The sequence below is a fragment of the Myzus persicae genome, unplaced genomic scaffold (assembly GCF_001856785.1).
Source record: "Myzus persicae strain clone G006 unplaced genomic scaffold, MPER_G0061.0, whole genome shotgun sequence".
NCBI classification, from domain to species: Eukaryota; Metazoa; Arthropoda; class Insecta; order Hemiptera; family Aphididae; genus Myzus; species Myzus persicae.
The window spans coordinates 765590-837678 of record NW_019103889.1 but is presented as its reverse complement, the minus strand read 5'-3'; the positions used below and the strand labels follow the sequence as shown (position 1 = coordinate 837678).

The 72089-nt window shown below is 32.9% G+C and overlaps 5 protein-coding genes across 7 annotated transcripts in view; 4 read left to right on the top strand and 1 right to left on the bottom strand.

Moving 5' to 3' along the window:
- The window catches only part of LOC111035947 (exostosin-2), a 3918-nt gene extending 728 nt beyond the window's left edge, over positions 1 to 3190 (top strand). The window contains exons 1-10 of one of the 2 annotated variants that reach the window (XM_022317787.1): positions 1 to 148; positions 217 to 426; positions 488 to 689; positions 782 to 921; positions 986 to 1211; positions 1271 to 1451; positions 1522 to 1682; positions 1735 to 1878; positions 1950 to 2078; positions 2139 to 3190. The exon at positions 1 to 148 is cut by the window's left edge and continues 728 nt beyond it. In XM_022317787.1, the coding sequence (XP_022173479.1) occupies positions 1 to 148; positions 217 to 426; positions 488 to 689; positions 782 to 921; positions 986 to 1211; positions 1271 to 1451; positions 1522 to 1682; positions 1735 to 1878; positions 1950 to 2078; positions 2139 to 2360 (1763 nt within the window). In that variant the 3' untranslated portion in view covers positions 2361 to 3190. Of the gene's footprint in view, positions 149 to 216; positions 427 to 487; positions 690 to 781; positions 922 to 985; positions 1212 to 1270; positions 1452 to 1515; positions 1683 to 1734; positions 1879 to 1949; positions 2079 to 2138 lie in introns of both variants that reach the window. The other variant, XM_022317786.1, reaches the window with a different exon arrangement.
- Positions 3191 to 15668: 12478 nt separating this feature from the next.
- LOC111035957 lies at positions 15669 to 17422 on the top strand. Of its 2 annotated transcripts, none has more exons than XM_022317801.1 (4): positions 15669 to 15722; positions 16299 to 16541; positions 16855 to 17073; positions 17151 to 17422. In XM_022317801.1, the coding sequence occupies exons 1-3, from the start codon at positions 15669 to 15671 to the stop codon at positions 17044 to 17046; spliced, it is 489 nt and encodes a 162-aa protein (XP_022173493.1). In that variant the 3' UTR covers positions 17047 to 17073; positions 17151 to 17422. The 2 variants fall into 2 exon arrangements, with proteins under 2 accessions (XP_022173493.1, XP_022173494.1); XM_022317802.1 differs by lacking the exon at positions 15669 to 15722 and adding an exon at positions 15729 to 15836.
- A 3536-nt stretch (positions 17423 to 20958) lies between these two features.
- Positions 20959 to 28195, top strand: LOC111035964 (cyclin-K). The gene is made up of 8 exons (XM_022317807.1): positions 20959 to 21230; positions 23585 to 23823; positions 24627 to 24758; positions 24832 to 24937; positions 25015 to 25072; positions 25296 to 25468; positions 26437 to 26592; positions 26707 to 28195. The coding sequence occupies exons 1-8, from the start codon at positions 21224 to 21226 to the stop codon at positions 27648 to 27650; spliced, it is 1815 nt and encodes a 604-aa protein (XP_022173499.1). The 5' UTR covers positions 20959 to 21223; the 3' UTR covers positions 27651 to 28195.
- A 125-nt stretch (positions 28196 to 28320) lies between these two features.
- LOC111035965 (B9 domain-containing protein 1-like) lies at positions 28321 to 33336 on the top strand. Its single transcript, XM_022317808.1, has 5 exons — positions 28321 to 30345; positions 30437 to 30548; positions 30943 to 31051; positions 31289 to 31407; positions 31559 to 33336. Exons 1-5 carry the CDS (start codon positions 30205 to 30207, stop codon positions 31654 to 31656), a joined length of 579 nt encoding a protein of 192 aa, XP_022173500.1. The 5' UTR covers positions 28321 to 30204; the 3' UTR covers positions 31657 to 33336.
- Positions 33337 to 34161: 825 nt separating this feature from the next.
- On the bottom strand, positions 34162 to 65342 carry LOC111035962 (palmitoleoyl-protein carboxylesterase NOTUM). Its single transcript, XM_022317806.1, has 12 exons — positions 64902 to 65342; positions 42402 to 42503; positions 42211 to 42311; positions 41949 to 42001; positions 41743 to 41838; positions 41605 to 41665; positions 40919 to 41083; positions 39969 to 40249; positions 38042 to 38177; positions 37109 to 37449; positions 36422 to 36547; positions 34162 to 34503 (listed from the first exon to the last, which is right to left on the bottom strand). Exons 1-12 carry the CDS (start codon positions 64914 to 64916, stop codon positions 34358 to 34360), a joined length of 1623 nt encoding a protein of 540 aa, XP_022173498.1. The 5' UTR covers positions 64917 to 65342; the 3' UTR covers positions 34162 to 34357.
- Positions 65343 to 72089: the final 6747 nt, after the last annotated feature.

Sequence of the window (72089 nt, the reverse complement as noted above, 5' to 3'; positions counted from 1 at the left end):
ATCATACTATATTGAGTGCAATAGTAGAGAGCCAGTACCATACAACAAATCCAGAAGAAGCATGTGTTTTTGTGTCATCAATTGATACATTAAATCAAAACCGGTTTCGAGTGAAAGAAACATCACAGGCTCTTGCATTATTACCACAGTGAGTTAGATTTATAATAATAAATAACAATAGAATAATCATCTAACCACTTTGTTTATATTATTTAGTTGGAATGATGGACAGAACCATTTAATATTTAATATGGTGCCTGGAACAGCACCAGACTATAAAACTGTTGTTGATTTATCCATTGGTAAATCCATGGTTGCTGGTGCAGGTTTTGATTCTTGGACATATAGATCATCTTTTGATATTTCAATAGCAATTTATAGCAATTTAGCAGTTTCTTTAAGTAATAACTATACCTTTAAATACAGGTAAAAAAATTAATTAATTGTAATAAATGAAATAAACTATTTAGATTTCTAATATTTTCAGGACAACATTTATTAGCACAGTTCAAACAAATCTTCACAATGATTTCATTACTTCTTTGAAATCAATTGAAAAACAAAAATCAATGACACAGAATATAACAACTTCAACTATTAGAGTTATAGAACCTTGCTCACATAGTGGACACGATAGAACAATAATTTGCCACGAAAACATTACTTATAACTATGCAGACATACTTGCTGTAAATATAACTCAGAAAAACTTATATATCTAATGTATGAAAATAAATATATTAACTAATGTTTCCGTTTTTTTCATTTTTGTGTAATTCAGGACAGTGTATTTTGCTTGATATTGCCTGGTCCACGGCTAATGGATATGGTTTTTATTGATGCATTGGCTGCTGGATGCATACCAATAGTAGCTATTAATCATGTTGTATTACCTTTTTTTGAAGTTATAGACTGGAAAAGGTTTGTATTTTCTGTTGTACATTATTTTTAAATAAAACTAAAAGTTTTCATTTTTATTTGATAGAGCCGTAATTATGTGGAGTGAAACTGAATTAAATACTTTACTAGATGTAGTTTCTGGTATTCCTTTGGACCGACGGAAAGAAATGTCAGCTCAAGGCCGTTGGCTATATCAGACATATTTATCATCATTGAAAAAAATTACCATGACTACTCTTAAGATATTAAGCCAAAGACTGCATCCACATAGCTCGAATTTTTATGAAAATTGGAATTTAAGACCACATCCCGTACGTTGGAATTAATAATTTAGTTTGTATCAGTAGTTTTTCATGTTTGATTTATTTAGGTATCTGCCAGAAATCCATTATTCCTACCATATATGTCAGATTCTTCAGGATTCACAGCTATTATATTATCCTATGATAGAATAGATAGTTTGTTTACACTAATAAATATGATCAGTAAGGCGCCAAGTCTGCAAAAGATTATTGTTGTTTGGAATAATCAGTTAAAATCTCCACCGCATTGTAAGTATTTCAAGTTTCAACATATTAAAAAAAAAGTAATCTATAAACAGTTTACTAAATGAAGTTTCAGTGTGGCCAAAAATTGATGTATCTCTAAAGGTTGTACAAACAACAGCAAACAAACTATCAAATCGATTTTTCCCCTATAGAGAAATTGAAACAGAAGCAGTTTTATCTCTGGACGATGATATACTTATGTTGACCTTAGATGAAATTGAATTTGGATTTCAGGTAAATGTGTATTTAAAATTTTAAGAAAAATTTTAATGCTTGTTGTCTTTAGGTTTGGAAAGAATTTCCTGATCATATAGTAGGTTTCCCATCTAGAACTCATGTATGGAATAACAAAACTAATACTTGGAAATATGAATCGGAATGGAAAAATGAAATATCTATGGTATTGACCGGGGCAGCATTTTACCATAAAGTAAGAACATTTATTGTTAATAAATCTATTTTCAATAAAAATAATTTTGAATTTCATACATTCCTAAATAGTATTGGAATCAAGCTTATACATATATCATGCCTAATAATATCAAACAATGGGTAGATGATCATATGAACTGTGAAGACATTGCGATGAACTTTTTAGTGTCCAATACTACCAACAAAGCTCCAATTAAAGTAATTGTTGCATAAATTATTTTTCCTTTCAATATTTAAAATGTTTCTACTTTTCAATAGGTAACTCCTAAAAAGAAGTTCAAGTGTCCGCAATGTACAAATACTGAAATGTTATCAGCTGACCAAGGACACATGGCTACAAGAACATCATGTGTGAACATGTTTACTGCTATTTATGGTAGAATGCCGTTAAAGACTGTCGAGTATAGAGTTGATCCTGTTTTGTACAGAGATGTATTTCCAACAAAATTGAAGAGGTATAACAATGTTGGAGAATTGTGATCATATTGTGCTATATTCACTTTTGAGACTTGTGATCAAAACCTGTGACATTCATTATTTTAAGTTTTTTATTTTTTCTTTATTTTTCTCCATTGTCATTTTAAAGTCAATCTGTAATCATATTAAATATTTATTATTATATATTTTATTAATAAATTCAATTGATCAGCATTAGGTATTATTTTTAATGAGTAATTGAATTTATTTGAATTATGTATAATACTATTGTGTTTAATTTAAATGAGCTTAGCATTTATAGACTTATGTTAGTTACCATAAAGATTTATTTTACTCATATTGAAACATTTTTTTTATTTAAAAGAAATGTGTAGCCTTGGGTTGCGTCATTGAAATAATTCACCCGTTACTTTTTTGAATGATTTTGGTGTGCATATTTCTTTCTTTTATAATACCTTTGTAAATCCTGCCTCAATTATTCAGCCATCACTAGATTGTTTTCCTATTTTATACATGTTATTTAGATAATTAATTGTTTTTAATTTGTTTTTGAAAAACTTTGTTATTTTTAATATGCATAAACATTCAATTATGTATAAATTGATTAAGAACAACTCATGTAATAAATAATTTAAAACAATAATTATAAAATTGCCATTCCATGTAAACTATCACGAACTTGAAAAAGTGTACTTGTACCAGTTTCAAAATATTTATAATTACTAATTAGGATATTATTGTTTTAATTTTTTTTTATTTATGTTTAAGATTATAATTGTTGAATAATTTGTAAACAAGACTAAAGATTGGCCATAAATAATACGTTAAAATATATTTTAGCAAACGATGTAAGTTAATAGTATAATACAGAATACAATTGTTTTTTGTGTTATTTAATTATCTACAATAATTGAATTTGTGTGTTTGTACCTATTGGTCAATATTTTCCAACAATTTAAAATTATTGTAATCATTAATTTAAAATGCAGGGACAAACTAGGAATTAAACAATAATTTGACCATTGCCAATCCGATCATATTAATAGTTGTGACTTGGTGAATAGTAAAGACACAAATAAAAATTCACCCACTAGTCCAATACCTATTCAAAGTAGTTGTTGTAATCAGGGGCAGATTTAAGGATGGAAGTCAACCTTGAAAGTTGAAACTATATAGACTATAGCTAATGTAACGTCTTATCTTATCGCCCATTAGATCGACATAAAACGACATACCTTGCAGCCAGTGTCAAATATCTTATTTGAAATGAAAAATTATTAGTAATAGGTTAATATATTGTATGGTTTGGTTTAGTTTACTTTTGTCATTTTTATGAGTATCGTCTTGTCGTAATTCGTTATATAATGTCACAAAAACGTCTGAGTGAAATATTTACTTCTTTCTTTTAAAAATAAAGTTGATGTCAATTTATAGTACTCCTACTAGTGAAAATGTTTTTAATGAAACTGCTTCACAACAAGAACCAGCTGTTGACATTAATTCGTCGGAAATCAATGATACTAAAGAGTATGATATAGGATTTGCAGTTGAAGAAGAATGTAATGTTAAAATACGAAAAGAGCTAAGTCGACTTTATAATTTTTTAAGTAAAACGTGGACTCCAAATAAAAATTAATTATTCCAGTAACAAAAGATAAAAATAGTCATAGTAGAAGTTTTCGTATTGAATGTATAGATAAATACAATTGGTTAGCTTATAGTCATTTAAGTAAGGGAGCTTTTTGCAAAGGTTGTGTACTTTTTGGGCCAAATGTGGTTGGTGTTGGGGGACAAAGGCTTGGAATTTTAAAAGAAACTCCTTTAATTAAGTACAAAGATGCTTTATATGATTTTAAAAAACATTCTGAAAGAGAATATCATAAAACTGTAACTTTAAGATCATTTGAAGGTGGATATTTCCCAAACATACGGCAACTATTACTTATTCTCGCTGTATTACCTGTAACGACATCAACAAGTGAGAGATCTTTTTCTAGCTTAAAAAGAATCAAATCGTATTTGAGAACGACAATGGGAGAAAATCGTTTGAATGGGTTATCGTTATTAAATATTCATCATCAAATCGATATGAAACCAGAAGAAGTAATAGATTATTTGTTTGCAAAACGACATTCGAGACGTTTACAATTTCGTTTATAAAACATTACTTTTAATTATATTTTTATGTGCGTACACTTACATATTACATTATATTTAATAATATATTTTAAGGTACCATTAAACTAATATAAGTGTTTTTATGAAAATATGTACTGATGTAAAAAATATTGCCTCTCCCCCCCAACAAAATCCCAGGTCCACCGCTAGTTGTAATGTTATCACTTGTCTTTCATAACAATTTTAGTTGTAATACTCTTCTGTTTACTGTCTAGTGTCTACTGTTTAGAAATTAAGTATCATGTAATGAAATATTATCAACTATATGCTGAAGGGTGGAGAGATTGGAATATAAAAATATAATATGACACGAGTCGTGTTAGAACATGTATAGGTACGCGTGTAACTGTGTAAGCGTATCATAATTCATAATAGTATAATATTGTTATTAATTGTTATTATCTGACATAGGTAATACATAATATGGTATTATTGGTATTCGAATACAAGACTTACTTACCAGTCCGTTCGACGCATAATCGTGCACTCGAATAATACAATGTAATAATAGTTATACAACTATTATAATCTCGTTACCTACCATTCACGTAGTTAATATAGCAACTTACGTAAAATAATATATAGGTATATAAGTCGCGTATGATGGCCTCCGCGGCTCCGCCTCGACGATATTCGAAAATCGAATTTCTTGCTTGTAGCCTGTAGGCACCCCTATTATACGTTGATGTAAACTGTAAAGCTTACCTACACAGGTTCGAGTGCTGTAGGTCCTTTGTCGCTTACCATAGATAATATAACGTTTCCCTTGCAGAAGAGTGCAACTACGATGATTGCAGTTGTTATTATTTTCGTATATTAGTGTATCGTACCTACCTATGTAGAATGTAGATATATACGTTTATGTATTACCGGTGATGGTGACATGACCGCGGAGGAACTAACGAAAGTGACGGTGAAACTGATGAGAGTAAGAAGGTGCTTGGCAGATCCAAAAAATGTGGCAGTTCGCCAGTTCACTAAGAAACGTGACAAGAAATGAAACGATTTATGTTGTGACCACTGTATCCAAATTATATAGTACCTAATAGCAAATAATAATGCTAATAGAATGACCACATAAGTAAGTTATAAGTATACAGTGTTATGAATTATTTAGTGTCAACAATAACAATGTAGACGAATTGTGAAAAATTGTTATTTTTGTTTCATATTTTCAGCATACAATTAACAAACGAGTTTACAGTGATAATATTATGCTCGCCGGAATTTATTGTTGAAGCCGTGTCGCGCTCTTTGAACTGCCACTGCCATTTATTAACTTACCCTTCGATCAGTTTCGCTGTCACCTAGAAATGTTCTACCCTTCATCGTCTCCGGGTCTGACGCAAGCTGCATATCTCGATCTCCAGCCAAGTTTTCTAGTCCAAACGCCCCGTTTACCTACAGAACGTAGAGCACCACATCCTCTAGGATCTTGCTCCGTCGAGAGTACTGCAGGCTGAGTAGTGAGTCGCAGCCGGCCGTCAGTTGTAGTGCACTGCGCCGTCGTCCAGGCCCAACTAGAATTCCTGCAGGCTCGGTCGCCACCCGGCACCCCGGTCCGACAGTCCACAGAAAATCCTCATTCCTCATGTTGCCTTTGGTGCAATATGTCTGTAAGATGGCAATGGGTATTCCCTGATTTTGCACCGGCGTTTCTCCTCAAAGATGTTCGGTTTCTCCGGTGATCGTGGGCCAAAATCAGTTTCAGACATGCTCTTAAAACTCTTAAGCTAAAATATGTCAATGTTACTAGATTAATATAGAAAAAATCAAAAGTTTATAGATTAACACTGATTACCTATATTATTAATTTTTTGTTCATAACTTATAATAATATACCTGTAACTAATAAAATTAATATGGCTTTACGCCGTTCATAATTATAATTCGTACAAAATACGAATAAACCCAATAAACGTGAAGAAGGTATAGGTATGTGACATTGTTTTCATGAAATATCGATAGGTTAACCTTTTAATGATTGCCCTTTGATTTGACGTTCAAATAGAATTACCTATTATAGACCATTCGTGTTTTCTAATACACTCAAATCAAGTTCTTTTTTTTCTGTATCTTCTGTCTTCATCTTCCATACTATTATAGTAGGTAGGTACCTGACATTACTAATGTACAAAGTGAAGTAGGTAAGTGTATTGAGTATTAGTGTTAATATTGTTATAAATTGAAAATGGTACATATAATATGAGATATATATATCGAGATTCATCGTGGTATTTATATTTATACACAACGCATATTTTATATAATTAAATACTTCCGGTCTGGACTTTCATAAAGCTCGGATAAATTATCCGCAACTTGCAGATCGAATTACTTACAGATTATTTTGCATTTAATAACTAATAATGAGGTGGAAACTAGAAGTTATGAAAATGCTGATTAGTTGTATTTTTCTTTTCTGTCTATTTATTATATTTAATATTAATAAGAGTAATAGTAACAATAGTATAAATCATTTTAGTTTACTGAAATGTTTTATTACGCGAGTACCAGTATTTGACATTTTATTGTTTTTGGGATTCATAGGGTTATCTGAATCAGAAAATACTGTCTATTTAATATGTGATTTATATATTTGTTATAACTTAAGATGTATATTATATCGTACAAATTTTAACACAAAAATGATTTTCAAATACTTTATCGGCCCATTTTTTTACAAATCATATTTTACGTTATTAGAAGACTATAACATTTAATTATCAATTAAATAAATAATAATTCATTTTTTTATTTAGTAAATATATATATGACATGACTGAATACCTATATTTATAATTCTATCACAGTATCATAGTATATCTGTTAATGATTTTTGACACATTTTCAAGCATGAAAAAAGATATATACATAGATTTTGTTTTGTAAATAAAGATTCTGTGTATTGTTTTTAACATTTTCCTACATAATTTTCTGGGCGGGAGTGGTGGGGTGAGAATAACCTTCTTTGCCCCTGAGGTTAACATTCACTCAAATACATTTCAGATATAATATATTATTATATATAGGTACCGTAAAATAAAAATATACCAATGTGTTATTATATAAGACAAGCCACCAAACAAGAGTACTACAAATCACTACAAGAAATACTGCCTACTACTATTATTATACTAACTACTAAGGGAGATATTTATATGCGTTTGCATCTTTTTATATTGTTCGGTATAAACAAATTGCTTGTTAGTAGTTTGTATCAAAATGTGGTTCATGAATTAACGATTTTTTATACAAAATCTTATTTTTTGCACATGTTAGGATTTTTTACACTGTTGTCTTACCCAAATATTTTAGATTTATTAATATAATAGGAAGTATTCTAGTACCTATAATGTAAAGTGTAAAGAACTTTTTTTAATAGCTCATTAAATCTTGAAAATGTCAAAACTATTACAATTTACAATTTTTTAGAGCATATAATAGTATGTTAAGTTTAGGGGATATTTTGGGAACTCTTAGGTCATAATTGGGTACATATTCAATAGATATTAGGACATATTACTATAATTCAATGCATTTATAGCAATACATTTATTAGTTATTAGTAAAAAAAAGTTAAATATGATTTTATTTGTATAATGTATTTTTAATGTTTAAATGCAATAAATTATTGTTTTTGTTATTATTATAAAATCTTAAACATTGAAAATGACCCGGGGGTCATGAGGGTCTACCCCCTTCATTACACTAATTTTACCGCCACTGAGCCTATGTTTATCCAACAATAAATTATTAATTTGAAAGAAACCACGAAGTAGAAAACAAACAATTTTCATGTACATCAGTCGTATATCACTTATACCTACGCACATTTAGATAAAACGATCCTTGATATTATCGCGCCTATAGCATATAACATTTAATTTTATATTATTATTCCACGAAAACAAGTATAAATGCAGTACCTACAGTAGCAGTGTACCTTGAGACAACAGCCCCTGCTGAAATGCCTGTAATATATTATTATATATTTATATATTGGTTTGCCCAAGTATCCATCTGTTGGCTGCAGCAATTAATAATAATATAGGTGTATTATAGAGGTGCCTATTGTGTACTGTACATGTAAAATGCAAAATGTACACTGTTAAATTGTTATTCGTTCAGGAATAGATTATTTAAATCAAAGTCGTATTATACCTATGATATGTAATACATATTTGCATAAAAGGCAGAACATTGGTGGTTATTTTTAAAGCAAAATATGGATTATACGAATCAAGTATTTTTGTGTATATTATAAATTATAATTTATAACAATATGAAATGCATTATTCATTAAGTTGCCATCGGAGCAATGACCCGCGGTTACTTAATTATCTCGGGTAGTTACCCCAATTGCGTCACAGCAGTTTCTCTCTCTTAAATAGTAATATACTAATATTATGTGTACCTAATACCCGTACAATATGGTTTTTTCAAAGGTAAATACTCTTCTTCTTAAAAAGTATTTACGTTTTTAAAATTTTCTTATTTATTAAAAATAATTTGGACATTACCAGACAAATTTTTATTGTTGTCATTTTTTAATATTTTACTTTTTTGAATGACAGCATGTCAGCATATATTTTTCATTTCATTTTTCGAAGCAAAATATTTTTCTGAGAATTCATGGTATAAACTTTTTACTGATTTAATCGATGCAGTTACAATTATGTGAAAATAATATTTTCATAAATGTTAATACTTTTCGAGAAAAATAGTGTTTATTTATTTGAAAGAATCACCCTGTATATTATAATATATTTTATATTACACATTTACTCCCGTATATATTTATATTATATATTATATAATATATTATATAATATAGCTAACTTATTTCTACTGTGCAAACAAGAATACAAAGTTTGGAAGTTTGGAATTACTATATATATACATTATGCCTACGGTTCGACAGTATTGAAGTTCAGTGAATGAACCACAGTTTAAAATAATATTATGTTATTTTACAAAGTACCTATTAAATTGCGTTTTATTGACATTGCAGCGAAGTATGGGGAGGAGGGATGTTGAAGTTGAAGAGAAAAAAAACAGTCGATAATATATTCATATACTTATTAATATATACACGTTGCAAAAACGTCATTGTCAAATAAATAAATGATTAAAAACATTAACCCCAACCCCATCCCCCATGTGCCCGGGTTGTAAACACATTGTAAATTTTAATTATTATAGTCCTAACGCAGTGACGCCAATCGATGGAGCAATGTGCTTTACACAAAACCACTTGGGACAAGGAAGTTGTATGCTGTGTAGCCATGTAGGTATCTACTGTATATATTGTATGATATAATATACAAAACAATGTCGGATTTAGAATTTTGGCGGCTCAGGACAACAAATATTGAGGGCCCTCGGATATAATACATTTTTCTATTCTTTTTCCCCTCAAACATAATTGCATTCGTGTTACAATAAAACATTTTGAAAAAATCACATCTTCATGCACTGACATATTATAAATAAAATAATTGGTTTTCTTTCCATCACATTGCAATATTGTAATAAATTAAAATATTTTTAGTAATTTTTGAAATCTATCGGAAAAATAAAATCTAAAATAATTTTAATCATCTCTCCTTTAAAAATCCTTCCATTTAATTCGGCATTGTAAATGTAAATATATTAAATATATAAGGCATATGTATATATGTGTACTATAGCCTATAGGCTTACATAGGCATACATGTAGAATTACTAACATAATAATATATTATAATATACGAATATACGATTATTAGTCATATATTAGATTTTCCATGATCAGCCAATCGATACAGTCAGAGAAACCTTTGACTATGCAGTAGCCCTTATATAGACACACAGAGTTTAGGCGCCTTTTAGAATCAATAGAAATATCAAAACGTCGGGGTGTCCATTAATCCGGGGGCTCGGGCTCGTTTAATATATTTGGTATTTCAAAGTTTAGAACGGTTAGTACGTTTTGAAGTTTTTGGATCTGCAATAGCAACTAAATAGCAACTTACAACACTGCAAAGTAAAACTGCATGATTATATTATTTCATGTTTGCAATAGCTGAGAGGCGATTGTGCGGAGTATAGTGCATCGTGTGTGGTCTTAGTCTGCAGTCTGCTCTATCGGATGAATAAAAACGTTATAAAACATACTATACTACATGTTTGCATGTTAGTATATCCTATTATAGTATATTATAACAAGTGATCCATTTGACGAAAGACAATCATTATTTCAAAAAGTATTAAAATGTAATTTCATACTCCAAAGCAGAATATTTGTATTAGTATTTCGATGCATAAAAATTGAATCATAGGACAAGTTGCTAGATCAGTAAGTAGATCAGTTATAAATTATAAGTATTTAAAGTTTAGATGTGCAGAGCAGTAGAACAAAATTTTACTAACCGCATACCACTCCTCTCCACTCATCTATTCTTTAAAATTTTAATACTTTTAAAGTTATAACTTATCATAAGCTATTATTCCAAAATACAATTTTTATGTCTCGAAATACTCAGAAAAATATTCTGATTTGGAATATTAAATTAAAACAAAGTATATAGTCAATCAAAAAAGTAAAAACTTAAAAATATTTTTTTAAATGTCGTTTTGTTAAGACTTGAAACCATGTAAAAAAACTATTTTCAAAACCGTTAATATTTTTTGAAGTAATGAATGTCTTACTCACTCTTACATTAAATGGATCACTCGACACTTGGTATATCTTACCTGGTATATTTTGTGGTACAGACGCATAGTGTCAATTCTGTCTATCACAAGAATTGAAGAATCGAATTCAAAATATAAATACCCATATAAATCTACACCCGGTTACACGTGAAAGCTATATACACACGCAATGCTTCTATATACCCAAAGGTACTTTAAACTTCTCTATTCATATAAAATATACAGGTATAATATAAAATATATAATGTACACATATATATAAGGGATGATCCATTTAACGAAAGACACTCATTATTTCTGAAAACACTAACGTTTTTGAAAATATTTCTTTGAAATAATTTTAAGTTATTACAAAACAAAATTTTTACTATATTTTATTATTTTTTTAAAAGTTTTTACTATTTCGAAAGACAATATTCATTTTAAATATCATATTCCTAAGCAGAATATTATACTTATTAAATACTGTATATTTCAATGTATCAAAATCGAATTGCGGACATCTAGTTTATTAGTTATAATTTACTATTTTAAGTACTTAAGTTTAGACGAGCGGAGTAGTAAACAATGAATTTTCGGGGTAGCTCTGCTGTACCACTACGGCACTATACAGTACTACACTAGAACACTCCGCTGATTTAAGCTTGAAATATTTACAAGTTATAATAGTTGTGCCCCATAATTTGCTCGTCAAAAATTCGATTTTTACGTATACATCGAAGTACTTCAAAAAATATTCTGCTTTGAAATAAGGAATTAAAATGTATGCCATCATAAAAAAAAGTAAAAAGGTAAAAAATAAAACAATATAAGACACATTTTTGCAATGCATATTTTGTTTTTAACCACTCAAATAATTACATCGAAAAATGTTTAGAAAACTTTTTTGGAAATAATGAGTATACTTATCTTACATTAGATGGGTCACCCGGTATGTTTTATATTCATATGTGTATTTGTGCATAAAATATAATATGACTTCAGCGGATGTATATTAATAGGAAGTACAACAATAAAATGAATGACGGCAATATAATTCATATAATATATAAACATATTTACATATATATATATCATGTGAATGCGATAAATGACAATATAATGTGTGCGTTCGTGCAGTCTGTCAAACGTCAATATTATTCGTTTTTGTTCTCTTATTGACACTTGGCTGGTACGTATACCTAATACCTATAACATATTATATTATAAATCAATCTACGGTCTTCAACGCCGTATACCCACACATAATCGACAAACGCACTTCGACTAAGCTGTAAGCACACAGAATATAATATACCTAATATGCGAAGTTATATACGTATAATACATATAATATATATATATTATAATCTGTCATACACAATTGTGCCGCGCACACGAATATCGCATTTCTATATACCTGTAGAAATTAGTACCAATCGTAGGCACCTATTACATTGCGCAAACGTGGTTCGATAACGGATGTATATAATATTATATAGTAATAAATAATAATCATGCATCACGATTCACTATTCACGGTTCCAGAGTGAAGATAAAAATAATATTAAAATATCACATAATTATGTTATTTGATGTCTCACTTTTTTTTTTTAAATATACAGACTATGTCCCGGATTTAAGATAGGGCATTACGCTCTATCACAGTAATTTTATATATTAAAATATTATCTAAAAGTCTACATTTTAACTAACTAAATGTGTAATTTGAACAGGATCATTGATTATGGATATTATATATAATATTATATAGTTATACCCAATTCATTAATGCGCGCAATTAAATGATTGAATAACTATTTTATAATTAATACTTGGTATATATTTTAACTTTTAAGCATACAGGTTTCTCCCAAAATATGGAGAAGACGTGTTCAAGGTGTGTTTGCATGGTGGGGTGAGCCGTCGGTACGAGGTCCATTTCCATCACCCTAGATCCATCCCTGACGTTACAGCATTATTAAACAGGGGGTGGGTGTTTGTGGGTTCAATACCCTCTGAAAATGTATATTAAATATCGTCTTATTTAAATGCACGGCTATTAATTTGTTATAATTTATATCGATTATTGGTCATGAATTTATGATTTTTAACTCACCACTTCCCCCGTCCAGTCGAATTTATTTTTCTGTTCCTATATACGTGACTGATAAATATAATTCAAATAATAGGTAGGTATAGGTACATTATTTAAATAATATGAACGCACTCGGCCGTAAAGATAATAGGAGCTGTCTGCTGGTATAACATAATACAGACATCAGATTTATTATTGTTATACAGCTATATGTAAGTATATTATGCATAAATATTATGAATTATAATTTATGTACAGAAAATACGTTGTCAAGTCAACATAATTGATTTAAGCCGAACTCGACCGGAAGGTGGTAGTCAGGTATAATCAAACTGAAGAACAAAATTAAATTTGTTATTTCGTTGAAGGTATATATATATAGATATATATTATACGACGTGTCGCCGTGTCTGTATAATATAACCGGATTCTGATCAATACAACATTTTCGGCGGCTGCTGTAGGGGTAAAAGGATTTGGGGCAAAAAGAGACGGGCAATTGGCGAGGCTTTTCAGCAGCAATCTGATTTGCATTTACTAATTGTGATCCTTCAATCCCTGTTATAGATCAATAGCCCCACGACCCACCCCGTTCCCTATAAAGTTTTTAAATGACATACCTAGGTAATTGTTTATACATCCACGACTCCCCATTAATTTTTGATTATCAACATTAGAGTATAAGACGACCGTAGGTACCAGGTATATTGATACATACTATAAAAAGCATGAAAACGATCGTTGAAATTGTTTTATACAATTTAAAATCTAACGAGGTCGTCAATCATGATGTCAAACCCAAACACATCATGATGCTTTTTCTCCTGCCGATAATAATTAAACGATATATGAGTATATTTAACATTATCTTCCTACATAATGGCTACACAACTTACAACTATAATACTTATGGCAATATGGCATATTCATTTAAATTTAATACATTGAAATGTAAAACATACCTAATTGATCATTGTTATCCTTGGACCTTGATATATATTATATTGTAAGCCAGGACATTTCAAATAAATATGTGGTAGGTACATATAAATCGTGTAATGTATATAAATGTATAGTAATATAAATATATATATATATATTTCAGATGCTGCAGTGATATTGCAACCGTCGAGAGCGAATATTGTGGTCTGTAAATATTATGTATGATATAAAAACAAAAAAAAAATGAAAATAAAAACCAAATATATTTTATATATATTTTGCTATTATTTAATTTTTTTTATTAGACATAAGTTCTAATTTTCTAATTTCAGATTTAGGTCAATAGTCAATAATTTAACCAACCAGTATCCCGTAGGTTACTGGCTTACTGATTAAGTATACCTACTCGAGTCTCGCAATTATATAGTTATATCATGAAATTAATAAATAATAGGTAGGAAAATTAATGAAATAAAGAACAATTGTATACAAGTATGATAAAATATATAAAATTCAATGTATGCAATAGGTTTTTGTTGAATTCTGGTTCAGGTTTATTAAAAAGTTGGTGAAATAAAAATTTGATTAGTCAAATATAGTTTTTCTATTCAAACGTTCACGTTGTATTCATATACTATTATACATGAAATACATGTTGTCTTAAACGCTCCTCGATAAGGAAAAACCACCGCAGGTTTGTACGGGGCTATGTAGGTACGTACCTACGCATCTCAAGTACGCAAGCAGACATCTCACATACGCGCAGGTCCTGTAGAATTGTCTCCTTCTCGGTGACATTTTTCCAAGCTAATATCCCACCCTTTTCCACCACCGTGGAAAATTCACAATTATCCTTCCGTAACTCTAAACAGTGACTAGTCCTTTGCATATCATCCTGGTGGTCCGCATCATCTTATTTTGAACGCAGTGGCAGCGAAAATTTCGCTTTTTCGGTTAAAAAGTTGACCGGACGTACCGCGACTCAAAGAAAAATAACGATAATAATAATATCATTGCCGGTCGCACATTTTCGGGCTGGCCGAACCGGCGACACTGCGACAGCCGGCTTCCGCGACCCATAAGTTTCTGGCCCGCCAAGGGGTGGACGATCGGTGCAGGGCGGCGACCACTCCGCTCGTCCGCCAACCATCCCTTGCCACAGCTGTGCCGCCGGAGAGGAGTGAGAGTTTCAAAAATCGAATTGTTTACGAGTATCGCTGCCGCCGCCGCTCACCAGTCACCGCTGTCAGTCGCCACCGCCGCCGCAGCCATCCAGAGCCAGTTACCGTGCAACAGCAGCGCCGCTCTTTGGGTTCGCAGCCACCGTAAAGTTTACTTGAAAAGTGCCAATAATCATAACGGAATAATTAATATTGCTATCGTCATTCGTCACACGCACTCACACACCGCGTACGGATTCTGTGGCCTATGTGCGCCGTGTTTGGACCGTTGAAATGAAGCTGAAAACCATATCGGAAACCGTAAACAAGGACGAACTGTTCAAAAAGGTAAATCAAAAGAAAAAATCTCATCGGCATTCTCGCTTATGTATATGTCCAAATTGCGCCGTCGCGCGCAGCTACCCCTATCACGATGTAACGCACCCTCTCGCTCTGTAACAGGTAGGTAATCTGCTTATTATGCTTCTAAACTCTGGTAGACCTCCTGGTTCCATCTTGACCCAACCATAATCATTTTAATATATTATTATTATATTAAGTATAAATTACGGTAGACTGCCAGCCATGATCAATGAAAGATTTTTTTTACACTATTTTGAAAATAAATTTAAAATTTGTTAGACCCCCCTGCTATTATCGTCCGTGTTACACTAGCTGTTAGTACCTAACGCTATAAACATTTAGTGTTGCACTAATTTATTATTAAAAGAGCAAATGGTAGCATACTTATTTTATGTATTAGGATGAATGAGTAAAACGATAGTGTTACACCGCAGTAACAGAAATAACATTGCTTGAAAATTGCTTGTCCCATATGATGTTATTACAAATTTATAATAACTGTGACAATCTCTTACTAAAGTGTTTTTGTTTTTTATTCCAATGTATGATTTTGATATATAGGTGTGGAACCTTTCTGCAGATCATTGTATGGATGTTGTATTAATGATGTTCTCACACGCAGAAGGTACAACACTACTTGGCACACACAAGCTTGAACAATTTATTGTGACTACTGAACTTTGTCGTTTTACTTCGATGATGTTTAATCGTCCACCGCTATACCGTCCTGCTCTAGACTGCACAGTCGCAAATGATTTTGTTTCTACAGAATTTGAACGCTATATTGATTTGGTTGAAGATAATGTAAGTATAGTTTTATAAACTGTTGTGTATTTAGTATTTATTTTATGGTTTATTTGACATCCTGTAAAAATTTGTTTTAGTATGTTGACAAATAAAATATCTAAAAAATAATTGTACCTACTATTTGTTTTAACTTCTAGATTTATATTTTTAACCCAGTAGACTTGATATCTTAAATGGTTTTAAATGACGCAGTGTGATCATAGACATTGGGTTGATATTTAAAAGGAAAATTATATAAATCATTTAATCTGAGATAGTAAATTTTGTTTATATATTTTCCAACTAAAACTGTTAATAATTGTTGAAATAGGCTTATGAATTGTCAAGTGCTCCTAATAGCGAGGTACTTGTAATCATTGCAAACAACGAATGCCGCAAATTTATTTTTGCTTCTCCACGTTTACGCCCGTATATCATGTCCAAGGAATGCATCTCTGTCATCGAAAGATGCTTGGGCAAAGGCACTTTCTCTGCTGGTCAAGAATCTGATATGGATAAATAGCAATTAATATCTTTTGCATCACTACAAGTAAGCACTCTAATCACACACACATTATTTATTCTTGTTGAATTGTACATTAATGATATTTTTTATTTTCATTACAGTTCTCAGTGCTGCTAAACGTCTCCTCGTGACATATGATAGTCTTCATGGAAAATCAGTCTAAAAGTACCTATCTTGATGCTTGTCTGTGCTATCTTTATAATAATAATACTACTAATAATAATAATAATTATATTAATAATTTAAATAATAATAATAATTATAAAAATAATAGTAATTTTAGTATTAAAACAATATTTAATGTTTTCCATAAGCATCGCTTATAGTATTGGGTCCTTTTTAGTAGAAGTAGAGTCACAAGTTACCTGTTTTCCAAGACTTATTGTTTTGTGTTTTATATTTTATAATATTTATTTTTATTTACATTGATTTAATTTAATATCTATATTATATTATATACATATTTTTTTTTAAATTAAGTTAAATCCAAGGCAAAAAAAATACAGCAAATACATGAGTTGATGTTAGATTTCTAAACACATTATTTTATTTAAGTATTGATTTAAAAGGCTGTATTCACCGTATTAGATCTCATTTTGTTATAATTTTTTTTTTTAACTATTTATATTACTGCAATTGGAAAACAATACCTAAATGCTTAGCAATTGTGAAGATTTATCAATAATCTAGCATTTTTATATACACGAGTGAGACTGCGTAGTGATATAATTAGATTTATTTTTATTGTTTCTAATTATTTTTATTATTATTATTTTTTTTTTGTTTGGCTAATGATTTTATACATTTAAGACCCACTGTAGTTTTTTTTTTAGTAATCATTGAACTTTTTTTTTGTGTTGATATTTTTCAATGTTTGTTTAACTTCAATAAATTTAAACTATTGTATACTTAAATTTGTGGTACACTCTATGATTGAACTGTATTACTAGTCATATTACTTTTTCTTTGCCAAAATTTTTGTGTTCATAGTTTTTGCCTAACATTTTAATATAACTATTGAGTACCTATCAACCTTTAATATATTAATCTATTCAGACCCAGATATGTCTGAAAAGTTACTAAGTAAAATTGAACTGATTTGTTAACATATGACTGAAAATACTTTTCTGAATCAAGTGTCATAACTATCATTGTACAGAAAACTGGAGTCTGGAAGTATCGACAATTTCCATTTGCAAGTTTGCAACGTACAGTTTATTTTTCTGGGTGGCTACAAATCTAGTATACAAAATTAATTCAGTTACAAAATCGGTTACAAAATTAATTCAGCAACCCAGTCTCTGATAATTGATACTTTAAACTAAAATATGATTAAAAAACTGGAGGGCTAAAGTCCCCAAGCCTTCCTAACTATGGCTGTGGTTGTAAGGTTAGGTTGACTGTAACACTGTAGGCTGCTTTACCATACTGCTTCTTAGCCAATTTTTTAATCTTTATGTCAGTTAAAAGCTGAGTTTAAATGTTGCTTAACACCTTAATTACAGGGGGTAACTGGCAATTCTGCTTATTACAGTATATTTATATAATACAATTGAAGTGTAAAATAAGAAAAAAAAATATTATCTTATAATGAATTCTTCAAAAATATAATTACATGTCAAAACTAAGAAGGTACTTATTTACAAACATAAATACAATTCTAAGTGTTTATTTGAAGTGCAGATTGCATTTTAGTGCCTAGAAGACGAATTAAACCAAACCATTAATTTTAATACAGTGCTAGATAAATATTATTGTCAAAGTGAAAAATACAATTTAAATGGTATACTTACTATGCTCAAAATAATTGATACACAATGAAAGAATTGTTGTAAAAATAATATCTATGTACAATTATATTAATCTAATTATTTATTAAACCCCTATTATCGTCTTATATGCATTGCTAATTTTTTTTTTTATTAGCTTTTTTTTTAAATCAAGCTCAACTAATGACCCCACCTTATTCTTTAACAAATTCATCAGCTGGTTCTTTACTAACATAATTTATAATAATTACAACAACATTTCTAATTATATTACTTCTTATCATTAAGTTATTGTAAATATTTATCACATTCTTCTGGGCTTTGGCCTATATCTTATAAAATTAAAATTAAATAACATCTCCCCGAAATTAACACATTTGAAATTTGCTACCTACTCAAAAAACATTTTTTATGCAAAACTAGTTTTTGATAAAATCAATTTTAGTTTTTAGTGTAACTTTAAAAAAATCATTGTAAACACATTTTAAATTTTCACAGAAAATTTATTTTAGTATACTTTAAATACTGCACAATTTTTTTTAAATTATTGTCGATTATAAAACGTTTGCTTTATCAAAAATTAGAAAATTTAATATAACGTTTCTCAGGAGTTTTTTTTCTCTAAAGTTAAAATTTTGACATAATTCGTTAAAATCACGAAAATATGCAAATTATAAATTCATAAGACATTTTCTGCTTAGGCACCTACATCTAAGATTTGAAAATTTAATGCAAGATTCCTGTTTGCTTATTCTTAATATCCTTCACAAAAAAAAGTCTACCGGAAAGTCAAATTATTTTTTAATGAGTGTTTGAAGTTAAATTTTTTTTACATTGAATATTTTACCGATTCCTCATTAAGCGATTAGGTATCTTATTTTGTTGTGATTTCAAAATAACTGTTGACACTTGAGATTTTGAAATGCTTATTTTATCGTTGTCCACACATGATACAATTTTCAAACTATTTTAACTCTCTTTGTGCTATTTATAGACATTTTCAATTGTATTTTTGTCTATAAATTTTGATTAAATTGATTCCGTTGTGCTTGAGGGCGTTGTTGGGTATATATAGTTGTCAAATATTCTTCGATACTCATCGAGTTATTCTTTTCGTTTAAAATCTTTTAACTAATTTTATTCTTACGGATTGATATTGGTAATATCTGCAGATTGTGTTTTCTTTTCGGGTTCTTTTAGATTCATGTAAATTATTAAGTATCCATTAGGTCCTATGCTAAACTCGATCGCCGTTAATTTAGTTTTTAATTTTTCGGATAAGGTTCCATATTATAGTAAAGGTAGGACGTTCAATATTATTGACCAGCTTATAGTTTTTAGAAACTGTTGAAATCTTTCAACAATTAACTGAGTTATTGGTTACCTACCTTTTAATATGACATAATATGATATGTCGTAGTCATTGCATTATTTCCATAGTAAATAGGTACCTCTATAGTAAGTAACTATGTACACATGAACAATTACTATAACGTCTAACGACTAATTGTATTGCCGCAATAAAATGTATAACTAATTTAATAAATAGGACAAATAGGTAGGTACCTATTTAACTATAATTACGTTTGTGACTTGAGTAGATGTAGAAATGTATGATGTATCAAATTATCATTTTTATAATTCAATATCCTATATGTCTTTTTTTCAAATTAATTATCCTGCTGCAACATAGGCAATTGGGTACTATTAGCTATTTTAAGGAGTTACGTTAGGGTTGGTACTGTGGTCGGAAACTCGTGTTTGTGTGGCAAGGTTTTTGTCACTAAGAACCCGGATGGTCACCCATCTGGGAAATAATGTCAGTGGACGGTTGCGTGAGTGCTTGCAGCAACCGCACCATGTCAAGAGGTCGGAGAGCGTTAAATATTTTTCGAGCAGTATTGTTTCAGGGAATTTTTTTCTACAATTTACTAAACGATAAATTTGTAGTAAAAATATTTGGCTGTTTTCAAATGTGGACATTACAGGCACACGCAATTTACTAATATGAAGTTCGTAACACCGATTTTGATTCAAATAACGTTCTGAAACACGGTATGTCATGGTAATATGGTCATAGAACAATATATTTTATGATATGGAATAACTTGGACATATTTTTCGTGGTGTCGACTGACTGTCGTGTGCATGACGTCTTGCATCTTGCCAGTCGTGTTGTGTTACTTGTAGTATACTATGCTCGTCTATGCTTGTTGTTTTTATATGTTGCTATTTGCTTATGACAAGGCAAGTCGATTTTTTTGGACAATTTTTTTAGATAAATTTTGGCCACGATATTTAATACAAAATGGACGTCCTACTAGTTATTTGTTTTTAATTTCTGTACAGCTGTCAGCTGTAGTACTTATGTCAATTTTTAGAACTAATGATTAAAATGATCTCTAATGACTGGTAAGTAATTACAATTTTCAATGTTTTAATTCTCGTAAGTTCGTAAGAATATTCAGGTTATATTTCGGCAATGGTAGTTACTAATTTTCGCGTCAGCCAAATATAATGTTTTTTTCATTCGTCACTGGTTATCAAATATTGATAACAGATAATACAAATTAATTTCTGCTAAATATTAGGTTCAATCTTAGATCATATATACATTGTACATAGTCTAAGGATTCAATTTTACATCAAATTAAAAATGCAGTTCCCTATCTATAGGTATTTAATAACTTTCTTCTAATAATTTTATCATATTCAAATTATTTTATTAATTCTACTTTTTATTTTTTTATTGATTGAAAAAAAAAATATATTTGTACCTCTTATAGGGGCCGTTACCCTTGTCCAATTTTTTATCTTTTTATTACTTTTATCATTTTCAAAAATTTTAATTTTAAAAATAATTTTTACATTTCTAGTCTATTTATATATGTAGTCGATAGCACACAGGAATATCTTTAAAAAAAAACTACATTTTTTAATTTTTAATTTTCGTAGGCTCTAGGTCACTCATTTTTAATTTTTGTAATACAGTCATATACCTACGTTTCTTTTATATTAATCAATATTAAATAATTACTTTTTAATTTATGGTATAATTAATTTATAATCTTAAAAAATAATTTTAATATAAAAAATCAATACAGCAAAAAAACTGAATTTATAATTTAAGTTATGGGCCCCATCAAAAAACTAGACCCGGGCCCCAAAATTCCTAAATTGGGCTCTGGGTTTTGTTTGAAAAAGTTTTTTTTGCCAAACGGCAATAACTAAAAAAATAAAGAAGTTAGAACCCCCCTCTTAAAATGGTTATTTTTAATAACCTAAGGTATAGCCGTATAGGTACTATGAAATCCGCCGGACATTGGTCCGGAATATACATTGTATATCAAGATTCCACTATTTCACAGTCAATTTCCGATATATATGTTACTCTGCTAAATCCACCCTACTTAAATATAATTCATTTTTATTACGGTTTCATTTTGATGAGCCAACTGTGAACTAATTAAAATATTACGCAATAAGTGCGTATTAGGTATCACCATTGATATTTGATTTTATAAATAATAATATTATAATTAATAATAATTAATAATTTAATAATTATATTATATAAAATCAATGGTATCACCAATACCAGATAAACAATTTGATCATAATTAATAAACATGGCAATAAATATTCGAACTTTTTTAAAAGATTTGTAATTTTATAAGCAAAAGACATCCCTTATGTTTTTGGATTCGGTACCACTTTTTTTTCTAACCGATTTTAGCAAGGCCTTTTTTCGTAACAGTTTATTAGAATATAGAAACGCAAATCAACAATATTAATAATAATAAAAAAAAAATGATTCCTAACTAAATGTAGTATGGTACTATATATTTTTACGTTGCACTGTACCTATAAACATATAATATATGATAACTGTTTCCTCAATTTCCTTGTAGAGGAAAAATATCTATAATATAGTAGCATGTTACTCTGGTTTGTGCCTTGATACGTATATAATATTATACATTTTACCTTGTGCTTGCTGCTCCGTATACAAACTACTTGAATACTAAATTGTTTTATTGTGGCTATACAAATAAGTTATAAATTATTATCTTTAATTTTTAAATTAATTAATAATGTTATATAATTAAAACGTTAAATCAAAAATAATTAAATAATTAAATCATTAAACACAAACTTTTTACTTTATAAGTACAGATGAACATCGTAGATTATCTGTTGGTTTGATGCATGTTTTTTTAAATTTGTACTATTATACATAATGATATCATATGATGATAATTTATGACCAATATATGAAATCCAGATTTCTGGACATCCAATCGAAAAAATAACGTAGTCCATTGATATTTATTAACATGGTTCATCTGAACAATGCATTTATTTTTGTATGAAACAAATAACGTCCTACGTCTGAAAACGAATTACAATTGTAAACGATGATTTATAATACTCATTAAGCTAAATAAAAATATTAAAAATTTAAATGAAGTAAAATTTGGCGGCGGCGGGTGATACCACGCGGAAGTACTCACACGTGTCGTTTATTCCATTTACGGATCGAGCGATATTTCTACTCCACGACATTGATAAAAAAACGTTTATTTTGTAGAGATATAAACCGCTCTTTAGTTATGACCATTTTCCACCGTCGAAGTATCGAGTGTCGACTTGACTTGACTGCTAGGGTATTGGCTATAGACGTCTGGTACCTGGTGTTTGAGTGTTTCACGTCTGAACTCTGAAGTGTAAAATATAATCACATTTCGATAATTTATGTCTTGCAGACCCGCTTAGTATTACGACAATGGCCTTTTGGTATTTCGACAAGGACGAGCTTCACCGGACTGCCTCGGCTCAGGATGGCATACCACATGAGAGGGAGTCCCGGTACCGTCAAGAAGGGGCAAGGTTCATCATAGACGCTGGTACGAAGATGGACTTGGGCTACAACACGATGGCCACCGGTGTCGTTTACTTTCATCGCTTTTACATGTATCACTCGTTCAAAACGTTTCCTAGATATGTGAGTAATGTTACAGTAAATCCACCAACCTTGTAATATCGATATTTCAGTTGTCGAAATAGATTAGAATTTTCTTAGAAAATAGATTTTTGTTTACATTTATTGCTTGTTGAATGGTGATTGTTAATAGTACTTGTTTCGACACCATTATCACCATATTCACCATATTGTAATATTTCTATTTTAATCAGTACATGTTCACAAGAAAAAGATTTGTAGTAAGGCCTACATATGCTGCAGCACTAGTAGTAAATTGTGGCCGTTGTACTTCTTCGCATTGTGCTGTTATTTACTCTATTACGTTGCAATATGTCTGTAAACAGTATAATGTTCAGATTAGTTGATTAAAACTACAAAAACCAACACACCAAACTACCTACAAGTGTTTCATGTTTTTATGTAACTTTTGGATACACCCATATGTCATGTGTTGCATTGGTATCCAAACCGTTTTGTTTGTTTCTAAAATTGTTCTAATTACCTACATGATAATTTTTTAAGGTTATCACTGTTGCGTTTCAATAACAATGTTGATGTTAACCTAACATAATATATATATGACAGTTAATGAATAAAACCAAACATACATTTGTTTGTACTAATAATTATTTACAAAATCTTGAGATAATATTATTAATTTGAAGGAAATATAGGTAGTGCTGTGTGTTTCAATCAATTACTTTTTAATACATTTTGATTTTTCATAATTTAAAACTTGAATTTCTTCTCATCTATAATAATAATTTTATGGTTTGGGTTTACATTATGTGACATTTAATGTATGTGCCGGTTTTTTATTTCAGCTTACAGCATGCTGTTGTCTTTTTCTTGCGGGTAAAGTAGAAGAAACACCTAAGAAATGTAAAGATATAATAAAGTTGGCTAAAGCAATATTACCCGAAGAAAAATATGAAACCCTTGGTTTAGACCCCAAGGTTAGATTGTTATTTATTTAAATAAATGTTGTCCTACTTTATTGGATGTCCATAAATTATTAAAATATTTTAGGAAGAAGTAATGGTGCTCGAACGTATATTGTTGCAAACAATTAAATTTGATCTACAAGTTGATCATCCATATCAGTTTTTATTAAAGTATGCTAAATGCTTAAAAGGTAAATAACAGTTATTATTATTTTCTAAATTTATAGTGTTTAAAGGATTTATATCATTTTTATGTTATATTTAACAGGTGATAAGGCTAAACTAACTAAAATGGTTCAAATGGCTTGGACATTTGTAAATGATAGGTAAAAACTATCTGTTTGACCTTAGGGATGGACTGGACATGGCCTACATTTTTAAATTTAAAAACATTTTCTATTTTGATGGTTAAACAATTTAATTGTATTTATAATTGAAACTCTACATACAATATTTCCACTAAGCAGTACAATTGGACATGACAGTCTATTCCTAATCTCCATAAGTTTAAATTAAAAATTGTTTCTAAAGTATACATTATTATTACAGCTTATGTACAACGCTTTGTCTTCAGTGGGAACCAGAGATTATAGCAGTTTCATTAATATATTTAGCATGTAAACTAAGTAAATTTGAACTCAATGATTGGCAGGGTCGTACCCCAAATCATTTACGTTGGTGGGATATGTTTGTTCAAGGAATGAATATGGATTTGCTTGAAGGTTAGTTGCATTATATCACTAAAAAAAAAAAGCAGTTATGCCAGAACTTGAACTAGATTATATTTAATTAAATTGTAGATTTGAATGTAATGGTTTTTAAAAGGTGTAATGCATTTAAGCCATAAAATCGAAAAATGAATACTGATCATCAGGTCCTAGACTTTTTTTTGACTTCACTAGTTTTTTTTTAATTGGAAAAAATGTCCGCAAAACTGTATGCACTGTACATTTGTATAATAATAATTCATAATACTTGTACTATATATATAAATGGTCATTTGTGCAGTTAGTTTCAATTTTTTTTTTTATGGCCATTGGTTTCATATGGACTTTAAAGTTCATTTAATATTTTTATCCAGTTTCATTTGAATAAAGTCTGAATGCCCTTATAATAGTTGTCCACAACTATTTTAAATTGTTTGTTAATAACCCAACTTTTAAAAAGAATATGTTGAAAATAAATTACTCACCCTTATTTTTAAACCTGAAATAGCACCTGGAGCATTGTGGTTTATCCTGCTTTGTCATTTTGAATTTTTTTATTGTTTATAAATTATTATAATTAAACATAAATGATTAAGTATTATAGAAATGCATAATAATTAAATTATATGTGCTAGATAAGAAACTATTGCTTATATTAAAAAAGACTGCCTATAGTTCATTAAATTGGAATAAATAATATCATATTTAAATTTGATAGTTAATTTTTTAAAACAATAATAAAAAATATTACCTAGTATAACAATTTAGAACCTTGTTATTCCTGGCCAGTTTAAGATGCAAGCCTATGGTGGTATTAATGACTCCTTTCAAAGGAGCTGCATTTTTTATAGAATCATCAATATGGTGGCAGAAAAATTGAATCATTCCTAAGTGTGAAAATGTATTAGTTCTGTATTGTCATTAGTTGGCAGTGAGAAAAATGTTGGTAGTAAACAATTAATTAATTTTTTGTTTTTTTTTAGATATTTGTCATCAAGTTCTGGATCTTTATTCAACTCCAGACAAAAATGCACCACCATCACCTCCATGCCAAGAAAAATTTATAGTTCCCAAGAAAGTTATACCCCCACAGTCCATTTATCAGAAGTTATTGTTGCAAAAAATGGCTGCTAAATACAGTGAGTTTTTTAGTTCATGTGCTTTTTATTGTTTTGTGACTAAAAAAAGCTTTTATCAGCATATTTTAGAGCTATAGTTTTTAAGTGTTATTCGTATCATTGTTTTTATTGTAGTGCTTACACCTGAACAAGCGATGCAAGCAGCTATAACGAAAAATGTGAAATTGATAACTACGCCAAATACCTCTCCAGCCAAGCAATTATTACCCATGCCACCAGGAATTAAACCTTCAGTTTCTAATGTTCTACCAAAACCACCAAATGCTCAAAAACCATATTTGCCTCCACCTCCAATACCACCAAAATTGTTATTGCAACAGACACCCTTAAAACGTCCACCTCCACTTCCATCAACAAGACCACCACTGCCTACAATGCCACCACCACCACCTCCCCCATCACTTCCACCCCCTCCACCAGCACCAAGTCAAATGTTAATCCCACCGGGTGTTACTCAATTGCCACCACCACCTATGCAACCACCACCGCCAATACCACCTGCAGGTTTCCCCATGTACCCTTATCCTCCACTTCAAAATCCAGCTCAATCATTTGCAAACTCTATGTTTTCCCAGCCACCGAATCTGATATCTTCAGTGCCTGGGCAATATCGCTCACATGAAAATATGGGGGCTTCTATTCAGTTTATGGGCGAATCTGGTCCACCGAGACCGCCTTATAGTGAAAATTACAATCAAAGAGAAAGCATGACTCAACAATCAACGCAGTCATTCAGTGATTTTGAAATGCAAGATGCATATGAAGAAAGACAAAAATACAATGAAAGTCGTGCATTCAGTCGAGATGGTGCTTTTGTTGGTGGTAGCTATGGAAATGGATCTCAACATTTTGTAGATGGTGGTCCTCATTTTAGCAGTGAAAGTGGTCAACATTATGTCGATGGTGGAAGTCAACATTATTCATCAGACCCAGCTTATCTACAGTTCAGGGGAAATCCGCCTAATAAACGTGGTTTTAATACCAGAACTAATCGACCACCACCTCCACCACAATACCAAAACAGACAAGTTCGGCATCATCCATATCAAAGACGATAGTGTTGCTCTTTTATATATGTATATGTACAGTTAAAGGTAATTTAGCACTTAACATAGACAAATATTTTTAAGATTTCAGATGTATTCTGTAACACATGTGCTCTGATTATTGGGTTTTAGGTATATTATACCTAATAATATACCCTTCAACTTTTCTCTCACTATTATAGGATACTTCTGTTTTAGTTAATGACTGAAATGTAAGTGACTTAATTCTACAATTATGAAATTTGTAAATAGGTTAAATTTACATAAATTTTTAATACAGTTACAGCTGGTGTTTTTAAATTATTTATATTCTTATTTAATTTTATATACAAGTGTTAAAGGGTTTCTTACGGGCACAATTGAAGACATTTCTTTAATTGTGCTTATGGGTGAAATCTTCCTGTATCAATGTAATTACCAGTCTGAAAGTACCTTACAAGTTAGGTATTTGCGTTTATTGACCAATGCTGTAAATTATTGTACATAAGAAATAACTGTGTTGATGGTGGCAGAGTATGAATGTGCTGTAATAAATCAATATTGAATTCAGTTGAAAATATATTGCATTGATATTGTTTGGTACGTTGCGTTGTATATCGAGTATTAATCTTCTGGGTACGATTGTGGTGGATTAAACTTTTAACATTTTTGTTAAAAGAGTAGCTGAATAATCGATCTTATTTAATTTTTTTTTTTAAAACATTTTAAATTTTGCTGAACAAAATTTAAATTGTGGCCGTTTAGTGTTCGGGTGATCTCGTTTTTAGTAGGTATATATTTTTCGCGTCCTGTTCCAATCGAGGGCCTTTAAAAGTCCAAAAATAATATCGCTGACAGTATTTCAATCGACAAATATTTAGATCGAATAATAATCTACCACAAAATGTTTCAGCCCATTAATATCTTGCGCGACAGTATTTGGTCCGCAAACTTTGTAGTCGAAAATAATAAAACTAAATTTTTTTATCCGATAAATATTTTGCCCGAAACGAGTTTTAGCTGTCGTCTGTCAGCTGAAATAATGCCACCCAAAATATGGTTCTTCTAAATTAAAATACATGACCAATAAACATTTTTTCGGCTGAGATGCGGTTCGGACACAATATTTTCGGATTTTTTATGCGCTCCCTTTCTATCGAAGTGGTATAGTCGTAGATGTACCAAGACTCCAACAACAATTTTTTATCTTTGGCTAAGCACTGCCGCACTGGTCGTCTGTGTCGGACGCGCTGACTGAATGAAAACGAATATTAAAAAGAGTATCCGTTAAGAGGACGTCACACTCGCATGTGTTGTAACTTGTATCCGTTTCACGAACGTACAACATAGCAAAAGCTGTTGGCGCTCGTAGTCTAAGCTAAGCGATCAAATTTTCATACCATTAATAAGAGAACATTTAGTGATCTAAGTCGTTTTTATTTTTGCGATGTCTCAAATACAACAAAAGTTCTTATTGTTTAAAAATTCATTATTTCAAACTTGAATAACTTGTTCCTATTTGTGATATCAGAAAAATAAAAACTATATTGCCCAGTAAATATCGTCCTCTTTACAGTGTCCAAATTTGGTTGCTCAGCTTGGACTTCAGCCCGAGTGGGTCTATCCTTCGCAAAACAGTTTTTGCCTTGTACGTTTGTAAGACGGAGACGAAATAATTAAAAAATCACACGTTACAAATTTAAAAAAATTAAAGTGAAATTACCTGAGTGGTATGTTTAAGCACTATACCCGTTATTGAAACTTACCCATAATATATTTATATAAACATACTCCTATTATTTGAAGTACTTTAAAAGTACATTTTCGCTGATGGGAAATCATTAGACAATATAATATCATAGTGTCTTTATTTTTTATAAACATATGGTTTCTCAAAATATGAACTATTGGGCCTTAATGAGGAAAACATGTGTAAAAGTAATCAATTAGGGACTTAAGTCTTAAGTTGAATATAAAAATATAAATTATAATTAACAATTAATGTATAGCTATAGTAATTTGTATCATTAACCGGGTCGTTTTTTCCTGTTTACCGTGTAGTTATTACTGTCGTGGCTGATACCGTTCCGGTATTTCTATTTGATTTTGTTGAACGATGAATACGATATGGTGTTTCTTCTCGCGACTTCCTCTCGTTGTTTATGTGTACTAAGTGATTGATTGATTGATGGAAATGTGAAATGATAAATGAACTGCACTGTTATTTTCCACATCAGCCGGATACAAATGCATAATAATTATCAATTTGTATGCAACGGGCGCGTTCGAACGCCGCGGGAAGAAGACTAAAGACTGTCTTCAAAGATTTTGCCGTTCAGTTGGTCACACCTCCGAAACGTGACTACTGATAATCCCAATAATATTGCCTGGCGGTTTCTGTAATGATTATCAAAATATTGAAATTCTGTATTCTGTAGATATTCTATATTTCTAGTATTTTCATTTTTCATTCAAATTTCTCAAATCTTTTGCTGATTTCGTACCATTTGTTTAAATTTTCGTTCAATTTTTTCGTCCCGTTTGGTCGACAAAAATTCGCCCAGCAAATTTAAAAGAAAACTTGAAAATGTCGGGTAGCGAGAGTACGTCTGGTGGTGTGTTTCTGGTCTCGGTCGTCGGACAAATCGAAAAAGCTCACTTTCCGAACTATGACAACATGTATTGCAAGTACACTTTCGTCTATGGGCCCGATTGGGAAATCGTCACCGTAAGTGTCTTGCATGTATATCATTTCAGAAGTGGAATTTTTGGCCACAGTTGTATGTTGATTCTTACCGGTGTATTATGCCGTAAAATAGGGTATCGAAGAAGGCATATCTCAAATCGCTCAAAAGAGCCAAGACGAACGGCAACAGGTCGTATGGAATTTCCCATTAGACGTTTCTTTCAAGAGTACCAATCCTCACGGGTGTACGTGTTTTGAACATAGTGATTCAAAATGAGTTATTTTTCTTTCTCCTTCGCGGGCACCGTTAACCACTCAACGTTTTAATTTGATTTACGACAGCACCTTGCAAACTGCACTGGATTCAAATCCGATTATTTAAAACTTAACAGTCATAAATGCAAACACCATCGTTTTGCACATCTAGTAGGGCTTAAATTCTCTGTGTAGTATATTGAAATAGTTAATCAATAGCGTTTGCTCAAAATGATAATGATTTGGGTATTTACTAGCGGATCAGTTATGAACAAAATACACAAACTATTTATTTATGTGTATTTTATTTTTTTTATTTGTCAAAATTGTGATTAAATTAGTTTTATTTGATTTTGAATAATGATTTAATTTCCACATTCTTAGGGCCACAACTAATCATTAGTGTTTATGGATTGGACACTTTTGGGAACGATGTTGTGAGAGGCTATGGAGTTTGTCACCTCCCACTAGTTAATGGAGAATCTTTTGAAGAGTAAGTATTTGATATTTTGATTTGTTTGTTACAAGTACCTACAATACTCTTTCATCACCACAAGCTTGCTCAAAGGTGGTAGATGGATTCATCATATTGTATTATTGTAAACTTATTCTTTTGAGCTCTGTGTAATTTATATATAAACGAAAAAAAAAAAATTAACTACCCAATATTTTACTATAATTATACTAGTTTATTGCTATCATTGTATTATTTAATCATTTTAATTTTTAGGATGATTATGTTTGTACCTGAATCAAGTTCGACATTACAAAAACTGACTTCATGGTTGACTGGTAAAAGACCAGAATACGTGGATGCACGGTTATTAGCCAGGGGTGATGGCCGAGAAGGTATTAAAAGCATATTGAATTAAAAATATATCATTATGGAGTTTTAACAAAACTGTTTCTTTCTTTAATAATAATTTTAATTAAAATATTTTCTTTTTTACTAACTTGTTTCATTTGAAACAATTTTAAACTTGTTAATATTTGTTTTTAGTGACTAGAGTCAGAAGTCAAGGATGTGTTTGGATAAAGTTTAATGTTGTGTTCAAAGACTTTCATCATTACGGCTTTGAAAATGGTAATAGCACTTAAATATCAGTTGCTATTATCGATGATGATCTGTGGAAAATATACCAGAAACAATATTTGGTAAAAAAAAAGTCCCAATCATAGGAAAAAAGTTTCACCTTGGTTTCTTCATACAATCACTTTAGTAGGGGTTTACTAGGGAGCCACCAAACAAACAATACAACTGAAGGATGGACAAGTCAGTTTCAAAAGCTGTGTACAAATAATCACTTAATTATTGGAACTTAGATAAAAAAATAAAAACGGTAATTTGTGTGGAGGGAGCAAAATTATTTTTTGATGTCATAAATTTGAGTAGCAAAAAAACTAGGACAAACTCATACCGTGCAATAAAAGTGTTGACAAAATTCCTATTATATAAAAATACAAGCAGATTTATTAAATTGTTAAATTTTTCATCATCATTAAGTCATAAATCATAATATAAGTAAAAGGTGTGATTTAAATTGAAAACTAACTCTTGTTTTCACTCATTTTATCTTTGAGAGCAAAAGGTAATACTCATCAAACTCTTTCTTCAAAAGGTACTCTTGGCTTACAAAAAATAGAAACAACATGATCTTTCAAATACAATTAAAATTACTTAGAAGCACTAAATCACTACTGACAATAAATACTTAAATACTGATGGAAACAGTTGACTAATATTTTCACACTTAAATGAATTAATGTCAAATTTTGAGGATAATATGTCCAACTCCCCAAGCCAATCTCTTCCCATTTTCAACACAATACATTTTAAAATTTTCACAACAATATTCAACCTGAACATTAACGATAAAATAACCCAGAGGAATGATAATATATTTATTATATGCTCTTAAATTTACATCAGAATTATTGATATCTTTAATTTCTGCTAGGTATCTTAAGATCTTTAAAAGACATTTTTGATATCTATGTACAGACATTTTTTAAGTAATGCGATTAAATAAACTATTGTTTCATCTGATAACTGTTGATGCTTTTGAATTTATACCACTCTGTATTCGGTTTAGGATGAATGTAATTCAATAATAATAATTTTCATTCATCATAACTTTTATCTGCTGTTTTTTTGGAGTGCATAAATCTCTCATCAATGAATAGTCTTTATTGCCCAGTAACGTTAAGAACATTTTTTTTTATGTTCATAAATTTCATTAAACAAAATATACAGCTCAAACCTTTCCGTCTGCGCACAAATATCATCCTCCAGTCTAAATTAAGTGATTTGGCTCATTTGTCCATTAATGGAACTCTTAATTCCAGGATGGGTGACCATCCTGGTTCTTATTGACAAATCCTCGCCATGCATACATGTATTCCAAACCAATTGTACCCTCCTCCCTTACTATTAAAAATAACCACTCAGTGGCCTATGTTGCTACGGGTTAATTAATAAAAATAGGACTTATTTTTTTATTAAATGCAACTGCAAAATTGAACAACTGCATAAAAAAACTTTTTTCCTAGCCTGGGACTTTTTTTTCCGATTTTTATCAAATAATGCCAGTGGTGAAAAATGATTAAAGCATTGCCAAAACTTTAAAGACTTTTATTTTATATTATATGATACAATTTTGTAGAGAAATTATTTTATTTTATGCAATATCATGTCATTACACACACACTCATAACTTATACTTGTACGTACAATACAATAAACTCGTACATACTCAAGATTAATAATGTTATAAAAAATGATTACATTTTTTTTTTTCATAATTTATAATAAAAAAAATGTTCACATATTGTTATAAATACAAAAGTAATAATTTCATTATCGGTAAGTAATAGTTATTTTAAAAGTTATAAAAATTAATCAATAATTTACCTTAATAATAATAATAATTAAAAAAAAACTGCTGTTTATAAAAAGAATAAATAAATGTTGACAACAATTACTTTTTTCCAATTAATTCTATGGATTATTCCAAGTTGGAAGTTCAGGAAATTCTTTGACAATCTAAAATAGTAGTATTCCTTATTACTAAACTGTTTAATGTCTGGTTTTTCATAAATGCGGTTTGTATGACTCGACCCTGCAGTTGACAGGTACGTACGTAGGTTAAGGTAGCTAATTGAATCTAATTTAATGGTTTGTTTATATTGTTATTTAAAATTTAAAAACCGCATTTATAAAATTAACAATTACGTTATCATATTGACTTACTATTAAGTATATATAATAATTAAAACATTAGGTGTTAAACTAGTTTAAAAAATTAAGGAACAGGTAGTTTGGTATACAGTTGTGTACTTGTGTATTTGGAAAAAAAAATATATTGGTCCCTAAAAAGGAATAATAATGTTGTACTTACATGTGACCAAGTTCAAGTACACATATACTATCAAAGCAGTAGGTAATTACTGTTTTGACGTTTTAGTTAAGAGATTGGTTTCTTTTAACAAAATGTACAAATAACTTATTTACATAAAAAAAAAAATGGAGACAAATTGACTTTTTCATAGGGTAAAATAAAAAAAAAAAAAAAAAAATATGTACAAACTTTTTTGTTAATATTAGTATATATTTTTTTTTTTTTTTTGGTAAAATTTGACGCGTTCCAGTAAAACCCAGACACAAAACACCCCCAATAAATATTATTATTTTTTAAATCCCGCGTCGACCCATCCCTTATCCCTCATCATAATGCACACCCTTTCCCCCGACCTACTGTTAACCCCTCCCTCCCCAAACTATGATGATAATCGTATCGGTTTAATTGGACTGTTGTGTGAGCAGGTTCAGCAGCTCATCCTGGTCCATGTGTACCAGCGATTCCATGTCGATTCCCAGCTCGGACGAAAGGTTTGGTATATTCACCCCAAATGACTGCAACAGCTCGATGAAGTCCACTTCTTCGCCTGTACAAAAAAACACAAATGCAACAGCTTGATTAGATTGATTTAACGTCTAACTGATGTTAAGATGAAAGACGTTCGTTATCTTATACCGATATCATAACACAAATATCCGTCAATAATTTGAGTGAAGCATACATAGCTAAATTAAATATTAAATTTAAATAATTCTGTCGATCGGCATTGACGATATTACAAAAACAGTAAAACCTAATGTATAAATTGACGTTTATCTAACACTGATTAATTCATATATATTATTATATAGTTGAACACGAACACGTCATGGTTGAATGGTTCACTCAAAAAATAATATGAGCAACTAGATTTTTTTAATTAAAATATTTTTTATTCCAATTGGTAATTACTATAATATTGTTGGCAGCAAATTTTACCGGTGCTTATAAGAAGTGTAGGTCGTTAGATTATTTTATTTATTATCCATCCTATTGTTGACTTTAAATTTTACCTACTAGGTTGTTTAGATTAGATAATCGATTAAGAGGACGTGGATGTCGGCGCTCTATTTGTTTTTTCTCAGGCCCATGCGGAATAGACAATTTTTAAGAATAATATTTTTCAAGTCGACATATCATTTTGTCTAAGTATTATCTCAAAAAAAAAATGTATATCAGTACAGTGGAAATATTTCAGTTTTTAAAAGGAGGGCTAAACCTTTTGACCAGCCGACAACATGAACCAAAAAAAAATCATTTTAATTTACATTTTACATTGTCATCTCGATACAATTCCCATCTTACATAACTTTATATGTGTCTAAGGTAAAAATAGCATCATTGTATAGCGAAAAAGCCGTGGAGGTCGGAGGAGTTAAAAATAATTATTGTTCCCATACCTCAGTGGTGAAATTTTATATTTTTCTGGAGGGGTAGAATAAAATAAAATTGCGATATGAAACATGACTACTAAAACGTAATTCAACAATTTAAACATTTTAAATTTGTACTTTCTTTTTTTTATTGATTTATTCAGTATCTGAGATCAATGGCTCGGGTTATTTTAGTAGGTTTATCACTGTAAGGGAGGGTACGGTTGGTTAGAATACGTGTATATGTGCAGAGGATTTTTCAATAAAAACCCAGGTTGCCGATGGTCACCCATTCGGGTACTAGTGACCCTAGATTTTAAAACACACTATTGATTGAGACTAATTCCAGACCACAGATACATTCTAGTATGATTTGTGGGTATATTTTTTGGAAATCATAAATGCCTACATTTAAGCGTGGTCGTGGCCCATGGTCGCCCATACGTTAATTTTCAAGGGGATAAAATGAAACTAGATTTTAAAACCTCTTACTCTGTATGAACATAAGATTATGGGTTCATTGACTAAAAGATAGCCGATAAGCATTAAGTAAAAGTTTGAGGTATCAAGTATGATATTAAATATGAAATATGTATTTGGATTCAAAGCATATTTATTTTTTTGTATACTTCATTATTTTCTAGGCGGGACATGTCTTCCCAATTGGAGCCCTTGGAAATGATTGTTTTTTTTTAGAATTTTTATAGTATCAGCTTCTCAATATTTGAACTTAAAAAACTATAAATATTAATTATTATCGTGACTACAGTTTTCTTGTGCTTACACAATTTTATACTTCCAGATTTCCTCAAAATTAGAAAAATTATAGTCAAAGATATTATTACACCAACAATTGGACTGATTTAGCAATCAGACGGGGGCAAATGCCTACATTTCTCTCTCTCAAATTATGCCGCTGTATCAGAATTAAAAAAATTGTTTTTTTATTTTTTAAGTTGAATATTATTACCTATATTAATTCGATTAATAAATCGTTTTTAAAAAAGTTAGGTTAAATCGTATAACGTATTGTACCTAATATGGTCACAACTTGTATTTATTATAATTTATATAGGATCTAAACTGTCTTACCCGTTGCAGGATTTTGAAGTTTTGGACACGAGTTGTTGCATTGCGGCCAAGTGCAGCTCTGAATGTGCTGGTGTCTGCAGCTCCCGTGATTTTTGTGGTGACGTCTGCGTTTCTTATGAACCAATGCTATGTAGGCATAACATATATTATAGTATTAGTTTCGAGAAAATCGTCTTCGTTACACGTAGATAAAAGTTAAAAAGTATTTGTTTCAGATCTCGGATTTAAAAATCATACCGTGACACAAGTGTAATTGCGTCACACCGTATGTTAACATTAATGTATAATATAGGACTTGGTTCACATAAGTAACTCAAAAAAACTGTGTGTTGAGATTAACGAGTTAAAAAATTTCCCATGGGTATAAGTACTCACACATATAAGAAATTACGTGTTAATACTGTATAACTTTCGTTAAAGCTTAGACACATGCCAATTATCATTCTTATATATTGTTTAAAATTTTAAATTTAAAACCAGTTTGGTATGAGTATTTCAATGTAATATTTTTTTTAAGTGTAGGTACACCTCTCCCCACAACCTCATCAAGAGTATAGAGTTATACTTATAGAGTTCGATTTGAATAAACGAAATTTTTTAGTATAATAGCGAATAGTATAATAGTGAATAAAATTTCACACCGCTACTGATAATATAGTTAGGTACATCGTATAATATAATATGTACCTCCAGATCGATGATCGTTGCGATGCATCTTGTTCTGTTTCTTCTTGGTCGCGTTATCGGTCACCGTCTGCCTGTCGACTTTCGTCAGCCTCTTGTTGTGGGCACCCGCACCGCGATTGCCGTTTCCGTTTCCGTTTGCCCGGCCTGGTCTAGACTTGTTGCTGTTGTTATTATTATAATGATTGTTGTTTCCGTTGCCGTTGCCGTTCATCTTCGCGAATCTCGTCTCAGTCTGCCAACAGTGCAATGCCGTAGGGAGGGACACCGAGTCGATCTTGATGTTCTTCCAGTCCTTCTTCGTGAGCACCGTATGGGAAACACAAGACGGGGCGAACACCGACCTGCGTACACGAGCACAATAGTAATTAGTAAATACGAACTAACATAATAATGTTATCTATATATGGTTATATTGATGCAGGTCCACAAGTCACAATAACACGTGGACAACAGGCGCGATCTGGGTAAATTCTTGTGGGCGTGGGGGGTAAGGCTGATTGTGGTTAAACTAAAAATCTAGTAGGGAAAAAGATATTATTGCCCCCTCCCCCCAAAATTACCCCTATGCACTTGAAAGCCTGGCTCGACCTCGACGTCTGTACGATGACGTGTATACGCTGCTAAGGGCAGTAGGTATGAGCATGGTTTAAATAAACTGTGTGTTCAGTGGCCTATTTACGGGGAGGGGGAATTCAGAGGTATTAGAGAAACCAGAACCCCCAAAAAGGTTAGGTAACCAAAGATATTTAAATTTAAATTTGACATTATATTATAATATACACAATGTACATGATGTTCATACAAAGACGTTAAGTACTACAATTGTCTAATATCAAATACTTATAAAATGTTAAAATGTTAAAACGAACAAAATGTTTGGACCACCCCTTTGTACATAGTTTAAGTATATATGCGTAGGAAGAGCGCACTTACGTGACGTTGAGTAATGATTTTCGTAGCCTTTCGCCCATCTTGTGTATGTAGTCCCATTGCTGTTTGGTGACCGGAGTGCCGACATCGTTCTTCAGCTGGAACTCGTCGTAAAGCCATTGAAATACGAACAGCGGGACTGAAACAACACGTCGAATGATTTTTTCGTCAATTATTATTTGATACATATAATTAATTTATAATGATTATCAACCATCAATAATGAGTGTGAACTGCTTCGTACTACTGTGACACGTGCAATATGATCAATAATGCTCGGATTGAAAGACACATTGGTTAAGAAACCCAAAAGTGTAGCCGCAGTGCCGGCCCTGGGTATGCGAGGCCCTGGACAAGGTATTAGTTATTAGGTACCCCAGAGGAGGGTAAAATTCTAGCTTTTTTTAAATCGAGATTTTAAAAAAAATTATTGTATTTCTTTGAATTTTAAACATTAAAAATAATAATATTAGGGTATTATTATCCTTTTTTTAAAATTATAATGTGCTAACACAAAATTATTTACAAATAATAAAATAATAACTAATTAGGTACATACAACAACAATATTATTTCATTGAAGTAAGAACATATGAATTTTAGATACCTAATCAAATCATATTATTTTAAAAATATAGCTCTTGCCCCTTCTATGGTACTGCCATAAGGACATACGGCAATACGTGGAAAGCCTTTCCAAATAAAGAACAGAGAAAACAATAACTATAGAGATAATAAATATTTATTGTAGGGATCCTATCCGAAGGGTATCTTCAAAATATTACTCTTTTGTCGTATCGATAATGATTTACTTTGTTGTTAAAATTAAGGTAAATATTTTTGGCTAGATTTAGATATCGTTTTCCAAATAACTGGTGATAGGAATAATATTAATATAATATATAATATTGTGTGATGTGTAGTATAGAATAATACATTTATAGATTTATAATTTGTTAATATAATTACGTAAAATGTCAATGTGTCTTACGGCATTAAGATTATAATTAAAAATCGAACCTTTGACAAGTGCGGGGCCCTGGATATATGTCCCATTTGTCCTCCCCTAGCGCCGGCACTGAGTGTAGGGGTAGGGAGACACTATTCCCAATCTATTTTTGAATTTTTCACATTTTTTTCCCCAAAAGTTCTTTTTCTCAATACCATTTTTCCCAAAAGTTCTTTTTCACAATATCAAATCTATCATTATACGATCTTACAAAATATAAGAAATTATTTATTGTTAATTTTAAAATATATAAGCATGTATTATAAAAAAAGTAGTTTAAATTATTTGATTATTAATTATTAAATAAATAATTAACAAATTGTTAATTTTAAAATGTACAAGTATAGTAAAAAAATAGTATAAATAAATAAAACTGTATTAAAATTTTAAATTATGATCAATGGCATTTTTTGGGAAATATTAAATTTGTAAAAATATATATTGGGATAATATATTTATGGTAAATATTGAAATTGGAGAAATTAGATTGGGAATATTAGATTTGGGAAATGCTTAAGTTAGGAAAAATGTATTGGGAAAAACGGATTGGGAAAACTGAAGTACAATCGAGTGTAGGCATTAAAATGTTGAGCTACGGTACAGAAGATGCAAGTAATATACACCTACATAATATGTCATTATTGGACCAATTATAGTTTTATTTGAGGTTCGCGGAAATAGTTAAATAAAAAAGTTGGTGTCCCACCATGGGTTATACATAGGCTATTAGATAATGGGATCTGCACACTATAGGTACAACTGTACAAGGTATATATTAGTGTATATTTTCACGTTGAAATCTCTTCACCGTAAGATACAGCGTATCAGACGAGACGCCTTGCCTGTACCTATATGGGCTGTAATGCTGTATCTTGCACTTTATGTAGTAATATGTACCATAGTTATAAAGTAGGTACTCACCCGATAATGTAGGATAAATCTTGTAACCGATAAAACACTTGGAAGGCTCGTTGATGTAGAGGTTCCGACACCTGGATGGTATCTGGCTGTGCCAGTAAGGGATGCCTAGTTTCACGGCTTCGACTGGTGACGCCGACGAACCACCTTCGTCCTCAATATCGTACGGCTGCTGGTCCATGAACCAACCGGAGTCCGTGATACCGTGGACCGACATGCCGCTGTACTGTCTCAACATCTTTTGAATGGGATCCAGATTCAACATGACTCCGACACCCCCAGCACTAAAACAAAAACCATATCATTTGTTATTTCAGACAAATGTACCTGCGTTTTCGCAATACTCAAAAAGTATTATTGTATAAAATAGCATGGTGACACTGGCCACACCTTTGATAGACATCACTTAATAATGTGCCATTATGTCTATATGAAATATACTCTAAGTAGCATATTTAAGATGTTTAAAGGAGGGGACAGAATTTTACCTAATAGTAATAAAAATAAAAATACAATTTTATTATAATATATCTAGTATTATCTACAATTATTGAAATTTGTACTACTTTTAATAGATTACACTAAATGTGGGGGGAGATCAATTACATGGCTACTCTCCATAAACAATAAACATGTGACTCCAGGTCTGTATATTATAATGTTTTTTCGAGTCCAAACGAAATTTATGTAATCTCGAAATCATAACATTCTGTCATATTTATATATTATACTACCTGCAGATACTGCAATATTATTGATAATAATTATAATGCTATAAAAAATCATACTTATATAAATGTGGGGTAATAAAAAAATATTTATTAGTAAATAATTTACAGATAAAATAGTTAAAATTATATGTTTTCCTTGTGAAATACAACTTTAAAATAACGTGTTGTTAAAGTTGTGCTGATTTATAGGTAATATATAGATAATGTAATATAATATAATACCTGCTTCCAGAGAGTATGAGAGCATTGGCATTGGCCAAACCTATAGTTAATAGCTCTCTGATGACTTGCTTAATCACTATGGAGCCCATAAAAGTGAATTTCGATCCATGTTGTGGTTCTGCTCTCCGACCTGTCCATATATCACTAGTACAATACGGCACGAAACTGAAATATAAAAATAAATTACATAGCGAAATTAGTTTACTATTGAAATATATTACAAATTACTTTCGTATTTATATAGAAAATGACTGAACAATTATCATATTACTCATATTATATAATATGACATCACTTTCCAATATCCCCCCCCCCACCAATTAATATGATATGTGATCTATCGTGTACTACAGCTGAAACTACTTCAAGTACAGCCTAATTTTAGTAAATCCATTTTTCCTCCCTTAAATCGTCCTACAGATTTAAATTTTTTTTTTTTTAAGTTCACACAAACGTTATAGTTAAATAAATAGATAATTTAGTCGATTCCTCTATTATTCTATTCAACCACATACATAGTATATGATTATTTTTTTATTGCCTATTGATTTTGTAGGTAGGTATTGAAAATAAACATATAATATTAAAGCAATGGCTATGTGTTTTTACTCATTTTTCCTTTTTTTTACATATTCGCATAAATATTATACAATAATGACCCATGACCAGTCAAAGTAAGTACTCACACGTGATTTGCCTGCCACCAGTAAGGATTTTCAGCCGCATTATTGGACAATATTCCTCCGCCTGAATAGCAGTTAAATAATTTTTTTTTTTAGTAAAGTTTTAATGAAATTCTTTGTAACCGCGTGGGTATAACTTACCTGTTCGAGTTTCGGGCCATTCTTTCGATGACATGAGGTATTCGGCCCGCGACCAACGTTCGTCGCAACTTTGTTTGTCGTAACAACACCAGCCCTCTAAAACAACGAAAAAACATTTATATACATCATATACAATACAACGCGATTACTAAGATTATTTTAATTTGAATACATTTTAACAATTTTAGTATCCATCTGTTTATTACCTTCGAGAAACACTATCCATGTTTTACTATAGTTTGAATGGCGCACGTAAAACCTACGGAAACACACAATTATTATAACTTGTAATTCTTACTTAGATATTCATTTCTGAGCTGATCAATTCGTACGAGCATTTAACTGAGGAGGCAATAGTGTCTTACCTTATAGATATTTTAGTTTTAACACAGACTGCCCCCCGTCCCCCCAAGAATTTATCCCAGATTATACCTATGATTATTACACTTATAGTGTCTTGGTATTTACCCTGCTGGAGATCCATCGTTGCATGTCACATCAGGAGATAACATGTACTTTTTCAAAAACTTTTGCTCCGCACTCCGGGTTTCCACATAATTACTGGTATCCTGTATGCACATACAAAACACATTGGTCATATAAAAAGTTATATTAATATGACGATTTGCTATTTTAAAATATAGCTCAGGAATTCGTACCTGTACAATTCGCTCGGCAGACACTCGGTACGTCAATGACGAGTCATCTTGGGCGCCGATCAGTCCACAGGTTAGGAAAACGGCTGATAAAAAGAGTAATATCTGAAAACAAAAAACACGTACAAACGTTTAAAACAAATTCATAATGGTGATAACACTGCACAGGTGGTAGGTATTCGTATGCGGCAAATATCCTACTTCAACGAGACGCTGTGATTTATAAAAAATGTACTTCAAAAACTTAAAATCATCATAAATATAGTGTATTCGTCCCCGGGGGTGGGCGACGCGATGAATATCGCAATTAAAGCTCTAGTACCTTCCTCCTACCTGTATAATAATATTATCAGGTATATACATTTGCACACTGTTTAAATGATTATTATTTGAGCCGCGTTATTAAAATTAAATACCTATAATATTAATACCCATATTTTATACATACTGCGATCAACAGTTGTGCATAGTGTGCAAGTAATACGTGTTCGCGTGATTTGTTTATCGTAAAAAATTTTTTTCATACTCGACCGACGACGATGAGCGGTTCAACCGACACGACACTGCTGCTGCAGAATATGCGCGACGACGACGACGGCCAGAGGGGTAAACGATTCGTGTGGAATGCAAAGAATATGGGTACCTCTATATATGTATAAATGATGAAAAAAACAGCCAACGGACACAAACGGAACGGTCGCGTATCGGAAAAATTCGATTTATTTTTTGTCTTTCTTTTCGCGATGCTGCGTATTTACCATTGTACCGCGGTCATTGCGCGGCAGGCGCCGGTCATACACGACACGAATACCACCACCGCGGTATACGTCCTGCCCGTGCCGTCCCGTCGCTGCGCACCGTGGTCGTGGTATATCGCGGTACATCGGGCTGTCGCTACAGCGCAGGTAAATACACAGTATCCGATCGCTCGGCCGGGTATATATAGCCTATACGTCAGGTGGATCGCTAACGAAACGAATAATATATTATGATAGGAATTCGGTTGAATAATAATCTGGCAGGTTAGTAAATAAGAACATAATATATAAGATATCCGGAATCGTATACGAGATGAGAATTTTTTCAACAATCCTCTGCGGCTGCACGCATTGCAACAAGTACGATAAATCCTACTTAAAATGTGATTTATTACGATATTATCATGTCGTACGCGCGTGCTATATTACACGAATGTGTTTGCGGTGTCGGCGACGGCGTAAGTATAATAATATTATTATATACATATCGTGTTGGAGCGGCGGCGTGACCCCGCTCGGGCGGCAAAACATCAGAGGTAAACGCCGCGACCTCCGCGGGTCCGTGACGCGCCGCCGCTGCCGCCGTTAATTACACGCCTAAACGAATCGTCGTCGGTCGTCGTCGCGCGCGCTTGTTCTCGGCGCGGGTTCTGCATGTACTGCGTTTTATAAGCGCGCGACATAATGCTTTGCAGTGGCGCCACAGCGACTCTTGAATGAGCCGTAATATTGTATTACCGCGCGCGGCTGGACGCAGGAGCAATATTATGACAATGTCTCGAAGTGGCCCACTTGGGATCTCGCTAGAACCCGAGAAAAGGCTCACAGAGGGGGGGGACTTTTGAACCCGATTTGGTCTCTATAAGTTGTCTTCGAATTCCGATCTCGCTGTGGTTTGTTCTATATGGTAATTATTAAAACGTAAGTTTTCAAACGAGCTTTTCCGTATATCATCATCAAATAATTACGTCGGAGTTGATTGCAATAATTTAAGTACCTAGTATCTTTACGATATTATACCGGTGGGAATTTTAAACACGTATTTGAACTTTGTAAACAACTACGTGTAAATCGTACATTTTATATTAATTAACTGTACCAACTAACCTTCGGACGTATAGACGGCCTTCACCCTTGCAACCCAAAATCGAGTTTAGATCTGCCACAAGGTAGAAGGCCGCAATGGCTGTATGCCGTACATTATTATATATTATAATATTAAATATTTATATGTCCTATGATCAATATAACCTCGACGGAAGGGTACGATCGAGGGACGGGGAAGTTGTGAGAGTTGCTGCAAAATACATAATTACCTAATTGATTTCGACGAAATACCTTCGGTGTAAATCGTTTTGCGGGCATCATAACGGAATTTGTGAATCAATCGGTTGGCAGCAGCCAGCGGGTATCGTAGAAATCACTGGTTGCTCCAGAGCATCCCCTAGAAACGCCTACAAAGAATGGGGCGAGGAGGGAGTGCAAATTTGCGCTTAGACATCAAGTGTGCGACTCTGAGTACTTTTGGCGGCCTATTCCTTGAGTTCGAAAACAAAAACTGCTCGCGCGTGCATACGAGCACCACTCGTCTTGTTTTCGTGTTTTTTTTCCCCCATCCGCTTCGGAATTTGTCGTCCTCGTTTCCCGTTACCGACGGTCGCGCGAGTGCACGCGCGTAATTTGTCCGCCGGCGGCAGTGGCGGCGGTACGAGTGAAAAACCTGCTCGCACAACATAATAATATAATAAACGCGCGCGCAATGTCACCGAATAGATCTCTGCCGGTGATCATTAACGTCGTATAATAATATATACGTATCTACCACCGTCGTGATTTCAACCATGCACGCGTGCGCTCGCTCGATTAAAAGACAAAAAAACAATATATATATGTAATAAAAAAATACAGAAACAAAAACGGTCATTTGTTGTTATTTTTTTCCACCCAATGTCGTTCCACTTATAAAGAGGCACACACGTTACCATATAATAATATGTATTGCTCTTTGCACTCGGCTGCAGTGGCGTTGTGAACTTTACCAATTATTATTCGAAAAACTCCGAGGGTGCTCTCAGTGTTCACGGTTATATAATACAAACACAGCCCTCAGCTGACAGTCTGTCTAGTGCTTATACCTAATGTTCATTATAATATACGTACCCTGATCAACCTATTACCATCGTCCTAACATTTAAAAAAACAATATACAGATCTCAAATACTCCCTTCAACTATGCCATTAGAAAATAGTGATAGTATACAGTTGTATAGGTATAATGTAAATTATAATAATGTGTATATATATATTATTGTAGACGAGTCGAGTGTATAATTTATTATATATTGTAACTACAGGCGTACGTTGTTTTTGTTGTTGTTGTTGTATAGTCATCCTTAACGTATAGAGCCGAAACATAATAACTTGTTATTATTATCATCTTCGGCCGCGTGTGCAGCAGCGTGGTAATTATAATTTTTAAGAAGATTTTCAACACGAAAATACTTATTCCCAAGGCTGTTTAATGCCTGCATATTATTTCTGAATAAGATGAGAAGTTTTTGATAGGAAAAAAAATAGGTCACTTGAGAATCTAAGTAGGTACTGCGATAGTGTAAAAGTATACAAATCGTCAATATTTAAAAATCAAAAACATTTTTCGCTGTCAATATCTAAAGAAATAAAATGTATCGAATTTTGAGATTATCGTGACCACTGTACTGCCAAGTGTATGAAACATATTCTGTTAAAATATTTTTTACACAGCTTATTAGTTATTACAGACGATTTTTTCGAGTTTTCATTTCGAAAATACTCTACGGTATAATATAATTATAATTTATATTATATGTGCACGGCGGTTCTATTGTTTCTGAAATAAACTATTATTATGATGTTCGAGTTTTGTTTGCGCGTGTACATATTATAGCAGTGTTTTATATATTATTATATATTTTATGTTTTTAGTAAAAACATTCTTTGAAAAATTGCTCGAACGTTAACCGTAATAATACGTTGCTTATACTGCACATAATATAATACTATATACTATACACTCGATGAGTACTTCCATAATAGTAATATAATATAAGATATTATTTTCTTTGAAACTCGACACTAAATTTTTTTCTTTTTGAAATTCCATTATATCGTTTAGTTCTATTAACTTTTAATGTTAACCCGTTTCGAACCTTTTTGTATTTTTTTTTTCAATTGGGGTTGTTATTTCATATTGACCACTACGATTCCTAGAAGTGGCCTGGATTTTTTTCTTATAATCCACGAGCGTCGAAGGACTCTACCGTAAACACTGTCGTGATTTATCGTGTACAGAACACGTGTGCAGTGATGTGAATGCGTCGTGTGAGATTGTCGAGCGTATACAAATTACCGTGTTAATGTGTTATAACATATATAGGTGCCGCAAAACCGTTAAAGAAAAAAAAATACGGCTCGTTTGGATACCCGAAAAACGAAAATATACGAAAACGCATAATTCTTAACTCCCAAGTCACTCTAATCGCGGGTGCTGCGCGGACTCTATGGCGGCGGCAGCCCTGCACGTGGAAACCCGAAATCGTCGTCGTATTACACTGTACGTATACACTATATATAGGTATAGCTGCAATAGTACAATATATATACGCAGCGTATATTATATTATAGCGGCCATACACACGGCCGCACACCGGCGGATACTTCAAAGGGTGTAATTTACAACCGATTCCGAACGAATTAGGTAGGAGCGAGAATACCACCGCAAGACGGCGGCGGTGGCGGCGACGATGACGAGAAGGTGGTGGTGGCGGTGGAGGTGGAACGAGCAGGAGGTAGAAGAAAAACGAAGAGGAGAAAAAAAACCATTCGATTTTTAAGCGCTCCCGGTACATTGTGTCGTGTTAAATTCAGTAGCAGACTCGGGAGATCGTAATTTAGCGGCTAATTGGGTACCAAACAGGACCGGCCGAGGTAACGCCCACCGTCGTGTACTACGCCGCCGCCGCCGTGCATATTATGCGTCTATACTATATACAGGTATAATATAATATATATAATATACTCTATACCACAACACACGTATGTGGCGGCGGCGGCCTATCCAAGTCACTATATACTATATACACGTAAATAATAATAATAATAATAATAATAATAATAATAATAATCGAAACGTGTATAACGCTCGTTTTGCCGCCAAAGTCATTAAGCGCATTCATGGATATAACGTAGGTATAGAATAACAGGCTTGTGTCACTGCTGTGGCTGGGGACCAGAAAGAGAAAGACAGAGAGAGAAAAAATTACGAAAAATAATATAGTGCGCTGTGTACGAAAAAAAAAAACAATTTCGATGCGGCTTGTTTGACACAGAACCGTCAACGTTTTACAAAATAATAATGACGGTAAAGACGACTTCGTGTAAACTCGACAAATTACATGCAATTCCAACTATACACATTGAAAAAGTGTGGTCGCTGAGTATAGGCAGTGGCGTATTTAGGATTTCGCTGCCCTGGGTGTACATTTACTGCAAGCCCACTCCGGTTCCTACGTATAGTAACACGTCATTATTATAATTTGTAATATTACGAAAATAACGCTTTCAAAGCTCGTTGTACACTCGTGAAAACTGTTATTTTAAGCTAGGTATAGGTACCTACGACTATACAAATGTAATATGAACTCCTTTGATAAATATTCGATACTGTTTCGGCGCATACGGATCGTATTGTACACGACCCAATTAATGTTAATAGCCCCAGTAAATCGTCACGAATTGATACAAAAGAAATATATTATAATAAACTAGGACGTCATGTATATAGGTACCTGCGCGTGCACGTGCACACTATTGTAAAATCAAACGCATTATTATAATACCAGTTTAAGATTTTTTTTTTAAATTTTGGTTTCAACGTAAACAAGAATATTACAAAATTCCTTGCGTGCCTACAAATGTCCGTCAAAGAAACGCATTCGGCCGAGCGTCCCGCAAAAAAATGTGGTTCAATAAATTTTATGGAGCCACTATATAATATGTAGGGCCGCAGCGGTGCTTGTATTGTCCTAGAGATTATGATTTTAGCCTTTTTCCTCCCGTCCGTCCTTTGGCGCGTGTTTAATGATGTGCCCGCCGAAAGGTCGTAAAACGCGATGAAAAAAAATGACCACGCACAAACCAGTGTGTGTCGGCGGGGCACAGTCGAAAGCCGTTTTACCGTTTTATATTATAACAACAATAAATATAATAATAAAACACAATAGTACTGTGTCTGTGTGCATATATTATAATATAATATATTATGTTGTCATGAGCGGAGATGAGCGATTTCGTTGTGTCCAAACGAGTAGTCAGTTTTCAATGTTATCGGGTAAAATGGTGAAATGTCCAAGAACGAGATACACCGGAGATTCACCAACACTGTATAGAAAGTAACAGCATTATGATAAACTGTGTTCACCGGATAAAAGTAAAGTGATATTTTGTGAGCAATAATTCCAATCTCTCACACTTTGTTGTTGTTCTAGTTATAAGTACAATAAAAAAAAAAAATAATACCCTCGAATTTTTTTAGCCAAAATTAAACAGAGGTGGGATTCTGAACTGCCTGAAAAAGTATAGACTTTTAACTGCAGCAGTTTGCGCATAGTCAAAAGTCAAGACAACACTTTAATATAATATATTAAATAGGTACACGTATATCTGCACTCTGCAGTATATTTTGTACCCGTGGCAGGTCATGAAAAATAAGAGAAATATAATATGTCGTGTGCACTGTACAAGCTTTATTGTTACTTTTTCTTCTCGAGTGGAAAGCGACGTAATAAACCTTTTTTTTTATTTTCTTTTTTACAAAAGCGTGTTACGACTATGCTCCCGTAAAAAATATAACATAATAAACACAATTTACTATATGTGGGTGACGTGAAAACGGATACCTCGAGTGCGTAAGTTAATGAGTATATATAATATATATATACATATTTGCACTCTTTCGAATATTTTATTAGTATTTCAAACGTAACTTTGACGCCTGCTGCAGTGTAAAAAAAAAATAATAAAAAATTACTCCAGATGAAAATATATTTGTTCATCTCCAGTTATTTTACTCAATCTCTATTAATATTACTAATTAAACTATATTAATATTACTCGGGATGATACGAATAGCATACAAATATTCAACGATTTACTTTGTTGCGTTTGTTTGTTCGTTTTCAACGTTAAAATATGAACACTGGTTGCTTGTAAATAGATAATAATATGGTGAGTGTTTGTTTAACAATTTTTTTAAGCAATGCGTGCATAATGTAAGCAGGCTCGAATCAAGTCATTACGTTGCGCTTTTCCACAATTTGGAGGATAAAATATTTTGAAAATCTCGTGGGCCCTAGCCACAGTGCTTATATTAGTCATATTGCTTATGTTCACTTTACAGTTTCTAAGATTTTTGAGCGGCGTTACAAGTTTACAACCAAACGCCAAGACTATAGTGAGCGGTGGTACGACTTACGATCTATCACCCTAGTGTCTTACCTATTCCTTACTTAAAAATTGTCTGGCAAAATTCTTCGCAGGACCCATTTATATGGTCTTGCCGAGATAGTGGTGGCTATGTAAAATGCGTTGTAATGACAACTTTTAAGGTGACACATATTATTCAGTACACTTTGTAGTTGACCGTTGTTTGAAATCTATTGTTCGCATCAGTAAGTGAGCCATTGGTATAATATATAAATGGATATTATGTTAATATTAGACAATAGTTAAATAGCCCTGTCCACTCTCAGGTTCATATATTTAAATTATTAATGGTTAGGTATAAATGTATAATTCGTAGTCTGTAATAGTAATGAAATATGAATAAACTGTATAAAAGTGTTAAAAAAAAAAAAAAACCAAAAATTATAATATCGCGCACTGTACCTTTTGCAGAGTTATACATACAGGTGCACGATACAACTTACTCACAATATTACTGTGTATATGTATATAATGTAAAATATCTATAATAAGACTATAAATTATTATTTAGTACTGGCTTTATTATTAATAATTACTATACTAATAATTATATTGTCTCGTGGTTTTAATACTTGGTTATTAAAGACAAACTTTTAACTAAAAAAATGTGCAACACAAGTAGTATTTTCCATTTAAAGCATTAAAGGATATAGCAATCAATGTTTCACTAATATTAATTATAGAAAGATACGAGCTGCATTGAAATTACGACTACACCGTTATGAAGTGTTTGTGACTAGAATTTGTTTGAAGTTTGAACATCGAATATACGTGATTGCGTTTTACAGGTATAGCATATTACAGGTACTATGAACATTTTATAGATTTAAAAAAAAAAATTCCATTTGAAGAATCAAACGTTTGACCATCATAAATTGTATTGCACTTGTATGCGGGATCTGTCATAAATTTCGATCTCGTGTGGCACTTCGGTCTCTGGTGTGCACACCGACAACATTATACATAAAACATTTATTACGAAATAATAATACCCACGGTACTGCGCACAATGCACGGTCATAGGTATATGTATTATGTGTACAGATCAAACATTCAGACGACAATAATAAATAATAATATAGTAGTCATCTCTGTACTGTCGTCCGAACGGTATATAATGTATTACATACAACGGATTTTTATTGTTTCGGACGAGCCCAGAGAACGCCGGGTCGGCGCGTTTGGACGATTCGATGCGGAGCCGTAAGCGCGGGTGGTTTTCGCCATCGCGTTTTGTCACGGTTCGTGATCTTCGAGGACATCGGCGCCTCCCCGCGGCGTGATCACATTCGAAACGCCTGCGCGCGCACATAGGATCTCAGGCAAGCGTACATTATTATTATTATTATTATGAAGTTTACGGCGTGTCGAACGGACGATGTGGGGTCGACGGCGATCGGGAACCGTTTAAATCGCCCTTCAAGCCGCCGACAGTTTATGTGCGACATCGGATTTAAAACGAAACATACTCAACACACTCGACATACTTACACGCGCGAGACCCGAAAATTCGTATGATGTATACCGGGAATAGGAATATTCATATGAAGTAAAATCATATACAGTGTTGGTCGCCTCTGCACCTCCAACTTTTACCCATTTCCCGCCTCCGGACCCTGTAACCCTGTGATCTCTGTACACGATACACACGCATATCTAAATATGAACATAAACACTCGTGGTATAATACATGGATCATCATATCACGGAGAGCATCGGACGAGAAGAAAGTGTTAGCAGGCGACGCCAGTCTTCGCGACAACTATAAGATACGTTTCGGTGTAGAAAGCGAAGAAGAGATTAAATAGACGACCTAGTGGTGTACCAATATAGGCGCATTATGATTGCACTAAACGACTTCACGGCCGTTCCCCGCGCAGTTCACGAAAATCTCATGCGTCTTCTACGAATAATACGTAAGTACATTATATTTTATTCTACTACACACACACACACACACACACACACGATGTCGATTTCACACTCTCCGTCGATCCTGCAGCACACGCACATCCACAAACGACATTGTATTTATACGCGCGCATAACGACTGTATACTTACACCGTGGTATATACCTACGGTATACTTTGGTATAAACCGTAAGCATACACATCGCGCGTACCTTTCTTATTCATGTCTGTGTAGACGTCATGTGACTTGTGCGCATGTATACATCGTATGCACTTTGCAGACCTGGTAACCCCGGCGGATAATATGATGGGAAGATATATTAGGTACCACGCAGTACCAGGCCCTCGACCATCGGTGTGGAAACCGCGGTGGCCACGACTCTTAAGTAGACAATCCGGTTAAGTATGAGCACGACGTACATCAATGGACCCGCGGTGATTTCGATTTCGGCCTCATCCTTGCTCGGATGCCCACGGTCTCGAAGGCGAAGGGTATTACGGGACATGTTACATCGAAGTCCGACGTACAGGTACACAATAATATATTATAGTACCTAGGTGTAGTGGCGTGACAGAAGCGAGGGCGTATCTGACTATACCACGGTATAACAACTCGCGGTTATGACGTACCATATTATGTGAGACACGAAACACAATAAATATGTATAGGCACAGATAAAAGCGAGACGCTGTTGTATACGCGGTCACGTATATTATAATACAGTATTCTGACGATATTATACCGTCGATAATATTGTAATGTGACGTCGGCACTGCGCGGCGTTTTATATAATATTATGCGCGAGGCGTATAAACGGTTCGATATAACATTTTATTATACATATTGTATAATATGTGCCTACCTACCTATATATAACATAATATATATATAAATACAAAAGAATATAATGTGGGACGTGGGCATATTATATATAATAATTATTATTATTATTATGCGTGCGGGAAGAAAATCTCCTTTTATTGTGTGCGTGCGTGTGGCGTGCAGGGTGCGATGGGAAAAAGAGCTGGAAAAAAAAAACGGACGGCCCAGCGTATGGAAGAGAGAGAAATATAATGGTTAATATGATCGTCATATATGTGTGTGCGCCTGTGTGTGTAATATATAAAGAACAATAAATATACGCGCTCGCGCCCGCGCGCGTATGCGTACACCGTTGGCGGCGGCGGCGGCCGCCGGCTCCTTTCGGACGTGCAAAATCACAATTGGTTCGCCGCCTTTGAATGCGTGCCGCCTATGTAAACAAAATACGAACGCGCCCGCAGGGGTCGCCGCGCGCCTTTGATGTTCCGCCGCCTGACAGCTGTGCCCTCCACGGTCCACACGCACGCTGCAAGTATATATACCGTATACATAATACATATATACATATATATATATGTATACATGTATATGTGCGTATGTACTTGTATGCTGTACTATCGGAGTGCGTGTGATGTATATATGAGTATATACGTGTACGGATTATATATAACGCGCGCGCATGAGTACGACGCCGGAGCGCGAGCCGCGCGACAGCGACGGCTGTTTCTTTTTCCGACGTTTAAAAAATATAAAAAAATATATGCGCGACGATAAACGCCCCCGAGCGGCCGCTGACGGCGACCAGCGACTAGCCGCGGGAAATCGAGGAAATGGACAAATCCGGTTTTCTTGTGTTATAGGTATTCCGCGGATTCGTGATGACATAATTATATCGGCCGTCTATTGGTTCGACCGTCTTCGGCTGCTGAAGCACTACCTACGACGCCGCGACCTAATGGCGAGTCTCCATAACACGCTGCAGCGATGGTCTGTTGTGCTCAAATCCGCCCCGGAGTAGTCCAAATTCAAAGCCTCGTGATCATATCGGAGTAGGGTATGTATATCGTATTAAATTTGATCGGCGAATTTGATCTTTTGGCTTGATTTCCGGATCATCTACATTCTATATCATTATACCATCATACCACGGTTGTCAGTCTTCAGTTCAACTAGTTCAGGTCACTCATCGTCCGAATAAATACCACATTGCACATTATATACTATGTTGTTAATCGGCAGCGAAAATAACAATATATTCTGCAGCTCCCCCTCACCCCACCGTTAACTATATACATATAACACTCGAATATCAGTTTCTTTCAGTGAAACAAAAATCTTTATTAGCTTAAATTTGTCAATCTTCACTTATGTTTACCAAAATAATTCATACCTCGATGAAAATGTGCAATGAGTATAAATTATAATTATATATATATAGCTTATAGTTTTCACGAAAACAACACTATACACAACTTATAAGACCACGTAATTACGTAACTAATTGCTTTAAGTTTCTAACAAATATACATAGGTACACGTCATATTATAATACAAATGTATTTTTATGAGTGAACAAAACGTACTTGGAGTATTTTTTGAAATGTTGATATATCCTCCACTTATTCGGAGCCACTTTCAATACTATAATAATAATAATATTGTTTTTATTTAATTTTTCGTCAAGCCGTCGAACAAACGCGGTAAATATATGCATATCTATACATATATAGATTCACTCATAAATGTGAATATTTTCTAGAGATTCAAATTAAGCCAATGTCACAACAACAATATTATAATGATCAAAATATCATATTTAATATAGAAAATTAGAAACATTACAATAATTGTTTATGCTCATACAGAATATCTAGTAAGTGTATACAATATAATTCTAATAAAATCAATATAACTTATCGGTTATAATAATTTTATCGATAAAAAGTAGATTTGAATCAAATACTAAATTTTATAAGACATATTTGAAAAAAATTATGTAAAACTCGAAATACCTCTTCAATCCTAAGCACCCTCACTAATTACGTTTATGAATACAATGTATACGCACACCTGCAACAGGTATAAATAACTGACCTGTTCTGCATAACACTCACATACCCATACACATGATGAGTTATAACGGAGACACCGAGTAGGTTGTAGGCACTCATCATTGCAGATATTCGAAAAATGTTTCATCGAGAATCACATGATGAAAAAAAACCACGCTCGGAGACCTGTTGATGTTTCAATGTCGAAATTTTCTCGATAAAATCGGTTGTGCGTGCGTGTGCGTGAGTGTGTGTGTGTGTGTGTGTGCGTGATGATGGACTCGGGCCAAACGCGAAATACTATAGGTAGGTAGGTACACGAAATAATAATCCGTCGGAATGTGCGGCACACAGAATCTCGCGTTGTGCGGCGCGACGTGTAACACGACGCCCGAGATTCGGCACGCGCAAAGGCGCGCGACCCTCGACGACCCGAAAACGATTATAATTATTATTATTGTTGTTAACGATCGCGGTCCTCCACGCACACGATATCGTGTCGATCGCGCGGGCGTTATTGATGTATACAAGACACACACACGCACACACACATTCATATACGCACCGCCTCAGCGGACCGCGTCAAACGAATATTTTCGGGAAACCGTTTCGAGCCGGAGAGCCCGTCAAAGCGGCCGCCGACAAAACCTTATTATAATGTGAACGCGTGTACCTATATATATATATATTATGTATTATATATTTTAACATATTTTATTGTACATATATATATATATATATATATATATATTATTATATATTACCTCGTGATATTATTATATCATTATAATATGTATGTTTTAAATGCGGTCATCGGTGTAGCGATCCTGGTTCAAAGTGGTTTGGAACAAGTGCGGTGGCGGGGAGGGGGGTTGGATACGCAATATAATAATATTATGTTAATATCCGACGATTTCACTTCGAACACGGCGGTGATGATAGCTGCTCCTGCTGTTCAACTCCCAACACTATGCTTGCGTAGAAGGTAAAATATCAGCGACAAGTACTATCTCACAGGGTGTGATGGGGGGAAGGGGTTAGTGGCATCTTCGACAAAAATGTTAAACACCCACATATAGCGTCGAGGGGATGAAATATTGGCAGAAAAATGTGGTGCGTGAAATGACACCCAGGGTCTTGGACCGCTGATCGCATTTCACAGTAAAATATCGGCGAAAAGTCGAACGAATTAACAATAATTACAATATTATTTTATATTATTACCAGTTCCCGCGTGATCGACTACGTCTGCGAGTTTGAGAATTTCGAAAAAGCCGATTTTCAGATCGTGCACATGCAGTTCTGCAGTCGTATAGTCGGAAGGTTATTGTTGTTCTCCGATCGCGCGCACCAGTACCTATACCTATTATTATTATTATTATTATTACTTATGTATATAATATACCTGCACACCATTATACACAGGTACCCCTTTATAATTTAACACGCGGAATCGAAATATCATATTATGCGTCTCACATAATGCATGTGTATACACCTATATAGATAGATTATAATAGACATGCCGGCTGATGCAGTTATAAGAATAATAATAACAATAATAGTATAATAGTATATAAATATAAATGTATAATACACACACGTATATATATATATATATATATATATATATATACGATACTCTGCGGTACACAGCACGTATGTCGTATATACGTACACATAAATGTATATAGCGAGAAGTATATACTTTAGTCTATAGCGGTCGCCGACAAGGAGGAAAAGAAAAAAAATCTCTACAGACAAAAAGCCCTGCACACTCGCACGCATCAGCCGGTTCGTTTATATGTGCCGTCGCCGCGCCGCCGCCTGGCCGCATACACACTTTCCGTTTCCCTCGGAGATTCGTATCGGCTCGGACGTACGGACGACGGTCATCAATCAGAATAAATAAATAATAATAATAAAAAAAAACAGTCTAGGTAAGGTATTTTAACGTTATTATTATTATTATTATTATTGCTAGTAACGAATTATCTGTATAATATGCTATATTATAAAACAGTCGTATGCTATGTATAATATTATAACAGTACACCGCCGTCGTCTTCGTAGTCGTCGCCCTAGGCTCCCGTAACGCCAAATTCGTGGCCTCGACAAGTTCTTTCCCCGAGCATATAACACGAGAGTATGTGACCCAATATATTTAATATTTATTATTATGTTATCGTAATATCGAACAGACTATAAGCAAACTGAGATCGACGTGATTTATATATAATAATAAGATGCGCCGCTTGGCCGTTTTATTAGCTATGAGATGATAAAAAGTTATCAATCATCAAAAATATACTGTGGGAAAAAATTCCTCTATTCGCAGGTAATTATAGACCGGTAGGAGCTGAAGCCACGTAAAATACATTGTTTACTATTTTTTTTTTTCAAATCTCGACACGTATCTACAAATATTTACACAAACATTTCGTTTTTTCGAGTGGCTACTGCGACGACGTCGAGGTTCAAACAGTGATTTTTAGGAGTTAGTTTGTTGAACGCACATATTAGGTATGACTGAGATAGGACAATACAACTGCATACGTAACAGAAGTTATTTGAGAATTTTTTTTTCCTCATTGTCATTTCCGAATCATACCGACGATTACGAAATATAATAATTACATATTAATGATATTATATCCACTGCGTGATGAAATACACGCGAAGGTATAATAATCTTATTGGGGGTAAGTCATCCAACTCCGGTGCGTAATAAATCCGGTACATGATTGATGCACCCATATTTTTTATATATAATAATATGTACATTGTCCGATTGTTTAATTTATTTTCAAACGGTTTTCGAAGCACAAGTGGCGCATTCTCGAAACGGTTTTTGGTGGGTACAACAAAGTACAAACCATAAATCGAATTATAATATTTCATAAAAATTAAATGATATTATTATAATTGGCCGTTTGACCAGTGAGCGCGTACATATATTATACACATCGGTCCGCGCATACCTGCAGCCTATATTATATTATATATGTGTCTATATCTTATATTTTTATTATGCACTGAGAATAATGAGCGCGTGCGCGCGCGCTGGATCCGAATGCGTAATGTATATTATTAATTATCGTTCTGTTTACCTGATATTTATTATCGCGCGCGTTATTTACAACATGTACGCGTATTGTCTATAATATTTATACATTTCTTTGATCTTTTACCTCTGGACGATCGCAGCCGCGGCCAATGCGCGTATACCTCTATATACACGTTATTGTGTATACCTACCTACCTACTGACATTTTTTAAATAGTTTTTTGTACAACTATATTACACGCCGCGCGATAGGATTGCTGCACCGTTAAATTTACGGTTAAAAAAAAAAAAATAAAAAACGTCCGATAAATAATATGATGCTATACTCGCGCGGTGCAGCTGCAGTGCTCGCATTGCTCGGCGGAAGGCGAAAACATATCCGTATAACAACAACAACAACAACAATATTGTATACCTATTAATTTATATATACATATAACAATTAAATACGCACACACATGTGCGTTAAATAATGATGATTAACAAACAAAGTTGTCGAGGCTTCGGAGATACGCGAGTCGGACGATGCAACATAATTGTTAATAATTATTATAATATATGGACTGGAGTCTATAAAGCATTATTAAAAATATGAGTAGTTAGGTATATCATATACCTATTATACATAGGTCTGCAAGTGTGGGCAAGTGTGTGTGTGCAAGTGTGTGTAGTATAGGTATACACCGCTTTCCGCCGAGTTCGCCGGATGAGATAAATAATAATAGTAACGTTTCTTTTATATTTTACCGACGCCGATAATTACTCCAATTATGAAAAATGCCCCACCCCCCTCCCCGACCGCCACCCCGTCATCCATCCCTCGCGACTACAATATTATTGTGTACACATTTCGTTCGATATAATTTTATAACAATAAAAATAATTATAATGGTAATAATTAATCATCGGCTGCAACGGCGGGCAACGGCCATTGTGAACAGTATAATATAATATTATGATTTTGCCGCCAACATCCGCCCGACGGTTCGCTCGTCCGCCCTCCTTAGTCATCGTCGTCGACACCACGGCACCGCTCGCTCGCGAGTATATTGTACTTTCTTCTCTCGCCGTGTTTAATGAATGACGCGATATCATTTTCTCGTTCCCCCGGGGAGAAAAAGTACTTGAAATAAACAACGATAACACAAAAACAAAAAACGAAAAAAAGCGAGGCTTTCATCGTACAGTATAATACTATAATAGCGCGCTGCAGCGAAGAAATAAATAATTTATTATATTCTATTACATTATGCTAGAAGAATGAAAATCGTCTTTCATTGTGTTCCGATCTACTGATTAACACACTCGCACACGCACACGGCTGACACGCTGCACATGCACACAAAACGTAACACATCCGCGGCCGACGACAATCGTGTCATTGTACAAATCGTACGCGCACACACAATAAATGTGTTAGACATTGGTCATTTTATGTGATTAAGCGTCATAAAACGCAGGGATCTACTGCAGCGCGGATCATAGACAGGCGTATATATATATATATATGTTTTATTATTCAGTTGGCATGTAACTGATAAGTACCTAATAATATATGATATACAATACAATTATATGTATTGTATAATATTATAATACAAGGAAATATGGAGACGGTTGTGCGGCCTTGCAGCCTCTCCCTCCGGGTTCTCGATTGTTTTGTTGTACTACTAAATTGTACATTATTACAATACATAGAAAATATGTAAAACGTAAATACACTGCTTTAGTGAGATGTATAGGTGTGGAATAGTGTTGGTATAAATCGATTTTGAAGAAAACCACCACTCAAAACACGAAAAGAGTACGCACAATTGACGGAATATATATGATAATAACGTCTTGCGCAGTGTATAGACATAGGTGTATTGTGGTGTTGTAGGTGATAGTGGCATACGCAGGGGCAGGGGCTTCTAACTTCTAGCCCCATTGAAATTTCTTCCTTGTACAAAAAATCTTATACACCGCCATAATCAATACGCATAGTAGATTAATTGTTAGTCATTTTAATAGACAGTGTAAAAAATGGTGTAAACAAATAATGTAAACGTGACGAACCCGCCTCTCCCGTTGGACCGTGATTAACCTCGGGTAAGACACTACAACCGAAATAAAATCCTGCGTACGGTACGGGTGGTGTACAACGCGGCGGAGGTGTTGGAATCGTTTCGGACGTCGCAATAATTTAAAATGATATTTCGAAAATTCTGCAGCACCTGGGCCCCCGTACAGTCACCGCGGTGAAAAAGGATCCGCCGCGCCGATTGACTCGATCTCGCGGGAAACCGCCAAATATAGTCATGTGCAGTGGTCGGCCTCACAAACCGTGGCACCGTGCGACGATAACACAGTACCACCTGTATAACATTTATGTATATATGATATAGGTGCACGGAGAAAAGAGCGAGCGGCCGGTGACTATAGAGCAACAGCAGCACCGGCAGCAGCCGGTCGGACGAACAGAACGGCGGCGGCGGCGGCGGCGGCGATGTCGGCTCACATCAAAGGAAATTTAGATCTCCCGCTAACCCCGCGGACGCGGAGGCTAATAGAGGACCCCCCGGACCCCACGACACGCCCCCGCCCGGTGAACGCACGCTGTCCGTCGTCTCATTACGCGTACGCGCGCGCGCGCGCACACACACACACGCCCGTGCAATACACAACTGACACACGAAAACCCGAGGAAAACGCATCAGACACCGCCGACCGACGACGACGTGTACACGAATAAAAACAATATTATTATTATACGTTTATACGCGTGTTCGTGGTGTACACAACAATGATATGTATAGCTAGAGCAGCGTCTGTATAAAATCGATCAAATTTCAGGTAGGCAGGTAATATTATTGTACGGACGACTGCAGAATATCGAGCGATTAATCGTGCAAAGCAGATATTATCATAGTATAATGTAATCGTGTTATGGTCACAGACTTGTCAGCCCTTACAATATAAACGCGACACATTTAACGCGTGCAATATCACATCATTATTCAGGCCTTGACGTGACCGATGTACCTACACCTAAGTATGTATGTACGCTGCAAAAAGACCATATACCTACTGCAGGTACCAATAACGCGTATCATACTCTGCAGTAGGTAGGTATACATCCGCAAGTCTATATTTTGCAACTTTATACCGTCAGACTATACGTATAATTATATAATGTTTACTGCTCGAGAACTGGTTTCAATCCTTTGATAGGGAATTTCGGATGTAAATTGTTCATTATGCATCTCGATTCTCGGCTGTCTAGTATATACTAATGTAATAAAGGACTGCATTTGAATGACAGCGAAATTAGTTTTTGGCCATAACAATTAACGATGTAGAAACGATTACTTTTTTACTGTTTGATCATGCGTCATGCGTGTCACGACAAAATTTATAAATCACATTTTGACACCGGGCTCTCCATTTTATTAATCGTTTTTTCAGTTCGGTTTTTGTACTTATACTATTTTATGTTACTGCATCTTGGCATTGGACTATTCGCGCGATGGTTCATAAGACGTGCAGATCGAGTTTCCAGTAGTCGGGAGTCCTCGGATACTACGAATATACGGTTTTGAAACAAATATTCGATTACATTACATTGTTTTAAAATTACGTTATGAAACGCATACTCGTGTTTACAGGGTGTTTAAAAACTACTGGAATTCGTATACGTATAATACTTTGGATAACACATTTTCTAACTTTTAGAACACATTGTACAGTAATAAATAATAATATAAATACATAAAATACACGACGTGTACGCATGGTGAGGTTTTGATTAGGCACAAGCTTCGTAATTCATATACCTTATACGTGTATAAGTACACGACGTACGGGCGCAATAATTTAGCAATTCACAATCAAACATCGAGTACCTCTATACCTACTAATATACAATTGTGGTTAGAAATCGTAGGTCGTCGAAGTTCGCATCCAACTCGAGACGATAACGAATAATGTGACGACGACTGAAGAGTCCATTGAGACTAGGTATGTAATAATATAATCATTATCATGTACATACTTGGCTAGTCGTAACAACAATATTATATTATATACATCGATCTACGTTAAAGCGTTTTTCTGTGTCTCGGTAACTTATTGTAATAACTAATAAGTATTACTCTGTTGGGCGGACGGTTGCGCGCGTAAATATAGTTTTTCGACTTTCTACAGCGGTTGCCGGATTATAATAATATTATTAATAATAATAATAATAATAATAATAATAGTATTAGTAATAATGATAATAATAATAATAACAATAATAATAATAATAATAACAACAATAATAAGTAGTAAAAAGGAAGAAGAGCGGCGGCGTTTGTGTGGCGTTGGCGCGTCGGATATATCTGTTATCTTATATATGCGTGTATGTGTATGTGTGTGTGTGTCGGTGGCGGCGCTTTTGATCCCGAGCGCGTTGCCTCTGGCCCGAAAACCGGTTGACAGCGTGTGTGTGTGTGTGTGTGTGTTGTGTTAGCGGGGCCGGTTGGATACTTATATATATATATATATTATAAATAATATGTGTATTATACGACGGACGCGTATCTCCTCGGCCCCGGACATAATTTGTACCGTGACGCGCGGCCCGGCGGCGGCGGTTCACCGTAAAGATCTTTATATATAATATATGTATATATAGATCTTTATAATATATATTATATAGATCTTAACTTATAAATATATAATACACGCGCGCGCGTGTGTGTGTGAGTGTGTGTTATTATAATAATAATAATGTGTATAATACGAGCGTGCGGTGCTGCTGGCGGGCGCGACAAGCGGATTGTCGTCAAGAGTGCCGCGCGCGCGCAGTGCCCTACGCGCACGATGTATTTCATGTTATACAGTCGCTTTAACCGTCATCATCCGTGTCTCGTATATTATTATTATTATTATTACACCGAACCTCTCGCGGCGCGTGTTAATTTTCGGTGAAAATGGGCCGAGCACGGATTTTTGGAGGGAAACGAATGCGCTTTTAGATTCCGCGACGTTTTGCGATGAACGAAAAAAAACAGCATACGAGCTGCAGGCGATAAGCACGTGAGAAGAGGTGAAGGGGAGAGAGAGCGAGTGCGCGCCGCACGCACTTCCGCCGGCCGCCCGGAACCGGCGGCGCCCCGTCGTGGAGACGACGCCGCTGCCGACTCTTTGATATGACGCTTCCATCCTTCGGTCCCCTCCCCCATCCCCCCGGCGTAATACCGTTCCGTCACGACGTCCGCGGGATCTCTTTGAGACGCGCCAACGTTATTTTTAAAAAACACAACCACTCTACATACCTAATAATAATAAAATATAATATAGTACGAGTATTATACGCGTATACGTCGTCCCGATTTACCAGCTACGTACTATAATATTGTACGACATACGCGATAAATAATCTACCAAGTTATTGAAGACGATATGGTTGTAATAATAATAAAATCATAAGTATATTATAGGCATTGTATGTATAATATATATTAAGTAAAAGTATGCCATATTGGCGGCGCCGACTTCCCTCCTCGTCTAAAAATGATTTACCTGTATATTCTGATATATTTATAGTTAGAAAAAAATACCATTTCTCATAGGTACTATATTATAAAATATTAAAAACACTAGTATTATATTCATATCGCTGAGATCGAAATAATTAATGTTCGATATGATTCCTATAGACGTAATGCCTATTACATAAAGTACATATATTTTTGTATAACCACGCTAGTGCATTTAATAGGTATTCAATATTTAAAACAAAATGCATACTGATTTAAAAATAATAATTAATAAACACGATAGGAAAATAATGTTAAAAGACTAAATAGTTGTATTACTATTGGCCAATTACAGGTAACTATTATGAGAAAGATTATAAACATTTTTTTAAAAGGATTTTCTCACGATTGTTTAGTTTTTTTCACTAACATATTATAACTTTATTATTCTATATTATACGTAATATGTATACATTAATGTGCTTGCACTTTTATTATTATTCTAATGTAAACAAATATTATTATATCGGAACTTATAAATCACCCTAACGAAAATTGGAAGTAAATTACAAATGTTATCTTCTGTATTAATGTATCATCTGACAATAATATTTGATATAAATAATTTATATACGACCAATAACATTGGTTTTTTTCAATTTTAATTAGTCAATAGGTAAAGAATACTATGAAAAATAAGGATTAAAACCTATATCAAACGATTTCGATTTTTCCGTTAAGTTAAGAAAAAACATATAAAAACATTTTACATGCCAGAGTATGTCTAATGTACAGAAATATAAGTATTTCTGTGTCTTACATTATACCCAAAGATTATCCAATGACCAAAAATTACTCTTACAAATTAAGTTGTCAAAAAACATACACATACAATTACTTAATTGATACTAGACATACATATATTTTTCTTCATACCCAAAATATTAAAAATAATAAAAAATCATAATAGAAACAACAACAATATTTTAAATAAAATATCAGTAGTCAATCTGTATGATATATATGTATTGCACTAGTTCAGAAAAATCATGTATAATACATACCTACAAATAATATAATATAGTATGAGCGTAAAAAAATTAAGTTGTCATTTTAAAAACATTCTAATTTAAACAGAAGTATATTTTTATTATTGTAAAATATTTTTGTACAATGCAAGTATAAAAAAATGGTATAAATACAATTTTGTACAAGTTGTTAGCCGATAATTCTGACATTTTATGTCATCGCGTGTATAACATAAAATAATAATATATTTACAGATAAAATTAACAGTAAAAAGCATAATTATTATGATAGATAGTAATTTTATTGTTAACGTTTTAACAATATATAAAGAATAAGCATATTATGGTACGATTGTCGGCTATTTTTTCTCGAAATTTCTCGAAACAAATTTGTAATTTCAGAACATATTATCATAATTAATGTTTTTCAAACCACCGTTATAATATTCTGTAATAATACAATTAAGTATAAACAATGTCGAAAGAATATATAATAGCTGTACGTATTTATTATTTAGAACTATCATTATCGTTCCTAAAAAATGAATACAGACAAAAGTTATAATTGAGGAAAAAATATTAGGACCTAATATTCATGGATTACTTATATTATGTCATACAATTCCTATACCTATCTAAGGTTGGAAAATTATCCTCTAGAAATTAAAACCGAATTGAATTCACAGCGTTTTCTAAAAATCTAAAGTCTCAACTTATTGAGCTAATCAATCTCGCGGAAACGTACCTATTATTTTATGTACTATATGTATTCATATTATTTCACAATAGGGTAAGTTTATAATAAAATATATAATATTTCTCATCAGACGAACTGCTTACTTGCGTGATATCCATGTGTGAGCGATGGTTCTCATTTAAGCATCCGGAAAACAGGCACGTGCTCGTGGCGTGTCGCAACGGTCAGGTGTAGTTGAAAATCGGAATATCTTCGGGATGGAATAAAACCAAAAAAAAAAAACAAAAAACGGCGCACTTTTGCTATCGTATAAAATTATTTTAAATCAAAGTTGACAACTGTATACGCGTTGCAGATCGCCGAATATAAATGTGAAAAAAAAAAATAATGCAAGTAATAATTATAATAATAATAATAATAATATTATTATTAAATAAGCGTTCGGTCGTAAAGAATAGTATAAAGAGTCACGGTCGGTGTGTTCAAAATTGATATATTAATAATAATGTAATAAGACGGATAGGTCGTGAACGCCAGCGGACCACTGGAACACGCGGACGTCTGGTTCGAACTGGTATACCGCGCGCGAGTGGTCATATGGGCGCGCGGAGTCTGTACACGAGACCTACCCCCTCCCCACCACAATCGACGTCGTGTTGCGGCGGCGGCGTCGGCGGCAAATCCCTCTACATACATGTCATATATTATATACATATTATTAAAGTGATTTTGTACTTGTAGGCAGGTATGTATGTAATAATAATATATAGGTATAAAATATATTTATTCACACACACACACACACACACACACACACACACACACACACACACACACACACACACACACGCACATACAACAATAGACCTAACGTTGCGGACCGATCGCATTCATCGTCGTAAATCTAAAAACAGATCTTGGGGGACGTTAGAATAGGTGTATGATATTTGCAAGTGACTGAATTTTTAGATTTAATTAATACTTTTATTTCAAAAAATTCACTTTTAAAAAATCTGACATGTAGCTGAGCTCCGTGTGAAGCAATTTACTCTAAAATCGTTGGACAACTTCAAATCTATAATACTGGATATTTTTTTGTTGGTAACCTGCAAACAATACACAGAAACGCTTTTCAATTATGTTCATTAACGAATTTTCCAAGTGAATTTTAATAACTTTTGAAATTGAAAATTTCGCGAGCCATCTAATTTAAGATAAGTTAAAGTTTCTAAGTTTTAAACTAAATTAAATTAACTTTAAATCATTTCAATTGCGTTGTTGTAATAAAAACATGTTATTTGCTCCATCGTATAGCATCTTATCTACACATTGGGGTAAAGACAAAGAAACAGACATTTGATTCCTAACAAATTTTTCTATTCCCTAAACATACTTTTTTTCTAATTACACAAAATACCACACAAGTGTTTATTTAAATAAAAAAATGAATATTATTAGAATTTCTAAAATAACAAAATATTGTAATAAAATAGTGTAGACATTTTCATTAGATATCTCATCAGGAGAGGAAATAGAAAACATCGATATTATGCCATATCAACTAATGTCACTAATATTAAATTACTAATTTCTTATTAAAAATAATTTTTCTTACCACGATAAAAACGTATTCTAAAAATGCATTTAGTAAAGATAACAATTTTAATCACTGACTACACAACGGAGGAATCGAGTTGTTCTATTTTACCCCATGCACCATGTTTGCATGTATAATTAAAATTCAAGAAAACAAAAAATATCGTTATTAAATTTTAACATTTTTTTAATTTAAACTTTTCATGCTTTTCTTCCAGTAAATTATATAGACGTACTATGCTGGTCTACCTCAGCTTTATGGTAAATAACTGTCCTTTCGGATTTTTCTCTCTGTTTGATAAATTTATCTGTGCAGTATGTTATTGGAACAATATTTACAAACCATTTTCTATTAATTTGTTTTGTATATGTTTAAATATTTGGTATACCGGTGAAAAATTATTAATACATTATATCATTATTATACATTATAATATCGGTCACGACTAATTATTATGTCCCAAATGGCCAAATGTATACAATTTTATATGAAGTTGTGAGTTGGGACGAGTGCAAACATTTTCTTAAGAAAATAAAAAAATTGTAGATAATTTAACAATAATGGCCGATGTATCGGTACTGCGCATGCCGCATATTATATAAGGACGAAGACTATAGTGAAATCAAATTATCTGGTGGGACGAATTAAATACACAAGGAATAAATTATTTAATTAAGTAGATGTAAGTACGCAATAAGTTATTAATAATGTGAATAATAACATATTATTAGTTATCGAGCATTTTAATATGATGTTAACGAGTAGGTTTCAAATCATTATAACCTCCTGATATACAAGTGGTCAGATTCGATTTATCACTGTAAACAATCCAAATACGCTATTTGATTTACAAACAACAGTATTTATGATCATTTAAAAGTAGGCACGATATACGCAATTACACGATTGTTCGATTTCAAGTGCATTAAAACACATAAATTCAGATATATATAGTATATGAAATAAATATTGCCTATTGATTTTAGCACAAGACATTTACAATGCAGTTTAAAGAGTGCCACTTCAATAATTTTTTTTTGTTTACTTTCGAAACGTTGGTTTTCGTTAAAAGGGTTCGTGCTTTTAAAATGATTGCATTGTTCGTTTTAAATTATATTTGTTTATGACAACGGAACCCTAGTCCTAAATAAGCACTTTGGTCGCATTAATTTATACACTGAATACCAAATATTTTTGTTTGGACTTAAATACAGACGATCTAAACCGTACTTACGATACATATTTTATATATTTATAATAAATACATAAGAATGGAATAAAATACCTATCTATTCTGTATTTGCTCTTTATGTGGGTCTATAGGTATATTATTTAAGTTAACTACTCTGTGCAAACTTGGTATATATACACTCTGTTGTTCCCAGATTAAAATACTGGCCGCACCCACTCACCCTTTCACTCAGTATCCAAGTTTTTCACTACAGTGACACGTTGCATTCTGTGCAATTTGAAATACCGTAGGTCATTTGTTGATTTATGACTGCCGGTTGTCGAGGGATTGATTTGTTCTTACAAATAATAGTTTTAAAATATTTGAATATACTGACTATTTAGTTTATCTGTGAATACCTATGAATAAAGTTGTTAAAATGTGCATAGGTACCTACATTTTTCGAAAATTATATGATTTTATGATTGTTGTATTTTATTGGATTTTAAAACTAAAAAACCAATATTTTTATGACCCAATTTAAACATTTTACCAATCATATTTAATACATAACTACTTTTTTTTGACAAATTCAATTAGCTCAAACAATATACCGTTGTTTAAGCAGAAAATAAACTCAAACCTAAACGAATCCATATAGACCAGACATCTCGAATTACATCATCATCTCCTTTCTCAAAGAGGCCGGACTGTTTAAGCAAATTTAACAATTAATATTCTTCCAATGTAAATATATTTAAAAAAAAATGCATTCATCGCTCCGCTCAGAATCTAAAATGAAATGAAATATGCTTTGAATATTGTAGGCGTTGTATAAAAATGTCAAAAAATGAGCCTTAGCTGCCGGAGTTTAATTAGAGCATTAACAAAAAAAAAACAAAAAAAAAAAACAATATGCTTATGATGTTATATTGTTATTGGAAAAATATTTATTCTGTTATAAAGTGTATTTCGATTAAAACGGTACAATTAAATTATCTAATACAGTGCTATACAACAATACAGAGAATTGATTATGAAATGATTTTGAATCAACGGTCGTTATGTCGTTATAATAGCAACCACAGATATTATGCTTAACACGCAAACTTAATAAAAATTGTTTTTATGTTTTCATAGGATCTAACTTAGAAACTAGTTTTTAATGATACACATTTAAATTATTATGATATTAATTCATTACATCGAGTATCATTTACGGCAGTGACGGCCAACAGCGATAAATAATAATAATATATTCTATATAATATGTATTGCTTTATTTTATTGATGCATTGCAGCATCGGCGACGGCCATCTAATATAATATAACAGCAAGATATTTCTCCCATTCGTCAACTGCAGCAGGAAACTGCATGTTTGAGAGATTAAACTTCTAAGCTTATTTATCTCCTAGAGTTCTATACAAAAGACTGACAAAACTTAGCACTTTATTGTATATATAAAAATGTATATACAATAATAATATATACGCCTGTGGTACGTGATGACTGATGGTAGATTAAATTTTGCTCGCTCGAGTTAGATAATACAAAAACATGATGAATGCGTGACAGTTTTTAGTGCATAACGGGAAAAAGTATATAATATATAGAAATCGGGGCCTATATAAATTTCACAGAAATAATAATATTTCGAGATTATGGTTTGAGTCGGTATATGAAATAAAAATAGCTCACCGCTATATGTATAGCATAAAAGGCTTGCCGCGTACACTATATATATGATATATAGGCATATGGTTGTCAGTGAAATGCATTATATTTTGTTGCAGGGTTTTTATCAAAGACTGGACACAAAAACCGGAGCGGCCTGATTTTCAGATGAAAAAAAAATAGGACGACCACATTTTAAAGGGGGTGGCCCTGTGTACGCCATCACTGCAGGATATATAATAATATATTATGATATAGCCTCTGCGGTGTATCCCATTGGGCATTTATAAGTAGGTATAATACAGCAAGCGAGAGCGACTTCATACGATGTATTCTATATAATGATAGTGTTGACAATAAAAAGAAAAAAGGACATCCTTTTGGAATCTGAACGGAGCCACAATGATGTATTGGTTTTACAATCATGTGTGTGATTTTCATTTTTATATTATAATAGGAAAAATGCTCCGAACTTCAATATTGAAAGAGATTTCTAGTAGAAAATTAAGTCTTATTGCATATTGGTACTATGGAGAGCTAAAAGTAGAAATTTCCTAGAGCTTTTCAAAATATTCCGGAAAAGCTTTCAATTTACTCTGAAAAACCAGTTTCCAAATAATTAATCGATTTTGATTTTTTTTTTGTAATTAAAAATTTTAATAACTGTAGGGACTTGAAATTTTCACCAAATATTCAAATTAGCATTTACTAAACTACGAAATAATTTTCAAAATATTTTGGTGCTTTTGCTTTATTTATTAAATTTTTGAAATGTTAAGTTTTTAGTTGACTTATTTGGTAGATAACTGATAAGCTTGAAAATTTAATACAAGGTTCCTCATAGTTTGTCTTACAAGGTACAATAGGTAATTGAAATTTATAGAAAATATATTATCACAATTCTTATTCATTTGTATTTAAATGTTGACAAAATTCGTTAAAATTTTGATTTATTCTGTATAGGAATGATAAGATTGATTAAATCTAATCGTCTCCCCTCAGAATTGATTTATCATTTAATTCAAATTTAACACATCCATAACAGTGACGTACTCAAGGTCTCAAGTTCTCGACCTATAGCAGAGTGACTCGTTTTTTTTTTTTTTAATATTATAATAGTATGCCGTTCAGTATTTATTGTTTAACTGTATCTAAGACATATCGTATTAAAGACGTTTGATGGTAAATTGTTTTTTAAAAATAATATATTAACTATTTATTATAATATGGACCAACATATAATTGTACCTACTATGTATTACGAATAGTTTAAACATCAGAATATTAAAGTTCTTGTAAGAATACGACGTGTAAAGTACATATTTTTATTATTATTGCGCCGTTCTTTATGCCTGCAAAAACTATAAAAAAAATCCATTTCATGTAGTAGGTAGTGGCTTAGAGTTTATTTTTCGGACGATTTATTATTATTTATGGCTTGTTATTAATATCTATTATAGTCATCATAAAAAAAATCGAAAACCAATATACATGTTGGTATTATATGGGTTATATTCTTATATTATGTAGCATATACTTACTTTGACAGTTATACTTGTAATTAAACTTATTTGTAATCAATCATTGTGAAAATGTAAATACTTACAAATATAGTATATTATATTAGTAAACAAATCTGAAAAATGTTTATAACCGTCTTATACTATTCGACAAAGAGCATAATATTATATTATAACAACATAGTACCAAAGTCGGTAATTCAATTCACGGCTCGTGCACTTATTGAGAGGTTGTTGAGGTATATATTATTATGTGAGTTACACGTTTATAATATATTCGAATATGTGTCTCTAGAACTTGGTCATCTGTACAACATAACTTATTGGTAATTGAGAGTCGACACTCGATTGAAAAAAAAAAAAAAATACAAAAATCATAATACTAAATCGTGGTGAGCGCGATGATGCAATATATATATATATAAATATATATATATATATATATATATATACTGTCAACCTCCCATGTATATATATTATAAAATACGCGTATAATATAATAGCCGCTTTCATGGCAAAAGAATCACCGCGCTTTTTCTTCACGCGTACCTACGACCTACCTACCTTATATACCCACACATAATACTATATTATGTATACCGTGGTATATACACCATATTACAGTAATATTTATCGTTTTGTTTTGTCGTCATAAAGCGCACTGCGTTACGACGACGAGGGACAGGTGAATAAGACCGGCGTTGTTTCCCGCTCGGCACACATACAACATTCGAACCGGGTAGATGTGTGTATATATATATATATATATATATTATGTATTATGATGAAAAAATCCGATACGCGCGGGGAAAAAAAAACATCACACAGGGCCTAAACACAAAAGGTAAATCGAGAGGATGGTCTAAAGAATATTTTAAGATTATTACCTGTCCCGTATTCCACGTCTCTTTGTCGGCCCGTCCGCAGCATATGCCGTCTCGTCCCCGGCACTCACCGGTAGTTAATAAAATAAATAACCCGATGACGACACTAATCCCGCAGAGAGAAGAGCGGCCTTTCTGGAAATAGAAGAACAATTATTATACGATAACGATCTCTTATAGTCATTGCATGCGGATTATAATAATACATTAAATACCCCTTTTGACAAGAAAAAACACAGACGCATGCATGCATTCGTACTATATTATATACATACTTTATACACGTTATATATTATATAGGTTCATGTTATGTTATATATATATATCATTGCAAATGTGGTATCGGTGGTCGATACGAAAACTGTTTACTAATCAAATATATATGTATATTATGTATTTATGTACCTACCTAATACATATGCCGATTGTCAAGCAGCAGCTTGTCTGCCAATGCCGTTAAAGAATTTCACGTTTGTAATTTTGA

What these genes read in the sequence shown, in the direction of transcription:
- LOC111035957 (XM_022317801.1), top strand. Translation starts at nt 15,669, where the DNA reads ATGAAGCTGAAAACCATATCGGAAACCGTAAACAAGGACGAACTGTTC. An exon ending in AGGACGAACTGTTCAAAAAG is followed by an intron (nt 15,723 to 16,298) that starts GTAAATCAAAAG and finishes TTTGATATATAG; the next exon opens with GTGTGGAACCTTTCTGCAGA. An exon ending in TTGATTTGGTTGAAGATAAT is followed by an intron (nt 16,542 to 16,854) that starts GTAAGTATAGTT and finishes TTGTTGAAATAG; the next exon opens with GCTTATGAATTGTCAAGTGC.
- LOC111035964 (XM_022317807.1), top strand. An exon ending in GTATGCTAAATGCTTAAAAG is followed by an intron (nt 24,938 to 25,014) that starts GTAAATAACAGT and finishes TATATTTAACAG; the next exon opens with GTGATAAGGCTAAACTAACT. An exon ending in TGGACATTTGTAAATGATAG is followed by an intron (nt 25,073 to 25,295) that starts GTAAAAACTATC and finishes TTATTATTACAG; the next exon opens with CTTATGTACAACGCTTTGTC.
- LOC111035965 (XM_022317808.1), top strand. Translation starts at nt 30,205, where the DNA reads ATGTCGGGTAGCGAGAGTACGTCTGGTGGTGTGTTTCTGGTCTCGGTC. An exon ending in CCGATTGGGAAATCGTCACC is followed by an intron (nt 30,346 to 30,436) that starts GTAAGTGTCTTG and finishes GCCGTAAAATAG; the next exon opens with GGTATCGAAGAAGGCATATC. An exon ending in CAGGGGTGATGGCCGAGAAG is followed by an intron (nt 31,408 to 31,558) that starts GTATTAAAAGCA and finishes ATTTGTTTTTAG; the next exon opens with TGACTAGAGTCAGAAGTCAA.
- LOC111035962 (XM_022317806.1), bottom strand. An exon ending in AACGATGGATCTCCAGCAGG is followed by an intron (nt 42,002 to 42,210) that starts GTAAATACCAAG and finishes GTGTTTCCGTAG; the next exon opens with GTTTTACGTGCGCCATTCAA. An exon ending in ATGGATAGTGTTTCTCGAAG is followed by an intron (nt 41,839 to 41,948) that starts GTAATAAACAGA and finishes TCGTTGTTTTAG; the next exon opens with AGGGCTGGTGTTGTTACGAC.